We start from the raw sequence: 72,089 nt of genomic DNA, 5'->3' as shown, positions 1-72,089 counted from the left end.
CCAATTGATGATGTCTTATTTATGACGAAATTGTTCGTGTTATTATAAATTTAACAAGATTGGAAGAAGATTAAGTGAAGAGTTCATCAAAGGTAGTATCCTATAACTCTGTATACCTTAGAAAGCATGCTTAACTTGTTTATTCTTTTGTTCTGTAACATTAAATTCTTGTAACAAAAGTTGGGGCAAAACTATCACATGCTTCCGCACAAGAATTCGATTTCTTCAATATTTTGGTCTTTGAACTTTTAAAATATTTGTTTTAACCCCTCTATTTTGTTTTTAGCAAACTAATGACTTGATTTTGAGTATGTGTATACTACTACGTTAATATGAGTGATTTCAAACTAATTAGATTAGAGATGAAGATTGAACAAGTGGGAATTAGAAAGAAAAATAATATAACAATGACCAAAAAGTCTTTAATAAGTTTGGAGGCTAAAATAAACATTATAGAAAACTTAGGGCCTGTTTGGTAGGCAATCTGAAAACAAAAATTTGAAAACAAGGGACTCATTTCATATTTTAGATATATGTTTGGTAGCAGATTCAGAAATTAAATTTTAATTTAAACAAATTTTCAATATGTGATTGAAATATATTTAATTGTTCACTAAATATTAGGTTGAATATAAATTATTACTAATTAATTTTTTAACTTGTTTCATGTAAAAATTTTTATATAATCAATATTTGTAATATCATATAATATATACATTATATTATATATTTTAGATTTAATAAAAATAATTGAGTTTATAGCATTAAATAATATAATAGTCGTTACTTTTATCGGTTTAAAAAACCCGAAAGTAATTTTCGGAAACACTATCAACCGAACATAACTCAATGAATCTGAAAATATAAGACAAAATATGAGTTATCTACCAAATAAGTCCTAATAAATCAAAATAATTGTTTTAAAAACGTAGGAACTAAAATACAACAACTTAAAGATTTGACCGAGGTAGGTTTTAAACCAAATTAAAAATTAGAACAAAATAACAAAAAAAAAAAAAAAGCATTAATTTGTTATGATTTATTTAAATATATTATCTATAATTCAGGAGAGAAAGGAGGAGGAAAAAAACAAAACAAAAGGCGCCAGGAAGGAGGGCGACGAGAAAGGCAATGGATTCATTGCAACTCAAAGCAATTGGATCTTGTAAATTGTTGCTATTCAGTTTGTCTTTTTTCACACTAATTGAATCTTTCGTCTGTTTAACCTGTGAATTCTCTCTCCCCCATACTATTTTTTTTTCAATTATTAATTTTCGCCGAAATTTCAGAATCTGCGGCGATTTGTTCTATTAGGATCTGTTGGGTTTCTCTTTCGTTGGAAAAAAAATTATTGTTCTTTAATGGGTTATTTCAATTTCTTTTGTTATGTTCGCCATTGTAGTTGTTTTGTGTGAATGATTTATGCATATTTCCAACTTTAAAGTATGACAATTTTCGTATGAACGACTTAAATTTGATGCTTCAACTAATCTAATACAATAGTGTTCTCACGTGTAGGACTCTTCCTGCCTCACTCTCTCTTGTTTGTGACAATAGCAAAAGTTATTCGTTGTTGTTTTAAGAATCTTGGTCAAACGACATTTTAGACATAAAATTTAGGTCATTCTTTAAAAAAAAAAAAAATAAAAAAAAAAAAATAACCATCAATGGGTGTTGCAATACAACTTGAGGTTTAAAAAATGAACTTAATTTATTCTTTCAATTCTGTGTTGTTCCCCCTCCCACTCAATTGTAGTTTAAATAATGCTTCCTTTGACATTGTCCCCACTAGATCACATGCTTTAGCTCTAGAATGCAGACAAAGCCACCTTCAGTTTTGATTTTTACTAATAAGTCATTATAATAAGCCATGTTGCTGGTTTTTACTGTTTGGCTTGGATCTGAGATTAATTTCTTTTTCATTTTTCCTATGGCAACTGACTGTGGTGGCATGGCCTTGTGAATTGTGAGGATATGGTTTCATTCATAGATACATATGCCAGCTGACAGTTCCAGATGTTGTTGGTAGAGTTTTTGTTTCATGTTTGGAATCAGGGTGAAATAAGCTAATTCAGGGTAGTGTTTGTGAGTGATTTTGAAATGGTAAAAATAATTTTTTTTTAATCTTCAAAATCACTTTGAAACGTGCTTTTTTAATTATTATTCAATATCAGTTTTGATAGTAAAAATCACGTTTAAAAGTATAAAACAGAACATTCAACTGATTTTGAATTATTAATGGTATGTCTGAGAATGATTTTAACCATTTCAAAATCACTCCTAAGCGTGCTCTCTAATGGACTATTTTTCTTTATCCTTCTCTCGATATTTCAGGCTTGAAGTTGAGAGCAAAGTCTAGTATACTAGTCTTGTGAAGTTACTGAACTTCAATTTGAGGTGGCTTTGAAGTGTTATGAACAAATTATTGCTTGGATGGTTTTGAAGTCCTTCACTATACTATTGAAGTGACTCTGATATACAATACCAAACAGATTTGTTTTTTGGTCTTCTGAAAATGTTTCTTTTCTTTCATGGCTCTTACATTCCATCCAGTTTGTGGAAAAGTTATTGGCTGATTAGAGACTTATCTAGAATCAAAAGGTATACAGATTTGACATGTTATTGTGTAATAACATAGGCTGGTTGGTTACTTCACCATTTTTACAAGATCAATTTGTCAAAGTTTTTTGTGGCGTCTTACCTTCTCCTCATTGGCCATTCCTGATGAAATTGGTTTGTTTAACATCATTATTCAAATTGTACTCTGATTCTACTAGCATCATGCTTTCAAATTAGATATACATCCTTTCATGAACCCTTGCTTCTATGATATTGTAGGTGAACTGTAATTTACCCTTTATTCCTTCATTGTAATTTGAGAGAGCAAGTTGGCCATCGGCTAGGCAAGTACACCAGATTGTAGACATTCAGAGATCAATGGGCACTGCAAAATAGTAAGTTCCGTTGTATACAAAATAAAGAAAATGGTTATGCTACTCTTATTTTTAGGATTGAAGAATTCGCTGTATCAAAGTGTGTAACTTGAGTTAAATGCAAAAGGAGCAAGGCTTGGTTGAAGAAGCAGTCCTTTTATTGGCAAGTTATGTACTCTTTTGCTTCTAATTTGAGAACATCCATCAATCCAAACCCATTCCCATTTATTCTTCTCTTTTCTTTCTCTCCAGATTACCATTCCATTTCCTAGCTCCTTATACAAGCACATAACCTCATTGTTGCCTACACACTTGGTGTTTATCCAGCTTCCATGACTTCCTCCTACAAGTTTTATCCCCAACTCATTTGGCACCTTCTCAACCAATACCCACATATCTCCATCTCCATACTCCCAAACACAGGCTTCTTCCCCACATATGCCGCCAACTAATGCGAGCCTTCCATTTCGAGATGTAAGTGTAGCAAATTCAAGTCGATCAGCCATTGGCACCTGCAATTCCCTGCAATTGTTTGAGTCAATCTCAAAGCCCATCACACTGAATGCCCTTGCAGAGGTTATCCAATACAGAACTCCTTTAGAACACACACTCTCATTATGAGTCCAGACGGTTAATCTCACAGCAAATTCCACTGGCAGTGATCCTACAATTTTCCATGAGTCGTTTCTAGAGTCGTACATTTCCAACTTGGATTCATATATGGTGCCACCTTGTGGTGCCGCTGACATCCCTCCTGCTACATAGACATTGAAGTCTGGAAACTGAGAGTCTTGGCCTGTGTTTTGCATCACAACTCCCACTGCTGGATTAGTCCTAATGATGTTTGGCCTCGGAAGATACCGAAATTGGCTTGTGAATGGATTGCATATGATCAATTGTAGAACAGAACTTATGGATCTTAAAAGCAGAAGACTACCAACAGGGGCAATTGGTTTAACTAAATCAGGAAGGAACTCAAGTGAGAGCTTATGCCAATTATCAAGAATTGGATTATGAGCAAAACATAGCTTGTGTGCCCGCAAGGGCAAGGCGATGAACCATGAAGGATGATACTGCGATAGAATTGACTCGGTGTTCAAAGGGCAAGTATCTACGCACTTGTGCCAATGCTTGCAAGCTGATCTAGCTCTTGCCAAAGAGTCTGGGGATAGGAAGGAGAAGATGTTGGCAAGGAGATCAAAAGGAAGGCTACTCCACATGGTTGATGAAAAGAGTGAAATTTTTCATCAAAAGGTTAGTAAATTGTATATATGCAGTGCAGCCACAACTGATGATTGAAATGCAATCATTCCAGATGAATTATTGAAAAGCATTGAAATGTGTGGCCACATGAACGTTGATCTGTATGGTCTGACCCACATGGGAATCTCATTTATTTATTTGTTTCTTTTCTGAATCAGGCATTTGGTTGCTTTTTGATGCATACATTAGAGAACTTTGGTCCTTAGCAGAGCCCAAAGGGCAAATATATGTCTTTGACATACACATAAAATATCTCTGCTACCTTCTCGTACCTTTTGAGTAGTAAATTTTGTTCTTGTTTCTGTTTATTTTACTGATCTTTATCAGTTGAACTGTTCTTATAATATCTAAGTGATATGTTTCTTTGATAGATGAAGACCAAATTAGCACGTAACACCAACCAAGTTTAGATGTTGATATTGATTTTGATGTTGATGCTGTGATTATCCTTTGATTATCTCTCTCTTGTTAATGTTTCTTTCGTACCATGTTTCGTCTATTAATTGGCGAGGTTGGCTGAATTGAATATAAGATAATTCAATTCAATTGTACTAATATTGTGTTTATTATAATTATCATTCTATAGTCGACTTTTAAGGTCTTGTTTGACTGAGTTTACTTTAAAACTTCTTTATTATTATCCTTTTCTTTTCTTATCTCCTAAGAAAGAAAACATTATATGTATTTGTTTTTTAAAAAAAAAAAAAAAAAATTGCATAGGATTCCTTTGCAGGTTGGTTAAAAAGGCTTGTCCGTATATTTTAAGCAGTGATTTGTAATTTTCCCTCATTTGTTATTATGCAATTTTGTTACTGAGCTCCAAAATGTGGAAGGGAGAGCCTAAGGGTTGTGGCCACTTCCCCTCATGTTTTTGCCGTCTCATGGTTCTGAGTTAGAAAATGCGTTTTGAACCTAAACATAGTTGGATTGATTAAGATATTATATTCTTAATTGATGATTGAATCTCTGTTTCAACATGTAGTTGTCTAAATGTTCAGTTTTTATTTTTTAATATTTAATTTATAGGTTTAAATACTAATTTAATTTTTGTACTTTTGACTTTGGTACATTTTTGTTTATATACTTTAAAATATTCTTTTCACTTTTGTACTTTAACTTTAGTTAATTGTGGCTCTCTATACTTTTAAAAAAATCTATTTTGGTCTTTGTATTACTAAAAATGATTGTTTTAGTCCATCTATTTTCATTTTTATTTCATGGTATCTTGTTTAAAAATACAAAGACCAAAACGAACCAAAATTGAAAGTAGAAAGACCAAAATAAATGAAAGTAAAAAATATAATGACGAAAATTGACGTGTTGAAAGAATAAAGATCAAAATGGACATGAACCGAAAAATACATCATTTGAGATAAGGTAATCAAGAGATAATGAACTACCTGTGGGAGGATTTTTTTTTTCTTTCACCATCAAAAATAAATTTTTTTCTCTCTTTCGAGCAAGTCTTAAATATAAATATGAAATAAATTGAAATATAAGGGACTAAATTGAAATCACACGATACAAAAGATCAAGAGATGTATTTAACAACTAAAGTGAACTTAGCTCAACAATAGTAGACATTCTTAAAGATTAAAGGTTTAATCTTTTATCTCTATAATTGTTTTACTAAAATTAAAAAAAAAAAAAAAAAAAAAAAAAAAAAAAAAAAGAAGAGAGAGAGAGATGTAGTTAACATTTTTTAAAATTTCTATAAAATATTTCAGTAAATATTTTTGTCTTTATGTTTCTTTTCTTTTCAAGATCTCATCATTTTGCATCCCAAGATGGTTGAAGTGGACTTTGTTAATTTTTGTTAGTAGTAAAAGAAAAAAAAAAGGATTATTAAGTTATGGAGAGAATTAATTTCATCATTTACCAGAATTTGGGTTAAATTAAAATGTCCAAGTTTGTGATTAGCTCGCTTGTTTCTTATCAAAATGAGCATAAATAAATTTACACAAAGTTTGTATTATCAATTTCAAAGTTTAAGAGATTTGAAAAAAAAAAAAAAAAATCACTTGTTATTTTTAGAGTTACAATTGTAATTTCATCCTTTATTAATGTTCAAGATTTAATATTTCTATTTTGACTATTTTAATTAGGTATTTGTAATTTATCAAAAGAATAGAGTATTCATCGTTCATCCAAGATTCTCATGCAGTGGACATCTAGATTACTGTGTTTGTTTTGCAATAATGTTAGATGTCCTAGCAATTAGAGATTCTCAAACATCTTAAGCTGTCTATCAAAGGACATCTTGAGATCTTTACATGTCGAGGGAGAGGGAGGGAGTCTTTCCATCGGTATTTTTTTACATGATGTCAATATGAAGAGTAAATAGACATTTTTATTATATCGTAAAAAAATTGAACGAGTCATAAAAGAGAAGGAATGAAATATCATTAATACAAATATAATATAAATAATGAGCATGTTTACCTCATTGTATGTATATTTCTTAGTTATTTTTTATTTTTTATTTTTATAATTTTCTATAAATCGGACGTCCATATTTTCATCCATATTTTTGTAAAATTGAGGTTTTGATATTTTTATTGACATTTTATGCCTCGGAGTAAACTATAAAGTGAATGACACATTTGAAGTAAAGTCAAAACTAAATGGATACTTAAAAGTCAAACAATAAAAGGTCACTGGAGTGAAGTTCATATAATGACATGCTTGTAACAATGAATGAAATGTAACATTAAAGAGACGCATCAAATTTCATTAATTTAGATTTGGACCTCTTGTGATTTAGACACTTATGCATTGAAAGAATTTAAAAACAGGTTTGATATGCATTTAAATTTTATTTTATATTTTTAGATTAACTAAATTAAATTAAATAGATTCAACAAATGCGAGTTTGACATTTTTTTAATTAGAAAATATATTGTTTTAAAATTGTGTGATCTAAACCACGTAAATTATAAAAAGCATTATTCATGTTTTCAATGTATTTTGATTTTAAATTTAAATTTTGAAATGAAAAATTACATTTAATAAAAAAAAAAAAAAAAAACATATGAACTTTGATAGGATATATAGACTCATTTTTTTCCCTTTTTTTAGCAAAAAAACAACAATAACAACAAACACAACACTCTTAAACACATGTAAGGTAAACCACCCGTGGTGAGAAGAAAATAGGAGAGGCAAAACTTGTTCGAATATCGCTGTACGCATAAGGGAGTTCCCCAAGGAATTGTCGCCCTTTTGCACATAGGAAAAAGTAGACTAAGCAATCACTTCTAAGCAATCATATTTCACCCAAATATTATGCACATTAGTAGACGAAGTCTAATCCAAACCTTCGTAAATAGCCATAGCCTTAAAGAACTCTGACCTCACTTTATCCTTGAATGAACTTAAACACGGGCAAACGAACACGTCTTAAATTCCTAGTGTTGGAGTTGTTGTCCCAAATCTCGTAGGGTCCTAGAGTTCATAATTGTATTATACAAATATTTTATTTATTTAATAAAATATGAGATGTTTTATTTGACATTTAGTAGCATTTGTTGGAACGTACCAATGCGTGGCGGAAGAAACCAGGATTCATAAGCACTCTAGTTCATTAATTTTAGTAGAAAAGAAAACATGTTTCAACAGAAATAAATGGATGTCATGTCATAACATGCTTCAACAGAAATAAATGGGTTTCATGACATACCTTTGAAGAACTTCCTCTAAGTTCGAATTCAGCTGCAAATCTCCTTTGAATCTTGTTGTAGACCACCCTAAGATCTTCTTTACTATTTTCTTAGTGCTCTAGATTGAGTAGTGGGACTCAAAATAAGCCTGAATTAAGGGAATTTGGAGGCAAGTTCACTACAGCAATCCGGCAGAAGAACAACTTCTTCTCACGATTTTTTTCTGAAAAATTTGTTCGGTTGCATTTTTCTTCAAAACACTCCAATCTCTTCAATATATTGCAGACATTCATGCAAAGAGATTTGTTGCATGAGATGTAGCTGATAACTAGCAAAAATGTCAGTTATTATAAGTCTTTTATTTAGAATTATGAGGGCTAATAAGTAGAAAATGTGGTGATAATACTTAGAATTTGCAAAAAATTGATTTTTGCGTCGATTAGCACCTAAATCCTCACTGACCCCAATATTATGCATTACTCCGTGCCAAAGTGTCTATTTTTGTAGCTATCGCAGGAATCAAACGCATGCGTTGGAAATAAGCACTCGCAATCAAACACATGCGTTGGAAATAAGCACTTGCAATCAAACACATGCATTGGAAATAGACAAATGCATGCAGTGATCGCATGTGCCCATCGCATGGAAGTTGCGGTGATCGAATGCGTCCATCGCATGGAAGTTACGGTGATCAAATGCGTCCATCGCATGGAAGTTGAGGTGATCAAGCGAATGCGGTGATCAATTGGAAATTGCGGCCATGGAGTGACAACCATAATAGAAGAACGATCACAAGATGGGTAGAACGCGTTGATACTTCAACTAAATCAAGCTCGGACGTATATCTTGGGAGTATTAACAAGATAAGACGATGTGATATTTCCCATACTGCGACAAAGGCAGCAGTGAGACATAACGCAATCATGATAGCTGTCGGCGTTTAAACCCTATAAATATCCCCTTCGACCTTTATTTCAAAGCGTTTGAACTTCTGCCTCAAGGCAGAGGTTTGCGATCAAAGATGAGAGCTTGAGCAAGATTTTCAGTGAGAATTCTTCATCTCCATAAACCAGACCGAGTGACGACTGGAGATAGAGCTCGAGAGAGACATCTCCACCATTCATCCATGGCACCACCGGCAGCCTTGACGCAGAGTCCTTCATTTCTCTTCTAACTTCTGTATTGTATTACATTTTAGCTTAAGATATTAAGACATTTTGTAATCAAGGCATCTCTTGATTCCTTCAATGTCATCTTCTTCATCATCTTTATCTTTATCATCATTTACCTTCATCGTTTATTTTTCAAAGGTGATCGCATACTTAATCGTGTAGCCTAGAGATAGGATGCATGTAGCAACCCACCGAGAGATGTGCATTGTGCGAGTATAGTGAGTTAGTCCTCTTTGCTTGGTGAAAGGTTGCCGCAACACTTGTCTATGGGTTGTTGCAATGCTTGTCTATAAATTAAATAGTCGCGTTCTAACTTCCTGAGAAGGTAAGAGATGGAATGCACTAAAGCAAAGTATGCATTGTTCCTAGAGATAGGCACAATCTTATACTCGACGTAACCATGCACTATAGAGATATAGTCATGCGGCTGATCACCGAGAGGTGTGCGATACGTTAGTGTGACGAGCTGAGATTACTCGAGCGATTTAAGATAATAAACATTACTATGTGTTAACGGTTGTTGTGCATCTACCTATTCTCATCACAAGTCTTCTATTGCTTAATCTGTTTAGTTAGGAGTAGGAGTAGTGTGTAAACCCATTAAACTTGGAGTAGTGTGTAAACCCATTAAAATTCTTCTTTTTATTTTTATTCATCGCCTCAAACACATTGCTTCACAAGCATTATTGAGTGACAAGTCTCTGTGTTCGACCTCGGATTACCCAAGAAACTTGCGTTCGCGTTATACTTGGCACGAGCGTAAGAAAACTTTTGATAGGAACACATGGTCATTGCATACTAGATTAACGCATTTTCATTCCAATGCATGACCTCTGACGCATGGGCGTAAACGTATAGCTTAAGCCATGTCTAACGCATGATTGCATGCGCAACCTCATCCCCGATTTTCCTCCAATAGTAGCTCATGCTTGGAGTTAATGAAGATTGATGGAGTGGGTTGTTAGTGAGCTACTTGGAAGAAGACAATGGAAAAAACCATTTTTTTCATTTTGTGATTTCTTTCTTCTTTTTCAATTTTATCATGATTGATTTCATAAATCAATTTTATTTAATAAAACTGAAAATATTATTAATTTTATAAAATTAATTTTCTTAACAAAATTAATAAATAATTATTTAAACAATTTAAATAATTCTAATTAATTTAATATAAAAAATTAAATTAATTTTACACAATATGATCTTCAAATATTTAAATCATATTTAAATATTATTTCTCCAATTTCATTTAATTCTAATTTGAACTCAAATTAACTTATCACGCTATTCTAGAGCTAATCCATTTACGAGCTAGTAGGGGGACCTCACAAACCTACAGATCATGGGCTCCAACGATCTGAGATTAATCGACTAAACTCATTAGATCGATCTACCCCCATTTGTTAACTAATGGGTGATTCTACTAAAGCCCATAACTAAACTCCCCTCACTGTAGATATGTCCACTCGATATAACCATGATTAGTAAATTAACCTTTCACAGGTTGCTCGTAATAACGGTTGGGTCGAATCTCTATTTTACCCTCAAAATTACCTTGTGTTCCTTAAGTCCCATTGATCCCCTAATGAATAATTGATTTGTGATCCAATCAACAAATCAAATCCTCTCTCAGGCCAATGAAAGGGTGAGACTTCTTGTTCAAGACCTAGAATCAGCACCTGAAGGGAACAACCTCTCTACTAACCCTAATCTGGTATGAGTGAATTCCATCTTGCACCCTATGTTCCCAGCTATTCATCCAGTCTTATCCCCAAATGATAAGCTTATTGAGTAGAGGCAGTTGGTCTACTCTCACTGTTTGTACATCAAAGGATAATCCCGAACAAATAGGAATTCATAGTTAGCTCAGGATTAAGGTCAAGTTACCTAGTCATCGCTTTGAAATAGTCAGTCCTAAACAATAAACAACGTTATAAAGTAAGAGTGACTGGTTTCGTGGTCCAATCTTGCACAAAACTCATTTGCACAGGACACCCCCACTCCTCAGGTCTTAACAGGCACGAATTAGGACCACTTCGTATGTAGTACTTTACAACTCTTTGTAACAACTACAGAGTAGGCCGCATCCAATAGTGTTACGAGAATAAGGCACCCAACCTTATTCATATACTATAGATTATTTTGACTATTTACTAGAACCTGATCCACTTGTATGTCTCCACATAAAGTTCAAGTACTCATATAATAGTCAAGGGACTTAGGTTTATTGGATTTCTAAAAAATAATATATTCAATAACAACTTTATTGAATTTTCAGAATAAGTTCTATTGTTTACAAACCATGAGTTTTAGGACATAAAACCCAACAGCATTAAACCCACAAACCAGTAAAATAACATCCAAGGTTGTATTCTGTAGCTTAAACGTGTATGTAGAGACATACAGGTGGATCATGTTTAAGTGATAACCTAAATGATCTATAGTAAATAGATAAGGTTGGACACCTTATCCTGGTGACACTACGAGTATGGCCCACTTTGTAGATGTAACAATAGTTGTAAAATGCTACAAATGATCTGATCCTGATCATATGGCCCAGGTTCGGTCTTATACAATAGTTGTAAAATGCTACAAATGATCTGATCCTGATCATTCATATGGAGACATGTGAGCAGAGATATTCTATACAAAGGAGTTTGTATAAGACCGAACCGCGAAATGACTAGTCTCATTATATAACATCGTTCATAATAGAGACTTACATTTCACCAAGATAACCATAGATGGCATGACCTGAATCTTGAGTGAGTTATGAACTCTTGCCTATGAAGCTGGTCCTTTGATTTGTATGGGTGAGAGTGGCCAAATCGCCAGCCAACAAGCCTACCATTTTCGAGATTCATCTGATTGGGGAACTGAAAACACAACTACACAAGACGAAATTCACTCCTTCCCCGAGGTAAGGAAAAGTAGATAAATTGCTCTCTTAAGGGCTGATTCCAGGGTTTGAACAATGTGATGTCACACCCTCTCCTGGCCTGAGAGGATTCTAGTCATAGTTATTCATTAGAGGGATCAGTGGTACTTAAGAAGTTAGATGTAATTACAGGGGCAAAACGGTAATTTTGGCCTAACTATATTTACGAGCAATTTGTGTAGGGTTATTGCACTGTTGATGGGTTATATCCAATGGACACAGAAATATATCTGTAATGCGAAGAATGCAGTTGTCAATCTTTAATGGAGTGTCCGACAGTTAATGAATGTTGAGTAAATTAATTAAAAAGTTTAGTTAATTATTCAAGTACTATTGAAACTTCAAGCTACAGGTCCATGAGGTCCCCTCTGTAGCTCAACGGGGTATTTATGAGAATCAATTTGTGATTAATTTGAATTTTTCAAATTAATTGAATGATTTAATTATACGTGATATAATTATTTTAATTTAATTATATATGATATAATTATTATAATGTATTTGATACATAAGTTTATTTGAGAGGAAATAAATATTTGAATATGATTCAAATATTAATTATGTGAATTAGATTCATATAATTAAATTTAATATAAATGAGATTTATATTAAATATCATTGTGGAGAGAATTAAACTATAGTTTATATTGTATTGGATACAATATTAAACTATGTGTTAAATGTTATATTTGATATAATATGTAATTTAATATATATTATATGATAAAGTGGTTATTATATAAATATATATTAAATTTTTTATTAAAATTAATTTGATTTATTAATTTTAATTTTTTGAAAATATTTTTAAGAAGGGAGTGTTAACTCCTTCCCCCTTTTTTTCTCTTTATTACATTAGTGGGAATAGGGGTTGAATGAGTTTTCTTCATGTTCTTCCTCCTTCAGTTTTTTTTGGGTTATAGAATAGTTTTGTAAAAAAGAAAATTTAATCTCTCCCAATCACTCAACTCTCTTCTTCTCTCTTAATTCTTTCTCTCTCCAAAAAGCCAGATCCCACACACTCCTTGATTCTCATCCCAGAGAATATAGAGGAAACCATTTTGGTAGTGGTCATTTAGAAAATTAGGGTTTCAAGTTCGTGACATTTTGGAGAAGAGAATACATGAAGAAATCGTTCTTTAAGGGTAAGTCTCATCTCCCTATTCTCTTTTAAGTTTCCTTTAGCATGCTTAATTTAGATGCATAATTTTTGTTTCTTCTATAAAATTGAATGCTCTGTAAAATTTGAGATTTAGGTCTGATCCCGTTTCCGCTCAAGGACCTTCAATGGTTCCTTCACCCAGAACACCCATCTAACGCTTCCAAACTAACTTGTAGGATTCCATGTTGCATCAATATCTAACTTCCACCAATTGAGAAGAGGGATCCATCTAACAGGTCAATCCTCCACAATAACTTATTTTATTAAATAAATAATATTGTTTGTATATTACAATTACAAACTACAAGATCCACAAGATTTAGGGCATCAACCCTAATAATATTTCACTTGTCCTAAAGCTAGCGGGGTGTACATCATAAAAGTCAAACTATTACAAAAGTACACATAAAACAAGAAACTAGGACGTACAATATACGACCAGTACAAAATCTCCCATTTGCCCTAGACTAAATGTGACATGTCTCGTAGACCTATACTCTGTAGGTGATTCTCAAACACCTTAGCCATGAGAGTTTTTTAAACAGATCGACAATGTTGTGCATTGAAGTTATTTGCGTGACGATCACGTCCCCTCAATGTACAATATCTCGTATTAGGTGATACTTCCGCTCTATGTGTGTCCCACGTTTATGACTGTGTAACCCCAAAATGAGTCAAGTAAATAAGTATAACTCATCATAGACCGAATCATGTCTAACAGGGTTCGATTTCTCCTTTATGATACACTATTTGTTGAGGTGTACCAGGTGTTGAGAGTTGGGATACAATTCCATGTTCTATCAAATAATCTTGGAATTTCAAATCCATATACTCTCCACCTTGATCAGATCGAAATTTTCGTTTTACTTAATGCATTTTCAACTTCTGTCTTGTACTCCTTGAACTTTCAAAAGCTTCATAATTCTGTTGCATTAAATAAAAGTACCCATATATTGAATAATCATCAGTGAAGGTGATGAAATATTCAAACCTTCTCTTGCTTTAACATTCATAGGACCACAGAGGTCCGAATGTATAAGTTTTAAGGGCTCTTTTGACTCTGTGACCTTTTCCAGTAAAAGATCTCTTAGTCATTTTACCTTCAAGGCATGACTCACATACCGGTAGAGAATTTTCTTCTAACTCACTTAGAAGTCCATTCTTAACCAATCTCTCAATCCTATTGAGTTTTATGTGTCTATTCTTAAGTGCCAAAGATGGGCATTTTCTTTAAGAGAAATTTTTTGTCTTTTATTTTGAGTTACCGTAGTTCTAAACAGTTCAATATTTATGAGGACCTTTGTTGCTAACAACCTTAGCACATAAAGATTATCTTTCAACTTAGCAGAAAAAATATCTATACCATTTTATAAATAAACACTTTATATATAGAAAAATATATAGAATAACTTTGTTCAATTAAACATTTTACAGAAGTTAAGTCCATTTTTAGATCAAGAACTACATAATTATTTTCTAAAAAAATAAATGATTTCTATAAGGTAAGTCGAAGTCCTCCCACTGCCTTTGCTGAAATGACATGTCCAATTCCAACACTCGTCATCATCTCATCAGTCGCCAGCTACTTCCAGGAATCAATTCCCAAAAATGAAAAACAAACGTGGTTAGTGACGTCTGAATCTATTATCCAGGCTGAATCATCATTCTCTACTAATCAAGTTTCCAACATAACTAAATTATATTTACCTTGCTTTGCCTTCTTCTTCTATGCCAAGTATTTGAGACAATTCCTCTACTAATGTCCTTGTTGGTTGCAAAGGAAACATATTCCCTTTGCAATGTAAAGAATTGCAAGTTCACATAGGTTAAACATATTTGGTTTTCCTGCCCCTTTGGGCAGCAGCTAGTGGGTTAGCCTTCCCCTGGTCTCTCTTCTTCTTCTTTCACTTTTTGGTCCCAAAAGAAAAGGGTATATACTTGGTTCCAAAGGTCAAACCTCTATGAAATTTCTTTGAGGACGAGGCAAAATTTGCTCCACCCTTCTGTTCCTTGATTTTCATCAAGAATTGTATGTCTGTAGCTCGTTGAGCAAGGTGGTCAGGTTGTAATCAATCCTATTTATAATAGTATTGCTATAGAACTATAGGAAACTTTCAAGTAAAATTTCCAAGATAAAGCTAACCTGACTGATTTCATCAATGACAGACACATATATCTCCACCACATTAAAGTGAACCATCATGTTTAGAACACATTCTTGAACAGAGGACCCCTCTGGTATGCAGGCACTAAAGATGTACTTGAGCACATCGTGTTTAAATTGAGTGGACGGCTGTCGAAACATTCCCTTCAGGGACTCTATGATCTCATGGGCAGTGAGCATGAGCTCATGCTTCTTGGCCAAGTCCTCAGATAGACTTGCCAAGATGTACACTCGGGTCTTTTCATTTGCCCAAACCTATCGCTCATATACCTCCTGAAAATTTCGGATGGCATTAGCTGGTGGGACTTAAGATTGTTGGGGTTGATACCCTAAAGTCTCGTGTCCTGTAGTTTGTAAACGGTTTGTACGAATGTTTGTGTTGTATAATATATGATATTTACTTCACATCTTGTATTTTTGTTCAGTTGCTTGTTTTATTTACTTTACCACAAACCAATAAACATAAAATCCCTAGTTATCTGTATGTGATTCAAGCATGTATGTGATGACATACAAGTGGATCATATCTTGAGTGATAACCAAATGGTCTGTAGTATATAAATATAGGAGGGAAACCTTATCCTGATAACACTACGGATGTGGCCCGCTTTGTGGAATGGTTACAAGTGTTGTGACTTGTCACAGATGGTCTGATCCTGATCATTCGTGTTGGGGACATGCGAGTGGGGGCGTCCTATACAAAGAGTTTGTATAAGACCTGACCACGAAGTGTTAACGTCTCGTTATATAACACCGTTCATGACAGAGACTTCACTTCACTAGGATGACCATAGGTAATATGACCTCAATCCTAAGTGAGTTGGGAACTCCTACCATTTAGGGTGGTCTTTTGATTTGTATGGGTGCGAGTGGCCAGGTCGCCGATTCAAACCTACCATTTTGGGGATTCGTTTGATTTGGAAGCAGGGAACTCAGCTACACGAGATGGAATTCACTCCTTCCCCGAGGCAGAGGTAAGTAGATAGATAGCTCCCTTAAGGGCTGATTCTGAGGCTTGAACGATATGGCGCCACACACCCTCTCTTGGCCCGAGAGGTGTTCACACATAGTTGGACTATGTTATATTGTTCATTAGAGAAATCGGTGGTACTTAAGGAGTGAGATGTAACTATAAGGGCAAAACGGTAATTTAGTCCAGCTGTACTTACGAGCATCTGTAAAGGGTCATCGTACTCATGATTGGTTATATCTGATGGACACAGAAATATATCTGTGGTAAGAAGAGTTCACACAATTATTCACAAATGGTGGATCTCGTGGCTAAAGAGTTTAGTCAGCTATTCACAGACCGTTGGAGCTTCGAGCCACAGGTCTATTAGGTTCCTTGGGTAGCTTGGATAAAGTCAAGAACCAGTGTTTGGGTTAATTTGAAATGTTCAAATTGACAAGAGGAAGTTCAATTATATATGATATAATTGGACTAGTTAATTATATATGATATAATTGGCTAAATATATGAGATACATTATTTTGGAGGAAATTAGATATAAATATGATTTATGTCAAGTAGAGGAGAAAATACTATAGTAGATATGTGATATCAAACTATAGGATAAAATTATAATATGATTATATTTATTAATTAATTAGTTGGTTAATTATATGATAATTAATCCAAAATTCACATTCAGACGTGGGTTAGTAGGGGCAGCGTCGGTTATTGTAACCGATGAAATAAAAATGAAATTGTTTCATTTTGATCGCCCAGTCCAGAAAAGAAAGAGAGCGCGCGTTAGTAGAATTCTAAATGATCACTGAAAAGAATCGAGAACCTATACGATAGTTGCTCTTCGTCTAGACGATCGTCTACCTCGCGCCTAAACGATCGCATGCTAGTTCCTACACGATCCCATAGCTTCTCAAAATGATCGTATAGTGTGCCGATTTTACTAAACGATCGTATACCTTTTCCTAAACTATCGTTCAGTAAAACCTACACGATCATGTAGCTTCTCCTAAACGATAAGTATTCTGCTATGCGATAGCGTCTTTTTCCTTCCCACTTGCTTATCGCCTACACGATTCGTGTTTCCTCCTTCCTCTACCAAATTCACCAAAGACCACGCTTTGGGTTTTCACTCCGAGAATACCCGGGGCTCTTTTCTGGTGGTGTCATCTCCGCAGCGTTCGTGTTTGTGCGGTTATTCGTGCTGCTTTTGTTGACACTGATGCTGGGTGTTGGTAGATCGCTTTGAGGGTTCCACTGCTTTGAGTGCTGAAGTTTGAAGATTGTCTTCAACTAGTATGGCACTCATTCTCTTGTTATTTTGTTGTTCATAACATCCCGATAATTAGTATTTGTTTGCATAACTGTTCGTATGAATGTATAATGTTGTATTTTGGTCACAGTGAGATCGGAGCGATCCAAACGCACTCATGAAACTCTTCGGTAAGAGATCCTTCAATTGCTCTGACACTCCTCAATGAGAACAAAGCGTAGGTCATTGATGATTAGAATTGTATTGATTGTGTTTTTCCAGGTTTCCTAGTTAGCGTCGCTTAATTTGTCGACGACAAGCATATTAAGTGTAGTAGAAATATTGAATATTGCTGAAACATACAATTTATTTATATTAGTTAAACAAACATGACCCAGTTTGAAAAACCAATTAATTTAACAAAATAATTTAATGCACTCTATGTGATATCTATTTTGCAATGATAATTTAGTGGGGCAAGGTAAAAGCCACCATAGGGCGAATCGTTACTTCTTCATTGAATTGAGACTATCTCAACCAGTAATTACACTAGAATAACTTTTGTTCCTATAATTGTTAGTCATCATTGTTTGGTCCAGAAAATTGTTAACTAGCTTAACATTTTTCTTGTAAATGTAACACCTCATTTTAGATTCTAGAGTTCTACCTCAATGAAACAACCGTAGGGAAAAAATAGTTGAGGAAAAAAATAAAGAAATCCTATCCATTTCTAGAGTTTGAGTAAAAAGTCATGCAAATACCATATATATAGGGACATAAGTAAATGTGTCTCAAGGTCGAGCATTACTCCAAACTAATGAGAGAGACTGTGAGATATGTTGGCACACATCCTACTCTCACTTACTATAAACACTCTCTCCATTCACCTTGATATTGACCTATACAAACACTACCCGTAGGGGGACACAAGCAAAGGTCCTCGAGACCGAGTATAGGTCTCACGGTGTGAACTTTTAGGAAGAAACGTGATAAGAAAAATGAAGTATCATATATCCCATTTTTTTCCCCACTAAGTGTTTGTCTAGGGTTAATTAACTTTAAAAAAATACGGCTAATTTTTTTACTAAGTGATTGTTTACTTTGCCTAATGTAACGTCTACTTTGGATAGTTAAACAATATTGATTATTATGCATTAAATACTTTAATAAACTTTAATCAACTATTGCATGCTTGTAACAAATCTATCTAATTCACCTTCCAAGTCAATTCCCAGGTAAGGGTGTTCTATTTCCGTCATCTTAAATACTCCAGCCTAGACAAAACCGACCTTAGACAAAGGTTCCTTATAAATACATTTGTTACAAATTTAATCTTTTAATATTAACTAATTTAATCCTATTAAACTGATTAAAAGATTAAACATTTCACTAAAGTAATGAAAAATATTAACTACATCCATGAAGGACTAGGGACTGTGAAGTCCGATGTGGAAGCACAGATCGTGTCTGAATTTTAAATTTCGCAATGAATTAAAATACAGCTGAACATTGTGCATATCAAACCATTTTACAACATGATTTTGAATTAAATAGAGAATGAAGATTGGGGTTTAGAATTTTACTTACCCTAGAAGAAAAAATTAATCTTCATGAATTCCTTCTAATTGATCACGAACTCTCTGATTGAAACTCAAATAGAACCTTCTCCTTAGGGGTTGAGAATTAACAGGAGTTGTGTGGGCTCTGTTGATTTTTGGGAGGGGGAGAAAGATTTTTTTTTAGAGGAGAATATTTTGGGAGAATTACGTTGGGAGAATCTCACACACAGGCCTTCTGTGATCTCCTCAGTGGAGAAGATGAAAAACGTAAAACCAAGTTCCACTCCCACACGATTTTTACTGAGAGTATTAAGGGGAGGAAAGTTGTAACTTCCTCTTTTTAAATTAAAATTTAATTTAATTTGATTTAATAAAATATATATAATAACCAACTTATTATATATATATAACTATATATTTATATCAAATATAACACATAACCTATAGTTTAGGTTATATCAAATATAATATAATCTATAGTTCTAAAACTTTCAATAATTCATGGTATAAATCAAATTTATATTAAATTTAATTATACGAATCTAATTCATATAACTAATATTTGAATCATATTCAAATATTTAATTCATCTCAAAATAAATTCTATATTATAATGTATCAAATAAATTATATTAATTATATCACATATAATTAATTTAAATTAATTATATCATATATAATCAATCCCTCAATTAATTTGAACCATTCAAATTAATCCAAAATTAATTAATTCTTAGTAATCTTAGTTGAGCTACAGAAGGGATCTTATGGACCTGTAGATTGAAGCTCCAATAGTACTTGAATGATTAATTAGACTTGAATAATTAAATTACTCAATATTCATTAACTGTCAGTCACTCCACTAAAGACCGACAGTTGCACTCTTCGTACTATACATATACTTTTGTGTTCATTGGATATAACCAGCCAACAGTACGATGACCCTTCACAAATTGCTCGTAAGTACAAATGGCCAAAACTACCGTTTTTCCCTTTAGTTACATCTAACTCATTAAGTCCATTGATCCCTCCAATGAACAATAAGTCATAGTCTAATTATGACCAAGTTCTTCTCGGGCCAGAAGAGGGTGTGGTCACATTGTTCAAGTCTTGGAATCAGTCTTTAAGGGAGTAATTTATCTATTTACCCCAACATTAGAGAAGGAGTAAATTCCGTCTTGTGTAGTTGTGTTCCCAACTCTCCAATCAGACGAATCCCCAAAATGGTAGGCATATTGAGTCGGCGAGCTGGTCACTCTCACCCACAAAACAAAAAACCGCCTTCATAGGCAGGAGTTCATGACTCACTCAAGATTCAGGTTATGTCACTTATGATCATCCTGGTGAAATGTAAGTCTCTATTATTAATTGCGTCATATAATGAGACTATTCATTTCATAATTCAGTCTTATACAAACTCTTTTGTATAGAACACCTCTGCTCACATGTCTCTACATGGATGATTAGGATCATATCATTTGTAGAATTTTACAAAAATTGTAACATCTACAAAGTGGGTCATATTCGTAGTATCACCAAGATAAGGTATCCAATCTTATCCATCTACTACAGACCATTTAAGACTTAAAAATGATCCACTTGTATGTCTCTACATACATGTTCAAGCTATAAAAGATAACCTTGGATGTCAGTTTATTGGTTTTGTGGGTTAATACTACTAAATGTCAAATAAAATACCTCAAATTTTATTAAATAAATAAATTGTTTGTACATTATAATTACAAACTATAGAACCCACGAAATGTAGGGCATCAACCCCAACAATCCATACATTCTAACTATATATTATAACAATTATAATATAAATGATGCATGTTAATGTTATTAATACATGCAATCATATATTATAACTCTTATATTATATGATGCATAAGCATGCTTTAATTAAATCATGCAACTATATTATAACATTTATAATATTCATGATGCATGAATAATTTATAACCTATGGTGAGATTTTCACTATATGATATACATTATGAAATATATTATAAAATAAATCATACATTCAATGCATAAAAAAATAAACAAACACATTTTGGACGGGGATTAGCTTCCACACAATTAATTACATTAATATAACATTTATATGAACTTAATTAATTAAAAAAACTAATTATTACAATAAAAAAAAGTAGATGAACTGCCTAGACCGAACCAACAACTCGAATCGTTGGCGAACTGAACCACCCACGCGAACCGCTGGAAAATCGGCCCAAACGTGTTGTGACACTATGGAAATTGCTTTCTGCCATCATGTCGAAGCACAGCAATGCTAAGGGTACAGCGTCGCAAACCATTCTGTATAGCAGATGTCTACTTCAAATTTCTCCCTTTTTTGGTCCCGTAAACTCCAGATCTTCGCCGGAAAAATTCACATATGATCCGACTATAAATTTACAGACTCGATTGCAATAATGCCCAAAAACAAAAGGATAAAAAAAAGTGAAATAAGCAGTAAAACGAAAAAATCCCCAACGTGCAAACCCCACATTCATTAACATAAATGCAGTAACAAAACAGTACCTATCATAACTCTGAATTTATTTCTCGAAAATAAAAAATTGTTACTAAAAAACCTTGCTCTAATACCAATTGAAGGTTTGTGAAAACCTAGGGAAGCGTGATCGAATCCCAATTTTAGTTTTTTTCACAGAAACGTAAAATTACAGAGACGGAAACATTATACATTTGAAGTAACAACATGCTTAAAACAAGAAAGAAGAGGGAATTAAGGCTAGGATAATACTTACTCTTGAAGTCACATTTTTATTTATTTATTTTTTTTGTATCCTTCTCTTGATCACGAACAATTCAAAAAATCCATGGATCACAAACTCTCCAAAAACAGCAACTTAAAGATCCAATTTTGAACACCACCACAAAGGAAACCAAGGTATTCTCTTAAGGGTTGAAAATCACGGGAATGATGGGCTTCATAAGATACTTTGTTTTGGGAGTGGGATTAAGAATTTTGAGAGGAATTCTTTTCTCAGAGATGGATTTTTGGGAAGACAAATTTTGAGAGGAATTCTTTTCTAAATTTAAAAGACAAATTTTCAATTAAATTTAATAAAATATAATTATATGTTAACTAACTTATCATATTATATAAATTATACTATATGTTATATCTAATATAACATATAACCTATAGTTTATATTATATCAAATATAATATAACTTATAGTTTGAATTCTCTCAATAAACCTATGGTTATTTAATATAAATCAAATTCATATTATATTTAACCTATAATTTTCATATGAATCCAATTCATATAATTAATATTTGAATCATATTCAAATATTTATTTCCTCTCAAATTAAACTTTATACTATAATATATCAAATACATTATATTAATTTTATCACATATAATTAATTTACATTAATTATATCATATATAATTAGTTCCCTCAATTAATTCGAACAATTCAAATTAACTCAAAATTAACTTGATTCTCAATAATTATAGTTGAGATACCAAGGGGACCTTATGGATCTATAGATTGAAGCTCCAATGTGCTAGATTGAAATCCCAAGCACGGTGCAAAAACATCCAGACCATTTTCAAATTTTAATGACAAAATAACTTTAGAATCCCTTACTTTCGTTGACGACTTTGGATGACTTCACCAATTTCTGGGGTCTACGATCTTGATTCCTCTGCTGAAAATCAAGTGATCACCACCAAAATGGTTTTACCTATTCTTCTTGCTCTAGTGAGGTGGAAGGAGAAGCCAAGAGAGAATTTCTACACATCATTTTCTTCCATGATGGAGAGAAAATTAACTAGAGAGGGAGGAGGAGGTTGGGAGAAGATCTCTCCCGCTCCTCTATATCTTCCCATGTTGGGGAATTTGTTATAACAAAAAAAAATGAAAATTCATTATTTATGTAACCAATAAATTAAATTAAATAACAATAAATTCATTTAATTTAACAAATAAATTAAATCAAAATTTAATTTATTAAAATAAATAAAATAATTATTAATTAATAATAATTAAATATCTCATATTTAATCAAATGTGCATTAGAATCATATTCTAATACATTCTTCTCTCATAACCTATAGTTTTAATTCAATTAATTTAATTAAATCAAATTTAATTAATTAATTAATTAATTCTCCAATTAATTAATAATTAAATTAAATATCACATATTTAATTTAACCTTATTATTGAATCATATTCAATTATGTTTTCTCTCATATTACCTATAGTTTTAATGTGCATCTAATGTGCATTAATTTTAACATATAGTTTTAATATGAACTCTATTCATATTTAATTTAATATTTAAACTCCTTCAAATATTTAATTATCCCCTAAATTAATTTCTGAATCAAATTCAAAATAAATTTATATTATAATGTATCACCATACATTATATTCTTTCCATTAGTAAATTTGAACATTTCAAATTAATTTAATTATCTTAATACCCTTTATGAGCTACCAATGAGGCTTAATGGATCTATAAATCAGAAGCTCCAACGAGATGAGATTAATTGGCTAAACTCATTAACCAAGTTAATCAATATTTCTTAACTGTGGGTACACTTCACTATAGATCCACAGTTGCACTCTTTTCAGTGTAGATATATTTTCATGTTTATAGATATTGACCAATGACAGCAAGTTAGTCCTTCACGAATGTTCATAACACCAGCTGGGTCAAATTACCATTTTACCCCTGATTTACCTCTGTATCCTTAAGTACTAATGCTCATTTAATGAACAAACTATTTATGGTCCAACCATTAAACAAAAATCCCTCTCAAGCTAGTGAGAGGTTAGGGCCATTTGTTTAATGAACACTCATTTACTTACACTAAAGTTGGGAAGGAGTGAATTCCATCTTGTGAAATTATGTTCCCAGCTCCCCGTTTGATCTTATCCTAGAAATGGTAGGCTTATTGAATTGGCGAACTGGTCACTCTCACCATACAAATCAAAGGACAATCCCTCGTGAACAAGAGACCATAATCCACTCAGGATTGAGACTAATTTGCCTATGTTATTTTTAGTGAAATAAAAATCTAACTAGTCAACAGAATTACATCTAAATGTTACTATTTCATGGTTTGGTTTTATGCTAACTCATTGCATAAGATACCTTCACTCACATGTCCCCTACACGAATGTGTTGGATCATTGCATTTGTATCAAATATAAAATGAGTCGTATCCATAGTGTTACCAGGATAAGATACCCACCTTATCCATATACTATAGACCTTTTAGGTTATATCTTAAACATTGATCCTCGTATGTCTCCACATATAGTTCAAGGCTTATACAACAGTCTAGGATGTTAGTTTTATTGGGATTGGTGTCTTAATTCTCCCGTAGTCTCGTTGTTTTGTAAAGATACACATTGTTTAATGAATAAAATAAGTGTTATTTAATTCTTGCATTTACTCATATCCAATGAAAAAAGCTCCTTGGTTATCTTATGTGAACTTAAGCATGTATATGTGATATACAAGTGGATCATGCCTTAAGTGATCACCTAAATAGGTTTGTAGTATAAGGATTAAGGTAGGATACCTGATCCTGTTGACACTACGGACATGACCCACTTTGTAGAGGTTTGCAAGTGCTGTAAACTACTACAGATAGTAGATCCTGACCATTCATGTGGAGACGTGCGAATGGGGGTGTCCTATGCAAAGAGTTTGTATAAGACCTGGGCCACGAGATTACTAGACTCTGTATATAACATCGTTGATACTAGAGACTTACATCTCACCCAAACGACCATAGGTAACAAGACCTTAATCCTGAGTGTTTTGAGAACTCCTACCTTTGAGGGCGGTCCTTTGATTAGTATGGGTGAGATGGCTAGATTGCCAACTAAACATGCCTACCTTTTTGGGGACTTGTCTGATCTGGGAGTCGAAAACTCAATCCACAAGATGATATTCACTCCTTTCCTGAAGTAAGGATAAGTAGAGAGATTGCTCCCTTAAGGGCTGATTTCAGGGCTTGAACATAGTGTTCACAACTTCTCTTTGGATGAGAGGACTCAATCATAGTAGGACTATGACTTATGTTCATTAGAGGGATCAGTGGTACTTAAGAAGTTAGATGTAACTACAGGGGCATAATGGTTATTGGCCCAGTTGTACTTACAAGTGATCTGTGAAGGGTTGTCACACTTCTGATTGGTTAAGATGGACACATAATATATATGTGGTAAGAAGAGTTCAGCTGTCAGTCTTTAGTGGAGTTTCTGGAAGTCAACAGATGGTGGATCCCGTGACTAAAGAGTTTAGTCAGTTATTCACGTACGGTTGGAGCTTCGAGTTACAGGTCCATAAGGTCCCCTTGGTAGCTCAATGGATTCAGTTGAGGATCAGTTCTTGGTGTTGATTTAAAATGTTCAAACTGACAAGAGGTATTTTGATTATATATGATATAATCGGTATGATGTGTGAGATACATCTAGTAGAGGATTAATGTAAATGAGATTTACATTAAATACAATGGAATAAAAAAAGAACTATGGTTTATATGTTTCATAATATTAAAACTATAGGTTATAAATATAGTATGATAAGTTGGTTATCATTTATATTTATAATAATATTAATTATTGGATAATTAATTCTTTTTCTTTATTAACAAATTGAGTGCGAGGTTATTGGTGGTTCATGGTAACCATGAGATAAAAGAAAAATGGTTTTCTTAATTTTAGTAAGTTTTAGTAAATTTTTACATGAGGTTGAAAAATTGTTTTGAGATTCTCTCTCAGAAAAATATCTCACGAAAGCTTGTCAAGTAAATATAGATTTACTAAGCGACAGCTTGGGCGAGCTAAACGATCGTGCAATATTTACTAAGCGACATCTTGCCTAAAGTAAACGATCGTGTAGTGTTTATAACGATAGACACTAAGCTATGCAATGAGCTAAACGATCGCTCAGCTTTTGCTAGACGATCACTTAGCTTTAGCTAAACGATTGGGCATCGACCTATACGACAGGTCTCCGCCATCTCCCACTTGCTCAATTGTGTACACAATTGTTCATTCCTTCTTCGTCTGCCTCATTCCAAGTCCACACAGAGCCCACCCTCTGGATTCTCACACCCGAGAATACCAAGGTAACCTTCTTGGCGGTGTTTTATTCAACTCGACACCGTCGAGGTTCTGTGGAGGTCGTTCATGTTGCTGAGGAGTTCGTGACCGAGGCGCTCCTTGAGGACAAGCACAAAGTGTTCGTGCAATGTGGCGGTCGTGTTGTTCGAGCGTTCGAGGTTGCTGTGTTCGAGCGTTCGTGAGCAAAGAGCGTGGAGACGAGTCTACAAATGTTTGTAGCTTTCGCCTTGTTCATTTGTAGTGTTCATGCTGTAATTTCTGAAGATTGCATAACTGTATGTTTTGTTTACGACTGTAATTTGTAATGTTCATTCATGACTGTAATTTGGAATGATCTTTTTTCCGCTGCTTATGGAAATCTTGAGTTCGATTTCCTTCAATTGGTATCAGAGCCAGGTTGTTCTGATATTCCAAATTACAACTCTGTTTTGAACTCATTTTACAGTCGCGGTGAGTTTCTACATTTGTGGTTAATCGTTTTCTGCATTTGTGGTTGAGTTGATGAATGTTTCGGGGTTAAATTGCCTTTTGTTAAAGTTTTCTGTATTACAAAATGTTAATTTGTAAAGGCCCCTGTGTTTTTGGGCGTAATTAACTTTGCAATCGAGTCTGTAATTCAAAAAGTTTGAGTTAGTCGAGTCATTCGTGATGAAGCTTCGAAGCATGGAGTGTGGTTCTCAATGAAGAAGAAGACCAAGCGTTGATCGTATCGTGTAGCCTCAGATAAACGATTGTTGGGATTTAACTAAGCGATCGTTTAGATTTTTCTAGACGATCGTATAGTATTTTCTAAACAATCGTTTAGCTAATGCTAAGCAACGGGGTAAATCATTTACTCTATCGCGTAGCATTGGTTGCCCAATCGCGTAGGCTCTGGAGGTAGACGATCGTAGTGGGGGCATGTGATGCTCGTCGTTTAGTAAAATGTGCACGCTAGACGATTGTGTAGTTAGCAAGCTTCATCGCTTAGTTATTACCTACACGATCGCACGTATGCGATACGGAAGCGTTAGCTAAGCGATCGCAGTCATTTAGACGATCGCGGAAGGCGGGCGTTGTGCGGAGCGCGCTAACCGGTCGCATACCTCAGGCTTCATCGCTTTGTACAAGGTATACAATCGTGTAGTAATAGCTAAACGATCGTTTAGATTTTTCTAAACGATCTGTATTAAATGCTAGAGATTGTTTAGCTTTGGGAGCGCTGGTAAGTGATAGAATAAAGCATTTGTTTTATCGTGTAGATGATCGCGGGGTACTCAGTACACGATGGTTGGAGACGAGATGCTTTGCCCGAACGGTTCAAGACCAGGTTCGCCTGTTTGAATCGGAGACTCCTTGTCTTTGTAATAGTTAGCTTTACCTTTTGTGTTTTTAAGGAAATTTTAACTGGATCATCAACATTGGTTTATTATACATGTGATGTATGGTACTTATATGCCAAAGTGTTTGTCATATAGTTAAAACCCACCACCTTAGGTTGTGCAATTATTCATGCATCATGTATTATAAATGTTATAATCTAGCATGAAGAAATTACTTGAAAGCATGCGTATGCATCATGAAATATAAGAGTTATATTTTGCATGCAGTGAGCATTATCATGCATCATCTTTTTATTATAAGTGTTATAGTCTAAGGGTGAATAGAAGCATGTTTTGCTTGTTTCATTGCTGTTTTTGTATAAGTATTATAAAAAAAGAAATAGCAATGAATGGACAATGCATTGAACATGACACTTAGGCTGTTATAATCGTTATGAATGTCTTGCATGTGTTAGCTTAGCATTGTGGTTATGGTTTCCGTTTATAAGTGTTATAAAGGAAATTAGACCTAAAATCGATAATTCAGAGTTACATGCGAACTTAGGATGAACTCAAGTTTTTTAAAAGGGTTTAAAAATTGGATTGAGATAGACCTAAGTTCCAGTGGTTCTAAAGAGTTTGTTAACCTAGATTAATCTTTTAAAATCGATTTAATAGGATTAAATTAGTTGGAATAAAAGATTGAATTTGTTGTAAACCTATCTATAAGGGACCTTTTGTCTAAAGCGGGCTCTGGCTAGGCTGGGGTTCTTAAGTTGACGGAAACGTAACACCCCTACCTGGGAATCTACCTGGAAAGGTGAATTTGATAGATTTTTAACAAGCATGCGATGATTTGGTCAAAGACTCCATTAAAGAGTTTAATGGATGATGATCAAAAGTTGTTTACCTTTTCAAGGTAAAAGTTACTCTTGGGCAAACCTAAAAGTCATTTAGTTAAAATCCTTAGCCGTGTTTTTTCTAAGTAAGCTAAACTCTAGGTTATAAAATACTCAATGGGAGAAAGAGGCGTATCAGATATGTCTATGATTCCACTCACGTTTCTCCCTGTATAATCACACCGTGAGATTCATGCTTGGCCTCATGGTGCCCTGGATGCATCCCCCTTCAGATGGTGTTTACATGAGTCAATATCAAGGTGGGCTGAGAGAGTGTTTATAGTAAGTGGGTGAAGGGTGTGTGTCAACACGTCCTATGGTCTTTGTCATTGGTTCACACCGTGAGATCATTTTATACCTCCCTCATGTCACCTTTGAGCGTCCCCTTTCGGATGAGTTTTGTGCAGTTGGTTAAGATCAAGGTGAACTCCAGAAATGAATAGGGTCACTTTAGGTTTTGCCCCAATCAGATTTTTTCCCTTCTGATTGGCCTTTTGGGACGGACCTCTAGGGCCTAAAATGGCGGGTCACACTTACGTGAGATTGTTAAGAAAGTTAAGGATCTCTTGGCCAAATCAATGATGGCTAGTCATTATAGGAGCAAGAGTTGTTCTGGTATTAATGACTGGTTGAGATCTTCTCAATTCAGAGGAAGGATAACTGACCTCCCTTTGGCGACTTTTGTCCTAAACCTTTGAAGCGTCATTGCAAAACGAGATGTCACACCGGGTTCATGTTAGTTTTGCTAAAACCTTATTGGATGTTGTTTTGTTTTTCAATGGGTATTTTCTTAAAACCTAACGTAGGTCAATGTGTTTTTCTTTTCAGCAACTCGTTAGTATTTCCGTTTAGTGCTTTTAAAATGATCGACTACTTATAGTGGAAAGAATCGTGTGAAACGAATTTCGTGACAAACGACCTCGATCCCACTACTCTCCAAAAGAGGAGACAAGACAGTAAATATGATTTATTGGTCTTGGAGACGTGTCTGGTAGAGAATAATGATTATGTCTAGATCCTAGATTCAGGTTCTACCAATCATTCAGTTCCTCTTACCAAGGATTCAGTTTCTGGTAAACGTTGCCACAGGAAGAGATGACTCTTCGAGTCGGTACTGGTGGGGTTGTTTCAGCTGTTGCTGTAAGCAGGCTAAAGTTATTTGTTGACAAGAAATGTTATCTGTTACTGGATAATGTTTTTGTAGTTCCTCATATTAAGATGAACTTAATCTCGGTTTCTTGTCTCATTGAACAAGGCTATACCGTCTATTTTTTTTTTTTTAGAATAAAGTGTTTATTTTCAAGAATGGAATGGAGATTGGTTATGGTTCAATGGAAAATAACTTATATGTACTAAGGTCGTTAGTCTTAAAAGCCTTGTTTAACACTGAAATATTCAGTACGGCAACAACAGCTAAAAGACCAAAGGTTTTTCCAAAGGAAAATACCCATCTTTGGCATCTTAGGTTAGGTCACATCAACCTCAATAGGATTGAGAAGTTGGTGAAAAGTGGACTTCTAAAGAGTTTAGAAGAAAACTCCTTGTCGGTATGTGAATCATACCTTGAAGGCAAGATAACCAAACAACTTTTTACTGGAAAAGGTTACAGAGCCTAAGAAGCCTTGGAGCTTGTACATTCAGACCTCTGTGGTCCGATGAATGTTAAAGCTCGAGGTGGGTATGAATATTTCATCTCTTTCATAGATGATTATTCAAGGTTCGGGTATTTCTACCTAATGCAACGTAAGTCTGAAGCCCTTGACAAGTTCAAGGAGTATAAGGTTGAGGTTGAAAACTTGGTAGGTAAGAAGATAAAAGCACTACAATCTGATCGTGGTAGAGAGTATATGGACCTCCAATTCTAGAACTATGTTATAGAACATGGGATTGCATCCCAACTCTCGTCCCCTAGTATACCCCAACAGAATGGTGTATCAGAAAGGAGAAACAGAACCTTGTTGGACATGGTTCTATCTATGATGAGTTATGCTCATCTTCCAGACTCGTTTTGGGGTTATGCAGCGCAGACTCATATTATTTTCTGAACAACGTTCCCTCGAAAAGTGTTTTTGAAACACTTTTTGAGTTATGGAGAGGCCGTAAAGGTAGTTTACGCCACTTTAGGATTTGGGGCTATCCGGCACATGTGTTTGTGACTAACCCGAAGAAGTTGGAACCGCGTTCGAAGGTTTGCCTCTTTGTAGGCTACTTCAAGGAAACGAGAGGTGGATACTTTTATGATCCAAGTGAGAACAAAGTGTTTGTTTCCCCAAATTCTATCTTCTTGGAAGAAGACCACATGAAGAATCATAAGCCATGAAGTAAGCTCGTTTTACGTGAGATCTCTAGTGAGATTGAGACTGCTGAAGGTTCAACAAGAGTTGTTGAACAGCCCAACAAATCAACAAGAGATGTTGAGGTCGGAACGTCTAGTCAACCAGCTCAAGAGTTGAGACTACATCGACGTAATGGGAGGGTTATGAACCCACTAGATCGCTACATGAGTTTGATTGAAGCCCAAAACATCATTACAAATGATAGGGTTGAGGATCCATTGTCTTTTAAGAAAGCAATGAAGTATGTTGACAAAAATGAATGGGTTAAGGCTATGAACCAGGAAATGAAGTCTATGTACTTCAATAACGTCTGGGAGCTTGTTGATCTACCTGATGGGGTAAGACCTATTGGGTGTAAGTGGATCTATAAGCGAAAGAGGGGTGTAGATGGAAAGGTGCAAACCTTTAAGGCTAGACTCGTGGCATAGGGTTATACCTAGGCCGATGGAGTTGACTATGAGGAAACTTTCTCACTTGTTGTCATGCTGAAGTCTATCAGGATTCTTCTGTCCATAGCCACATTTTATGATTATGAAATTTGAAAAATGGACGTCAAGACTGCCTTTCTTAATGGTAATCTTGAGGAGACCATCTATATGACTCAACCAGAGGGGTTCATAGTTCCAGATCAAGAGCAAAGAGTTTGCAAGCTTAATAGGTCCATTTATAGGCTGAAACAAGCATCTAGATCTTGGAACATCAAATTTGACACTGCTGTCAAGTCGTTTGGCTTTGATCAAAACGTTGATGAGCCTTGTGTTTACAAGAAGATCATCAACAACTCAGTAGCTTTCCTGGTACTATATATGGATGATATCTTACTCATTGGGAATGATGTAGGGTATCTGACTAACATTAAGAAGTGGCTAGCTATCCAGTTCCAAATGAAAGATTTGGGTGAGGCACAGTATGTTCTAGGGATCCAGATCTTTCGGGATCGCAAGAACAAACTGTTAGCCATATCTCAGGCATCGTACATTGATCAAATGTTGATCAGGTACAAGGTGCAGGATTCCAAGAGGGGTTTTTTTACCCTTCAGGCATTGAATCGTTTTGTCTAAGGATCAATGTCCTAAGACACCTCGAGAGATTGAGGAGATGAGATGGATTCCCTATGCTTCTGTTGTAGGAAGCTTAATGTATGCAATGTTGTGTACTAGACTCGACATTTGTTATGCAGTAGGAATTGTCAATCGGTATCAGTCCAATCCAGGATTTGATCACTAGACGACAGTCAAAACGATCCTCAAGTATCTTCGGATAACGAGGAACTACATGCTTGTGTATGGAGATAAAGATCTGATCCTTATAGGATACACGGACTCTGACTTTTAGACCGATCGAGATTCTCATAAATCAATATCGAGGTCAGTGTTTACTCTGAATGGAGGGGTTGTAGTCTGGCGAAGCATCAAGTAAGGATGCATCGCGAACTCCACTATAGAAGCCGAATACGTAACGACTTGTGAAGGAGCTAAGGAGACTGTTTGGTTGAGGAAATTCCTTTCAGATTTGGAAGTTGTTCCAAATATGGATTTACCAATCACTCTCTATTGTGATAACAGCGAGGCTATGGCAAATTCGAAGGAGCCTCAGAGTCATCATCGGGGTAAGCACATAAAACGGAAATATCACCTGATCAGGGAGATTGTGCATCGTGGTTATGTGATAGTCACGAAGATCGTATCGGATCACAACGTTGCTGATCCATTTACAAAGGCCCTCACAACTAAAGTGTTTGAGGGTCACCTGGAGAGTCTGGGTCTGCGGGACATGCGGCATCTTGTCTAGGGTAAGTGAGAGTTGATACTGGGGTATGCCCTAGTTTATTGTATATTGTACATTTTTATATAGTATTGTACATTAGTCTCCCGAGTCAATAGAACAAGTGGGAGATTGTTGAGATTGGTGTCCTAATTCTCTCGGAGTCTCGTTGTTTTGTAAAGATACATACTGTTTAACGAATAAAATAAGTGTTATTTAATTATGGCATTTACTCATATCCAATAAACAAAGCTCATTGGTTATCTTATGTGAACTTAAGCATGTATATGTGATATACAAGTGAATCATGCCTTAAGTGATAACCTAAATAGGTCTGTAGTATAAGGATTAAGGTGGGATACCTGATCCTGGTGACACTATGGACACGACCCACTTTGTAGAGGTTTGCAGGTGTTGTAAACTACTACAGATAATAGATCCTGACCATTCATGTGGAGACGTGCGAGTGGGGGTGTCCTATACAAAGAGTTTGATACTAGAGACTTAACTCTGTATATAACGTGCGAGTGGACCACGAGATGACTAGACTCTGTATATAACGTCGTTGATACTAGAGACTTACATCTCACCCAAACGACCATAAGTGACACGACCTCAATCCTAAGTGTTTTGGGAACTCCTGCCTTTGAGGGCGGTCCTTTGATTAGTATGGGTGAGAGTGGCTAAATTGCCAACTCAACATGCCTACCTTTTTGGGGACTTGTTTGATCTGGGAGCCGGGAACTCAATCCACAAGATGATATTCACTCATTTCCTGAAAAAAGATAAGTAGAGAGATTGCTCCCTTAAGGGTTGATTTTGGGACTTGAACATAGTGTTCACAACTTCTCTTTGGAAGAGAGGACTCAATCATAGTAGGACTATGACTTATGTTCATTAGAGGGATCAGTGGTACTTAAGGAGTTAGATATAACTACAGGGACATAACATTTATTGGCCCAGTTGTACTTACAAGCGATCTGTGAAGGGTTGTCACACTTATGATTGGTTAAGATGGACACATAATATATGTGGTAAGAAGAGTTCAGCTGTCGGTTTTTAGTGGAGTGTCTAGCAGTCAACAGATGGTGGATCCCGTAACTAAAGAGTTTAGTCAGTTATTCACGTACGGTTGGAGCTTCGAGCTACAGGTCCATAAGGTACCCTTGGTAGCTCAATGGATTCAGTTGAGGATCAGTTCTTGGTGTTGATTTAAAATGTTCAAACTGACAAGAGGTATTTTGATTATATATGATATAATCGGTATGATGTATGAGATACATCTAGTGGAGGATTAATATAAATGAGATTTACATTAAGTACCATGGAATAAAAAAAGAACTGTGGTTTATATGTTTCATAATATTAAAACTATAGGTTATAAATATAGTATGATAAGTTGATTATCATTTATATTTATAATAATATTAATAATTGAATAATTAATTCTTTTTCTCTAATAACAAATTAAGTGCGAGGTTATTGGTGGTTCATGGTAACCGTGAGATTGCGAGGTTATTGGTGGTTCATGGTAACCGTGAGATAAAAGAAAAATGGTTTTCTTAATTTTAGTAAGTTTTAGTAAATTTTTACATGAGGTTGAAAAATTGTTTTGAGATTCACTCTCAGAAAAACATCTCACGAAAGCTTGTCAAGTAAATATAGATTTACTAAGTGACAGCTTGGGCGAGCTAAACGATTGTGCAATATTTACTTAGCGACAGCTTGCCTAAAGTAAACGATTGTGTAATGTTTGTAGCGACAGACACAAAGTTATGCAATGAGCTAAACGATCGCTTAGCTTTTTCTAGACGATCACTTAGCTTTAGCTAAACGATTGGGCATCGACCTATATGACAGGTCTTCGCCATCTCCTACTTGCACAATTGTGTACACAATTGTTCATTCCTCTTTCGTCTGCCTCATTCCAAGTCCACACAGAGCCCACCCTCTGGATTCTCACACCGAGAATACCAAGGTAACCTTCTTGGCGGTGTCTTACACAACTCGACACCGTCGAGATTCTGTGGAGATCATTCATGTTGCTGAGGAGTTCGTGACCGAGGCGATCCCTGAGGACGAGCGCAAAGTGTTCGTGCAATCTGGTAGTCGTGTTGTTCGAGCGTTCGAGGTTTCTGTGTTCGAGCGTTGTGAGCAAGGAGCGTGGAGACGAGTCTACAAATGTTTGTAGCTTTTGCCTTGTTCATTTGTAGTGTTCATGCTGTAATTTCTGAAATGATTGCATAATTGTATGTTTTGTTTATGACTATAATTTGTAATGTTAATTCATGACTGTAATTTGGAATGATCTTTTTTCCGCTGCTCATGGAAATCTCGAGTTCGATTTCCTTCAATTCTATTAAATTAGTGTTATTTAAGCAAGATAAATACAAGATAAGAAATAATTATTTATTGTAATAAACACTAATAACACTTTATTAATTATTCGTCAAATGTTACATTTACTATCTATGAGTTTTAGGGCATAAAACCCAACACAATGGTACTTGGATAATTAATTGAACTATTTAATTAAATTTTCTATCTTCCATTAACTGTCGGTCACTCCATTAAAGACCGACAGTTGTACTCTTTGGACTATAGATATATTTCTGTGTCATTGGATATAACAAATCAATGGTGTGTTGACCCTTTACAAATTGCTTGTAAGTATAGTTGGGCTAAGATTATAATTTTACCTCTGTAGTTACATATAACTCCTTAAGTACCATTGATCCCTCTAATGAATAATAAGTCATAGTCCAACTATGACCAAACCACTCTCGGGCCAGGAGAGGGTGTGGCACCACATTGTTTAAGCCCTAAAATCAGCTCTTAAGGGTGCAATTTCTCTACTTTATTTAACTATAGAGAATGAGTGAATTCCTTCTTGTGTAGTTTCATTCCCAACTCCCCAATCAGACGAATCCCTAAAATGGCAAGCATATTGAGTTGACGACACTGGCCACTCTCACCCATGCAGATCAAAGGACCGCCTTCATTGGCAGGAGTTCACAACTCACTCAGGATTCAGATCAAGTCACCTATGGTCATCCTAGTGAAATGTACATCTCTTCTATCAACGGTGTCATATTGTGAGACTAGTCATTTCGTAGTCTGGTCTTATACAAACTCTTTGTATAGAACACCCCCGTGTACATGTCTTCACATGAATGATCAGGATTAAATCATTTGTAGTACTTTAAAATAATTATAACATCTACAAAGTGGGTCGTGTTCGTAGTGTCACGAGGATAAGGCACCCAGCTTTATCCATCTACTACAGACTGTTTAGGTTGTCTCTTAAACATGGTCCACCTATATGTCTCCACATACATGTTTAAGTTACAGAAGATTGGATCTTAATTTATTAGTTTTGTGGGTTTAATTCTACTAAATATCAAATAAAATACTGCTTATTTTATTAAATAAATAATTTGTGTTTATGTTATAATTAAGGACCCACGAGATTTAGGGCATCAACCCCAATAGCTACATTTGTCTTACGTGCAATCATAGTTGCACCAGATGGAAAATTGACAAGTGACAATTTTATTTTATATTTTAAATATTTTTCTTTTTTTGTGTTTGATAAAAAAGAGGAGAGTACATGGGTTAAGCTGCTCCATTTAAACCATTATTAATAGGGTTGACAAAATTCCCTACAGGGTCGGGTCCTCGCGGGGAATCCACGGTTTGACCGAGGATGGGGTCAAACCAAAAAAAAATTTTGGGGCCCCTTCCCGACCTTGACCCCGATCCTGGTTAATCCTCGACCCTGATTTGATATATTTATAATATATAAAATAATTTATTTATATATATATTTATAATGTATAGTGTTGGATTGGAACCCAATATTAAATATCCAAATTTTAACTCTAAACCCAAGAAGCCAAGCCTAAACTTAAAAAACTAAAAAAATGCCCTAAATTGAAAACCACTTGCCGTGAAAACTGAAGAAGAGAAGACCTACCTGCCGTCTTCGGTCTTTGTGAAGACTGAGCGTGAACTTGAAGCCGAAGACCACTGTCGTGAAGACTGAAGAAGACCTACCTTTCCTTCAAGCTGACCCGAGCGTAATTCGTGATTCCATGAAGAGTGAAGGCCCCTTCCCTTCAAGCTAAGCGTGAACCTGTCTTACCTCGATCATCTGATTTTGATATTTTGAGTTAGTGGAAATTGAATGGTGTCAAGTATCCCATTTTACAAGAAATTGCAAGAGACATATTAGCCATCCCGTTATCTAGTGTTGCATCAGAGTCTGTTTTTAGTACCTATGGTAGGATTGTAAGCCCACATCGTAACAAACTTCATCGAAATACGATAGAGGTTTTGATGTGCGCTCAAAATTGGATTGCAACTGAAGTTTTGATTTGTTTATTTTGTTTGACCTCTTTTTAGCATTTAACATATTAATAAATATTTTCTTTTATTATAAATTTGTGACAATATAAGGCAGGAAAAGAAATGGTTGAACATTTAGCAACTGTTTTAGAAGATGTAGACGATTCTGATGAAGATGGCGTGTGACTAAGGTATGCTCAAGTATTAACATTATTTTCTTATGACACTTTTTATTTTTTATGGTCTAGCATTTTTTTGTTGTGACATTATTTGTTAATTACATTTTAAATGTAGGAATGAATAATACTCACATCTAAGGGTCTGATGATGCCAAGAAAGGAGACAGATTTGAATGTGAAGTTATCGGTGAAGAGAGAAAAACGAGCAATTTATATATTTTAAATGTATAAGACATTTGTCTTTAATTGACTTCCTTATTCAAATTTTATTTAATTTTAAGTTGTAAATTTATTTAATAGATTTGTGAGTTTTTAAATTGTGTTTATTTCATAGATTAGTCTATCATATTTTATTTATTTTTTGTGGACTAGTCAAATTTTAAATAAAATCACTCGAATTAAAAAAATGAGAAATCCGATAAACTTATTTAATGGATTTGTGAGCTTCTAAATTGTGTTTATTTCATAGATTAGTTATAAAATTTTGTTTATTTTATGTGGACTAATCAAATTTAAAATAAAATCACTCGAATTAAAAAAAAAAAAAAAAAATTGCTCCACAGAAACTAGTAGGGAAATCCCTATGGAAAACGAAGAATGGGCCCCACAGGGACCCGTTTCCCCGACGGGTAATCCCCACTCCCGCCCCACCTTCAAATGGCGGGGACAAGGGCAGGGATGGGATGAATTTCTCCCATGGAACCGGGGACGGGGGACCCCACCCCGACCCGACCCATTGCCAACCCTAATTATTAAATTGGTTACCAACACAAATCTGAAAAAAATGAAATAGAATCTTTTGTTTCCAAATTTCTGCCTTGAAATCACTCACCAAAATCCTGATCCACGTTTGTTTTATCATCTCATCTCTTTTCCGGTGGGGAAAAAAAAGGACGATCTACATTCTACAGGGATCTTCACCGAAATTCGGATAAATGCTGTTCTGGAAGCACGAGATTTTGTAGAAATGGACAAGTGACTAAATTTTTTGAAATGGATGCCGTTGTTTTGAGAACAAAGATTCCTCCCACTTCCACTTGCTTCAACTGTTACTTCCCCATCCATTTCTGAATGATTTCTTCTCCCAAATATCCTCAAATCCAGGAGATTGTTTGTATTTTCTCTTTTTCTTGCTACTGCTGTTCCTGATCTTTCTTCTTCTTTTATCTCGTGATCTTCTTTGCTTTGATTGTTGAGAAAAAGATGATGCGGTTTTGTCTTAGGGATTGATATTCAATTTTCCCTCCATTTTGAATGCCGGAGAGGGGGTTTCCCCCTGTTTTGCTTACTGATATTGCAGGTAATTTCATTATTCAATCGACCCAATATAGAGTTTGATGTTCTTGTGATGGGAAATTGTTGACTGGGTTTCTTATTGTTGAAACCCAGATGTTTTTTAGGACTGACAATGTCTTGCCAGCTTTTAAGTAGTCAATCTTGTATATCTGCTTATGTAAATACTCGTAGAATTCAGCATCAATGGAGGTTGAATCCTCTTCAGGCTTTACCACCATCATCAACTCTATTGCACACTGATGAAAGTGAACATTTTCCAGAATCTAAAAAGAGTTCTGGGTTCAGCTCAGTATTGAAAACGAGTAAAGATTCAACTGGTATTTTGCTAAGTCAATCAAATTCAGTGGGTATATTAGGGGGATCTTCTGTGAATTCTACTGTAAACTTCTTGGGAAAATTAGTTAAATGGAGTACCAAAGATGGAGAATCTGGTCTTCCTTTTGTTCTTTGCTCTGATCCAACTCTTAGTAACGAGCTCCAAGTGTTTGATAAAAGTTCTCACCCAGTTCTCAACTACAAGAGTGAGGATTTAGGATTGGACTCAAGATTAGTAGTGGAGAGTTTGAAGAGTAAGAGAGCTTTTCTCGAGAATTCGGGTGCTCGTTGCATTGTTATGCCTTGTCACATCTCTCATTTATGGTATGAAGATGTTTCAAAAGGGTGTCCTGTTACCTTCCTTCACATGGCTGATTGTGTTGCTAGAGAGCTCAAGGAAGCTAAGTTGAAGCCACTCGAAGCTGGGAGTCCCTTACGGATTGGAGTTCTTGCAACCAATGCAATTTTAAGTGCAGGGTATTATCAGGAGAAACTGCAGAATGAAGTAGGCATCTCTTCGTTGTTTTGAACTTCATACTTCATAGATCTTGAAGATCTTATTCCTGTTTTTGAGTGAGTTTAACTGTCATGAATCGTCCTTGTATATATTCATGCAGGGATTTGAGGTGGTTCTTCCAGACAAAGCAACTATGGAGCATACTGTAATTCCTGCAATTGAGGCTCTAAACAGAAAAGACATAGAAGGGGCAAGGAATTTACTAAGAATTGCACTTCAAGTTCTTTTGGTGAGGGCTGTCAACTCTGTCATCCTTGCCTCTGATGATATAAAGGATCTTTTGCCCTTGGATGATCCCCTTCTTAAGAGATGCATTGACCCAATGGACGCATTAGCAAGGTCCACTATCAATTGGGCACAATGTGCTGAATAAGGTATTTGGTCCTAATCTTCCTCCTGTTACACTTTTCAAGACCTCAATTTGTTTTAAACTTTTTTGTCCTCAGAACTTTGAACAAAAAAAGTATCAGGGTATATGTTTAAAATCTACTGCATTGTCTTAAATTGTTGAGTTACAAATCATGTACAAGGTCAATACTGGTAGAATTGATTGATCATCCAACATGACCTCTCTCTCATTTCATAGCAGAAGGAAGACCGTTAACCAAATAGAATTAGAAATATGGAAATTATTTGAATACTAGTATACCTCTGTCCTTCCCCTTGTTTTAGTTTCAGCCTGCAATTTACTTCTCATTTAGATCATTACTATTCATTTATGAAGTACCCATATTTGTCACAAAAGGGTATGATCCTATCTACAGTTAAAAAGGACATTTTGGCTTTTCCATTTTTCTCAATCTTATTGTCTTATTGGTTTCTTCATAAAGGAACTCTCTCCTTGCCATCAGATTTACTTTGGCAACTGGCTCTTTTATCTCTGGTTGCTCTTGAAAATAAGGTGTTAGGGCTCATCACATTTTTCATTTAGACATCGTGAGTTCATGCAAAAGATAGGAACCAAGCACATCAAGTGATGTAAATAGATCAATGGGGAAAAAGGGGTTTGATGATATGCTGATACTAGTCTTAGTAGATGCACATACTTCTTCTTTCTTCAACCCCCCTCCCCCATTTTTTTTTTTAAAATCTAAGAAATCGAACTTTCATTGGAAAAATGACAAAATGATTATGTGTATCGAAATTTGTGTGAAATGCATTGCTGTTCACTTCATCTTCTCACCCTTTCAATAAAATCACATGGAATAACATGGACTGAGATTGACATATGTCATTATGAACAGTTTTTTGAAATTATTGTACTCAGAAAGTTGAAAGTGTGCAGTTGGGGTTCCCTCATGAATTGGAATGTTCTGTGGTAAGATGGAGGTAGGGTGAAACAATGACTATAATAGAACTGCACAACTGTGGACCATCCATTTTTCTTTTTTTCTCTTTTCCTCATATTTGTGATTACCCCAAGCTAGCTTAGACGTACCTTGACTAATCTTACGAGGCAACATGCATGACCTTGCGACTTTTGGGTGTCTAATAAAACTCGTAGGATATTAAATTCTAAATAAGTGGTCACTATGGATTAAATTCATTTCCTCTGATGTCCATTATTCTACCTATGAGTCCATGATCCGTATTGATCTTAGACCAACCCATGATGGTAAAATTGTGGCCATCTCGGATTTTTGTTCTGTGTTCTTTCTCGAGTAATATCATATGCACTTGTGTTTTATCACATGAGCAACATTTTACTAGACGGATCAAGCTAATGCCCTGAATGAAACTTACATTGCTTTTTCTCTCTCTTTTCCTTGTGAGAGGTTACATGGCTGGTGGTTTGGTGAAAGTTTAGAGGATGTTTGGCTTGTGATTCTAATTAATCTAGGTTTGTAAAGCCTGAAGTTGGAAATCATCAAATTTGTGTAACTTGTGGTTGGGTTGTGCAGAAAAATGAGTAACAAAAATTAAAGTTTGTATAATCCATGTTTGATTTGTGTGTTTTTTTATCAACTTCGTGGTACGTATGTTCATATCAGTAGTAAACTTAATCTAAAGATTTTTGGCTTCTTCTGAAAAAGTTACTTTAAATTAAAAATGAAAAAAAAAAAAAAAAAAAAAAAATCCTTGCAGCTAAACTAGTATCATTTTCTTCTTTCGTTCAATATTCAAAACACTAATCCATATTGCTTGTACTGTACCTTTTTTCTCTATAACATCCCTGTGTTGCTCCCATTCTCTCTTATCTTGAATCTTTGAATTAAAAGAGTCGTTGAATCATAAGTTCAGTCCATTCGAATTCGTATGGTTTGGCTAGGCAAATCAAATTCTTGGTGAAAATCTTTGTGAACATGACTAGTTGAATTCGTTTAGTCAAATACTTGAATTTAAGACCTCCTACTTTATTATCCGTCAAATCATACGACCACATACTAAAGAAAAAGTGATAAGTTGGGTTGAATGCTTAAGTTTATTCGAAGTGTGTCTTAATGGTATATTTGAGTTTTAGGAGTTGATATTATTTGTTAATTTTTTTTTTTTTTAAAAAAAGAAAGATTTAAGAAAAAAAAAATTCGGTTTTTCTCTCCTCTTTTCCGCTCTGCCTCTTTTTTCTCCTTTTTTTTAAACTCCATCCTCTGTCCATTGCTCTTCCTCTCTTATCTCTTTCTTGTTCCCTCTCCTTCCTTTCTCCATTTCTACGTTTAAATATTTTTGTTTTTAAAGGTAAACGTGGGAGGAGAGAAAAGAGAAGGAAAAGAAGGAAAAAAGAAACTACTGCAATGGTGGTCATGGATAGAGGGAGAAAGATGCAAAAAAAATATAAAGAAATAAAAAGTTTTTTATTTTAAAGAAATTAAACAAAAGTGGATAAAAAATGGAGTCACCGTCGTCTTTTGATTAGTAATTAACATAAAATTGATGTCATTGACCAAATTGATTCCAAAATTAAACCTCAAAATCAAAGTGTGCATAACTTAACTAGCATATAGTATGTGTTAGCGAATTTTCTCATTTCATTTATTGCTTATCGTTTATTTTAACTTTGCCTTAGTTGCTTAAATTGTCTTTTTTTTTCCTTTTTCTTTTCTTTTTTTTTTTTTTTAAGAAAAAACTGTTTGAAACATCCATTTCCATGCTTAGATGGGTAGAATAATTAATTAAAACTGACCGAACTTTAAAACTAATAGTTTTTTTCTTTCGTTCTTTCTTTCCACCCCTAACTGCCCCTAAAGTAACAAACTACAGCTTAAAAATTATGTTTGGGGACCCCCCATAAATTAAAAGGCCTACCTTTATACAAAGTAGCTAACTTAATTAGTTGGATAAATTATTAAATCAGATCTATATGTAATTTGAAGCTGTTTGTATAGATGTTTGGTTCTTTTTAACTTGATTGAATTTTGTTTGATTTATTATTAATTGATTCATATGCAAAGTTACGATAAAAATATTTGTCGCATGCCAGAATTTTCATAAATTGAAGATTTGACATCTATTAATCTCTATAAAAATATATAATTATTAAGAGCAAGATTTTTTTTTTAATTCAAATGAGATGATTGGACCAAATCATCAACTTCAACAATGATAATTAATGTCTTTTCTATTGAATTACGTTCAAATTGTTTATAATTACCTTTAACAATAAAAATAACTTAATTATTAAGTCAAATAATTTGTATAATTTTTTTTTTTTTATAAATGTGCATTGATATAGACACATTATCTTATCAATGCATATTCAAATTTTGGTGACTCCAAGAAAGATAAACTTTTTTCCTTCTTTTTCTTTTTCTTTTTTTTCTGTCTCTCCTTTTCCTTTTCCTCTCTCTTTTTCTTTTTCTTTTCCTTTTCTTTTTTTTTTTTTTTTTTTCCCTTCCTCTTTTCAGAATAGAACAAAGGAAACAAACATTTCCTCCTACTTTATATGTGTTTGGATAATATAATTATCATGGGGAATTCAAAAGGAAAAAGCTAATAATTTTCTTCTTTTTGTTTTTGTATTTTTGTTATTGTTATTGTTTTTAGTTTTCTAAGGCTTAGAAGAAGTTAATTAATCATCATAGAGTAACAGAAAATCGGTACGTGATGAGATATACTATAGATGTGTTAACCTAATTGAGATATCTGAGTAACTATTGATCTCTCGACTTCTAGTAATTTGTTAAAGGAAACAGAGAACCAATATCGATTTTTGGACAATATCTCAATTTTTTATCATCACAGAAATTAACATCACTCATAAAAGAAAAGGTTACAAAACCAAAAACAAAAAGAGAGAGAGAGAGAAGAAAAGCTAGTGCAGGTTATGAAGTCTCTTTGAAATTTTCTCAGTTGGAAGCATACCTGCAAAACATGGGGAAAAAAATTTTAAGATATGTTAATTAATGACACTAAAATGGTTATTTTTAAATTAGGTAAATTCCAATGTAATTCTTAATAACTTTTTAATTATAAAAATGTAAATTTTAAAACTATACTTGTAATTAAGGGGTGTTATGGAGGTTGAGTACAGATTATTGACTAACTATTCATCCTAAAGAGTTCTTAAATTTACTGTAGGTCCCAGTCGACTAATTAAACAACTTAATTAATTCTTTGCTCGAATGCTCCCTAATAGTTTGAACGTATATAACCGTTTTTCCATAGTTAGAGATTCAGATCTTTCTATCCTACTTGTTGTATCAACGGTTATATAAGAACACATACCCAAAACTTGATGATGAAGGAGGATTTTGGCTTGGCTAGTTTTGTTAGTAGGAGTCTCTTGGAGCACTGCATCTAAAGCACTCCATCCTGCTTGCAAAGTTATGTTCATTGCATCCCGACCTGGATTTTCACACAATCATATTCACATGAGAATCTAGACATGGACAAACTTTAGTATGATAAAATATAATGGCTTTGTTGGATAACTGTTTGTTTTTTATATTTTAAAATTAAGTTGATATGAGTTTCTTTATTTCGTTATCACTTTTTACAAATATTTTTTAAAAGTAAGAAATCTTGAGATAAAAGAAAATCAAATAATTATCAAACAGACTACGCATACCTGGCACAAATCCAGTCACCAGACTTCCAAGCGGAGGCAGCAGTACGGGCGGGACTAGCGAAAGCATATGGGGAAATCCCTCTAGGACTAGGACGAGGAATATCAAAGTCGAAAGCCGACATGTCGTCTTTAAAAGCCCCACATTTGAAGCAGCTTGATCGACTTGCAAAATTGTGAGCTCCACAATTTCCCACGCTACAGTACCAGTCCCTGGGCCTCACATCCGACCCTCCATACCCAAAACCAGACCCACCTCTTCCGACACCGCCGCCGCTCTTCGGGTCGCCGCATCGCTGGCACATGTCCCTCCTTTGGAAGTTCAAGTGCTGGCACGACCTACAGTTCCAATCTCCCGGTCTACTCATCTTCTCTTTCCCTCTACAAATTGTATTAACACGTAAACAACGTAAAAATATATTTTTCAAAAGAACTTAAATTTTTTTAATTACAAAGCACATTTCTATATAGAAAAGAAAAAAAAGTTTGAAATGTAAGTTAGTTTAAAAGTGGTCGGTCTTTAGTAAGTTTTTGAGCTTTCAATTTTATGTCTAATAAATATGAGACATTATTTAAAGCTCAAAACATACTTTTAGACATGAAATTACTACTATTTCGGGACTCTTAGACCAAAATCAAGTCTAACTCAATTGGCATATCAGTAGCCACTAGGTTTAATGATTCAAATCTTTTAAAAAAAATTAATTGAACCAAAAAAAAATCTTTTTCAAAACCAAAAAATAGTATTGTTTTTGTTACTTCAAAGATATAAGAAATTAGAAACGATAAAAAACAATAATCAAGTGATGTAAAAACGTGGAACCAAACAGATCCTAAAATTTAAAAGAAAAATGATGGAAAAACAGAAGAATTGAAGATGGAGCACAAACCTTAAGAGAGAAAAAAAAAGGTGGTTAAAAGAAAGAGAAGAAGAAGAAGAAGAAGAAGAAGAAGAAGAGAAGAATTAAGAATTAAGAATGGAGATGGAATAGGTAAAGAAGGGAAGTGGTGTTTATATACACCCAATTCCCACTCAAAAAGTTGATAGTGGAACATACATTATATTCAAGCTTTTCTCTCTTTCATTCTTTTTTTATATATCTAAAAGTTCAAAACAAAATATTACAAAAGGAGAGAGAGATGAGTGGTTTTCATTACAAAGAAAAGAAGGGTTTACTATGATACCATCTTACAAAGGAACCCCTTTTTCATTTCTCTCTTTTCTTCTTTTTTTTTTTCTTTTTTTTTTTTAGTTTGTTAGTAATATAATATTAAACTTATCTTCACTCATCAGATTAAATTTTCGGGTCAATCGGTAATTTAAGATGGTATCATAGTAATATAATATTAAATTTGTCTTCATCTATTAGCTTAAACTTTTGGGTTAATCGATGATTTAAGAGAATTACTAAATGTGGAAAGACCAATGTTGTGGCACATAAGTGTAAGTATCTATGATCATAAGGGTATAGTTACAACTTTACAACATGGACATTTGAGTTTATTTTTCTATTTACTAAAATGTCTTTGTTCTTTTACTATTTACTAAAATGTCTTTGTTCTTTTAAAAAAAACAATAACTTTTTTTAAAAAAAGTTTCTTTTTTTCACCTTTTTTTCTTTAGGGTACATGGAGCGAAGATGAGTGAAGATACATTCAACTATTTCAGCTAACAAATCATTAGGATTTAGGGTTTCAAATTTTGGAAGGCAACCATTTTTTTTTCTTTTTTATTTTTCTTTTTATTTAGTTTATAGTATACTCATATTAGCGACATATTTTGTTACTTTTTTATAATAAAAATGTTGATTTATCTCTCATATTTATCTCTCCAAAACAAGTAAATTGTAGCAATAAAGTTGGTGTAAATAAGGCCCACAAGCAAAGAAAAACGTGAAGAAGCTAATAATATTAATTCCAATGTAATGAATATTCTGACCCAAAAGCGAGAGAGAACCAAAATTACTAAACCCTTTGTACGACAGACAATGTCTAACGTCTAATCTCAATTATAATTTTTATTTTTATTTTTTTCACTTTTCTTCTTTTAAAAAGAAACCATAATTTTTTTTCTCACAAACTTTATACAATTTTGAATATTCTCACCTTATTTACATGTATTAACCTAATATGTAAAAAAGATCCAAACTTTTTCCAATATTCAAAATCCATTCCTAATATCATACCAGAATAATTCTCATATTGCCTTTTTATTAAAAAAAAAAAATCAATAAAAAGGCGTCAATTTTTTTAGTATAATAAAAAACAATTGAGTAGAGGATTGAACCTTTAACCTCTAAAAAAAAATCATGTCAATACTATTGAGTCAACCTAACTACTATTCTAATTGAGCTATTTATTAACATTTGATACCCAAATAAAGAAAATAATTATATTGTAAAGTTTTGAAGTCAAGAAACTTTTTAGTCTTGTAACACATAAACTAATCAAATGAACCTCAAAAGTTGAAGCTGCAAAATTCACTATAATTTTCTGAGAAACTTGTCATGAAAAGAATACCTTTTTTTTTTTTAATTTTGTTGTTGATATTTTCTTTTCCTATTGTATTTCTTAATCAAGAAGGATTAGATTAGTGAGAAATAATAGAGAAAGAATGATATATTCAAAAGAGGAAAAAAAGTGAATGGAATTTAATTAAAATGAAAAGATGGAGAGAAAAAAGAAAAGAAAATAAAGGAAAAGAAAAGAGAGAGGCAAAAATGTGAGTTTCAATAAAGGTTGGGTTGGAGTGATAATATGTTGGAATAACCAAGGTTTCATTTTGACCATCTTTTCTCTTTTCTTCTCTTTTCTTTTCTTTTCTTTTTTCTTTTTTCATTTTTTGTTTTCCTTTCCACTTTTTTTTTCTTTTTCAAAAGTCTCTCTCTCTCCATTTCTTTCTTCATCCACACCAATGAAAAATCTCTCTTTCTCCAAATCTCTCTAAACCATCAAATCAAATGACTCTCTCTTGTTAGAATGTTGATATAATACTTATGTTCATCTCAGATACATATATCTTTATATAGTTCATCAAATTATCTAATCATATTTGACAAGTAAAAAATTCTTTTTACCACTTTTTTTTTTAAATGTTTTAATTCATTTTTATGTATGTTAAGAGAATGTAATGCACAAAGATAGGTACATCGCATTTCCTCCCCAATTAATATTGATTTTCATTTGTTGAGTCTTCTACAAATTTTCAAAGCTCACAGGTGAAAGAAAGTGTTAAAGTGTTAACAATAAATTTACCATAACTTTAAGATTTGGCAAGGGTGTGTATAGCAACGTTTTTAAAGAATTGCAAATATAGCAAAATCAATCAGTGATAAACTTTATCACTAATAGATTCACTAATAGACTCATATCAGCGATATAGTCTATCACTAATAGACTCTGAACGATGGATCTAAATCTTACTATATTTGTAAATTCTTTTGAAATGTACTATACCTTCTAATATTTTAGGTCTAATTAATATATTTGTAGCTACCCTTTAATTTTTGTATTTAATCGGTGATTTAAGATTTTGGTATCTTTCTCTACACACACCCACCAAATCTCTCTTCACATACATTCATCAAATGAGTCTCTCTATGACACACCAAAAGAGGAAATGAGAGAGAAGTGGCATCCATTCTCTTGGGTAAGGGTAAAGGAGGAGAGGGAGAGAGATAGAGAGAGGGCGAATTGTAAAGAAGAGAAAGGGGAAAAGGAAAGTTAGTTGATTCGATTCTCCTTGGGAATCACTTCCATGCATCACCACGACCAACTCATCATATATAATCTCTCTCTCTTCCTTTCTTTTCCTTCTTAGACTCTAAAATTCTCTACTTTTCTACTCTTTCAAATTTATTCAACGTGGCCGCTACTTTTATATCCGTTAAATCCATTTCAGATATCCAACAAAATTTTAAATTCAGTATCTAATAACGAGCTATGAGAGTGACACTCACTTTCAATAATAACTCTCCTTTTAGTATATATATATATATATGTTAAAACTTTCGTCATTTGGAATCTTGCCACTTTTCCTAACAATGTATCACAGTAAAATTTTCATCTTTTCTTTCCCCTTTAGTTTTGTTAAAGTGCTCCTTATTTCTTTTACTTTACAGTTGTGTTCATTTTTATTTCCCCTTTGTATTTCTCTCACATGGGTAATCATGGAAAAACACTTACCTCTTTTCTAACATTCATGTTCATAAAAGTATGTGTTGATTGTGATGGATATTAAACCCTATTCTTTAGAGTGTAGGGAGGGGGAAAAAAAGACTACTTTAGTGAGATATTACACCCAACCATCCAGAAGATTTTTATTTCAAAATAATTGCACATGCATGTAAAAAGAGTAATACTAAAGTGCATAGAATTTAAAAGAAAAACAAAAGGCTATGATATGAATATAAAACCATGAATTCAAATGCATCATTCACCTGTACATTACAATATTGATAGAAATGTCATAAAAACATTCAATGTGATGACTATTCCCAATAAAAAATCATATAAATTGGGAAACTCATAACAATGTTCTCTATCAAGATCATGATGCATATTGACTTCACAAAATTTTGGTATATTAGCATAGACTGGGACAGATCTTAGAGCTTGCTAATGGGATGTTAACAGATTGAACCAGAAATGATAATTACAAAAAGAGAGACAAACTAATGCTCAATATTCTTTAACAAAATGAGAAACTGTATTAGAAATCACTGAATTTTTGCATTTGTGCTGAAAAATCATTTAGGTCATCAGAAGCATAAAGATTCGAGACTGCTGTTAATTTGCAACTTATCCAAACTGATATAGGTGGATTCAACAGCATTGCTACTCGATGAAAAGCCATTTTTAGACACTAGACAATATCTAACATCAAGACGAAATTTTGGTAGTTAATAATGAATGCCATTTGACCCCTCTTCTATACGTTTCTATCGTTTTTATGCACACAAAAAAAGACCTGAATGCTATAATACAGGCATTCGGGAATTCATAGAACAAGTTATTGGCACAAGATATCATCACAACCCCTTTCTACTCCGGTTCATAGAGCTTCCTGCACTACGTGCACCAACAGATGCAGTTGAAGGATACAAATCCCTGAGTGTTGGCGAAGCACTTGCTCGAGATCCATGAGTAACTTGATGAGGTGATCCCGGGCCTGACTCATTTGCTTTTGCAGCCTCAATTTCCAGACTCCTGGCTTCCTCAGCCAGCAAAGCTAACTGTTTTAACAAAGAAGTCATCAACCGTCAAGATCATATTAGAACTATCTGATACTCTTTCGTCAATTAATCAAGTAACGATTTGAATTCATCAGAACAAAGAGATCAAAAAAATAATGCGCAGAAAATATCCCCTTCCAGTCCATGTCATAAAATCAGTGGGATCAGTCAGTGCCAATAGGAGTTTTGGGTATCAATTCATACCCGAATTTCATTCTCTTTTACACGGTCCTGAAGCGCACTTATGGCAGGACTAAGACTGCAAACAATGAAAGGGGAAATAAGAAAAATTCCAATCAAATGTGCATTCAAGGCACACAGAATAAAAACCAAAAATTAATGGTCGCTATAGAGGCCAGCATTTGTGCCTAACCAATATTCAATTAACTTGCACATTGAAGCCTGATATGTTGATGTGTGATGTATGAACGTCAGCGGATGCACTTTCCCATCCCTATGAAAAACAAAAATGATCACTAGAGTCAATAATAAAATAGATTACAGAACCATTTGTGAATTACGAAAATATGCTCCAGTAATTAACTAAGGAGATAACCATTTACTTCATATTATTCGAGATGGCTTGATTATAAGCTGATCTCTCCTCTTCAAACAGAACATGCTGTAAATCAGTGAAAGACATCAATGGTGAATCAAGCTTTATGAGCGAAGCAGTTGGCATAACATGAAGAGGAATCTCTTTCCTTGAGAATTCAGCAGCACTGGCAGCAAAAGAAAAAAAAATGATGATAATGAGTTACCCTTCAGGAAAGAAGAACAATATACCACAGACAACTGGTACATCTGACTCCCTATCAATCCAGCTACACACAAATTAAGCAAGAACTCATGGTTAGCACAGTTTGAACTCATAACAAGATTAAGTCATTCTTTATGTAACTCTATGACATTAGATGCTAACATCAAGATATCTGCACTTCATTCATACCTCATTTCAATATTTGAACGGTGCATTGCTTCTTGCATGCTTTCAGACAAGTCCATTGGATCAATATCAGTAATTCCGCTGTTTGTATTGTTAGTAAGATAGCTTCCACTGATTTTCTCTTTTCCTTGATAGTTGGTGTCAGCATTAGCAAAAAAATAACCCAACTCTGAAGATCTTCCAGTACCCTGTAGACAATTTCAAACCAGTCAATACACACCAATCATGGTGTAATGTTCAATGCACAGCACTTCCAAACTTTAACAAAATTGAACTCCCAGAACTGAATTCTTATATAAAATCCATGGAGCACTTCTTTAGATGTCTCCTTTGATGACAGACAGTAACCAAGTGACTTCAATCAACCAGTAGACAATTACTTCATTTCATAGAATAGAAATATTAAGCTAAAAAATATGTTACATTAAGATGGTGAAATCATCCCAGTTTTTTCATTGATGATAAATTGATAGGCTATTTGAAGTTCAAACCTTGAACCGATGATTTCCAGATACTACAAGGTGCATAATAATGGAACGCTTCTGTAATATCTTAAAGAAGTTCACTTTTATTCACAGAAATTGAGTAGGCTTACACAGTGTTTTAAAATGCCGAGGCGCAATAAGGCACCCAGGCGTGGGCTTTTTTTCTTGAGCCGCACTATATATAAAAAAATATAAAATATATATATATACCATATATATGTTTATTTGCACAACCAAAACATAGATGGATAAAAATGTGGCTTAAAGAAGAATATGTAAAAAAAAAAAAAAAAAAAAATAGATAAGATTTAAATATTAGTAATTGTCATTCAACACCAAAGTTAAGTGAAACGATATAAAAACAATCACAAATACAATTCTAAAATCCTAAAGATCAAAATCATCTTCACTAAATAGGTCTTCATCCTCATTCTCTCCATCGTTCGATAGAAGTTCTGAATTTTTTTTTCTTTTGAAGAAACCACCGTGAATGAAGGATCAAAGAAGAAGAAGAAGAAGGAAAAGAGAAGAGAAGTTCTGTTTTTTTTAAGAAACCGTGAATGGAGGAGGCAGAAGAAGAAGATTTGGTGAAGAAAGAAGAAGAGAAAGAGGAAGAAGAAGAGAAAGAGGAAGAAGAAGAGAAAGAAAAGACTTACTGAATCCTTGGAGACGGAACCGTGAAGAAGAAGCAACAAGCAAGCCGTCCAATAAGATTTGATTTTTTGTGTAGCCGTCATTCGTACATAGGTAGTATAATGATGTCAATTAGGTTTAAAAAATTATATATATATATATATATATATTTATTATATTAAAACGCTATTTAAGTAATATTAAAAGAAAAAAAAGTCTTAGGCGCACCTCGGCGCTTTGTGGAAGGCGCGCACCTTCCATCGTGCGCCTCGCCTTTTCGAGGCAAGGCATCAGCATTGCGCCTTGCGCCTAGGCGTGTGCTCGGCCACGCCTTTTAAAACACTGGGCTTACATATATTATTTACAACAGTATATCATCAGTGATCCGAGAGAGTAAAACAAGTTTTAGCAAAACAAAGTTCCAAGATTTAGTTTCCTAATTGGCGTGAAACTGAATGGATAGAGATTGATAGAAGAGATTTGCATACTGAAGTGAATCGAAAGTCCAGGACCTGCAGCTTTACTCACCAGTCAGAGTAGAAGAATATGAGACTCAAAAGTGTTGTAAGTTATTATTTATCTGCATAAGGTTTTCAAATTTAAAGCAAGGCAGGACTCATCAAGTATCCAGTTAAAAAATTTTAAAATATCTCAAGAGTTGAACTGCTTCCCCATAAACAAACAATGCTATCTTCAACATCATATGAAACAGAAAATTGGCATTTCGGCAAAAACTTCTGCTCATCAATCAACTTTAGCTGGCTATATGAATCCAAACATCCAGATTTAGGCATCTTTGTAAAGAAAATATGTTGAACTTGTACCTTAAGAGCTCCAGCAACCACTGAATTACCAGTGTCTTGCTCAGGATTCTCTCCTGGTCCATAGCCCACATTTGCTGATAAATTTTCAGAGGAACTCAAAGAAGATTCGACATCAATCACCGAATTTTGATATACAGGAGATAAAGAAATAGGTCTTGAGAGGTGATTCTGCTTCCCATCAAAGGACTGGAAAGCAATAACTTGAATTCTCCCAACCTGGCATTTCCCAACTATGTATGTTTAGTAAACATGCCAAAGATAATTCCCTAAAGAAACACAACTATTCAAACCTTGTTGGCATCTTCACTAAAGCAGGAAAATATCAGCCCAATAAACCCAGAATCAAGAAGCTGATATGTCCCTTGAGTTCGCACATCTGCAAGTGAGATTTCCATGACTGGAAAGTTCTTTTCTTTGATAGAGAAGTTCAAAAAGAAAAAAAAAATACTATAATAATATCTTCTAATACATAAATCAAGGGAACTCCTTAGCCAAAATTGTAACAAAGAAATCATGTACAAGATTGGGGTGATGGACCCAAACTGACATGAAAGACCGATTATCTTCTCATATAATATAGAAATATCTGTCAACGAAATATTAAATTTCACAAGGAATATGAAGAGGAAAGAGAAACTGTACCGATGAAATTTCACCAGTGATGAAATTTTCAGGTCTACTTTTGTAACTATTATAATAAAATCATCAGAAAAAACAAGTTAAAAGAAAATTTTCAGCCTTCTATTCTAAGCACCCTAGCACCAAACGAAAGCCAAGTCTGAAGTTTTTTCCAAAAAAAGAAGAAGAAGAAGAAACACCTTTAATTGGACAATTGAAAAGGAAAAGGCTAGTAGCCTATAGAAGCCAAAGGAGACTTTCTCTCTTATCAGTTATCACCAATATAACATAATCACTCAAAGGATGAAACAATATGGTATTTTTAGGTGGAATGGAAACTTGGTCCCCAGCTGAAACCTAGGAAAGCAGCACAAGATGGACAACCAACTAATTGACATGCACAATCTTTTACATCATTGGTGTCATTACAGCTCACAAGTAAGATGGGTTACAATTAAACATCATAGACAAGTCAATACTAACCAACATGTGAAGGAAGCACTGTAATATGAGGATGTGAATGGTACCACCCAATAACTCTTGTTGTTCTCCCAGTCATTGCTGTCATTCTGTTCTATAAAATTAAGTATATAACAAAATTGAATAAAAGAAAAATAACTTCACATAGATTTAATCACAAGCGAAAAAACAAATAATCAAAATATTCCTTCAGAATTGAGCTTTTTTTTTTTTTTTTTTGGTCCTTTTTGTCTTGGAACAAGCAACTAACTTTCCATCCTCTCAGAAAGTACTTCAGAATTTGAATAGTTAAGCTACTTCACAAAGCCATACTGATATTAAACATCAGTTTCACCATTTTCTACTCTTGAAGGTAGAGAACATAATAAAATTCCCACCACTCAAAAATTTAACTAGGCCCCATACAGCAAACTCCTAGTACATTGCAAGCCCTTTTTTCTATTCCTCTTATACCCAATGAAATTATATATTAAACAAGGAAAATGGTTGTTAAATAGAACTTTTTCCTATCAAATTTTCATTTTGCTTGATCCCCAATAATTTAAATGCATACCATAAAAAACATTCTTCATCATAGAATAATTTTTATTTTTTATTTTTTTTTTTAAAAAAGGACACCTTTGTGGTCACTCAAAGGCCTAGACTCCGGAGGCCAAGTATTCAAGGAAGCAACCTCCTGGTAGGTGTTACTTAGAGACGGCAGGCATAAGCCAATGGGGCTGCTCCCTAGGGGGTTATGGTATAAATGAAATTGTAGAGTCAAATTATTGTAGCTCAATAGACAATGTATGAACGAATGTTTTAACATGAATTGAGTAAGGTCTTTTCATTTGTCAAGATTATTGACACGATAATAGATTTAAATGATAAACTACAAAAAGATGCACTGCAAAGGAATAAGGATGTAACAATATTAAGCATTAGTTGAGATAAATAGGACAATGTCTAGAAGAAGAAGAATTTCCCAAAGCTAAAAGGAGCAAAGGATATCTCAGCCTGGGCAGATGCAGCAGCCAATTGTTCAGGATGCGTCTCCACACGGTCCTTCCTTCTATCAGACCGTGTCTGAGGCGATGCTCCCCAAATTAGTGCAGTTACACTACCATTTTTTGAATGCTGCAAAATCTCATGGTCAGGAAGAACGCAGAACCGAAATAACAACTACCTTTAAAAAAGGAAAATATAGCACCCTGAAAGAAAAATCATAAAAATAGCTTAAAGCTTAGAGAATCCAACCATGAAAAATAAATTACTCGAACTCTAGAAAAGAAACTGTAGAATAAAACATCTATATTGTGCTAACGAATGACCCATAATTCAGATAGACCATCTAACAAGAGCTAGAACACGAGAGTTAGAACATTGTACTTAATGTAACAAATTAACACGCACTAATGCGACAAACAAACCAAGTCCATTTCTAACAGACATCATTTGAAGTCAAAAGACTCTAGAGAGAGTACCACAAATACCACTCTTCACTATGAACTTTACAAAATGGCTAAGGAATCGATTAACTACGCCAGAACAGCACAAAAACTTTACCTCTAACTCTAAAACAAAGAGAATCCAAACCACAAACAACCCAACATAAAACAACCAATCTAACTTTTATTTCAAATAAACATCCAGCAGAAGCAACAACCAAAGCAAGAAATAGACACCCAGTAACTCAAAATTAAAGCAAAACTCAAATAACCCTTGAAATAAGGGAAAATAAATTGCAGTGACCTCAATATCGCCAAGAAGAAGGCCCATGATTTCTTCAGTCTCGGTGGACAATGCATGAGTGAGACAAGTAAACCAGATATCTTCGGACATCTTCACGGCCGTCAGAGACATCTTTGGATCGCCGCTTTCTTTCTGAATTAAGAAACTTCGATTCTCTGTGTAGAGAATGAATGAAGGCAGAGAGAGAGAGAGAGAGATTCAAAGGATCTTCGAGCTTTAGTTTCAACTCTCAAGCGAAACTCACTGGCCGGTGTTTCGAAGGACCTTGAGCAGCGGATCGCAAGGCTGAGCGTCAATTTGGCACGAACGCGCGTACTCGTTGATATCAATTTGGTACGGTACGCGGGTGGGGTACTCGAACTGTTCGACTCGAGATTAATAAAGCTTTTATTAATAATTTAATATTTATTTGGTTTAATTTTTCCAACATCTTTAAAAAAAATTATTTTAAAAATATTCGAATGTTTGACAACCATTCAAAATAACTTTTGATCAAATGAGTTTATGAAATACTAGAATTCGTATAATATCTTAATTTACCAAAATACTCTTATTAATCCTCTATTTCACCCCACCATGGGTTGTCATCAGGTTCTATCGTTGTCTTACTCCAACAAGACAACAACCATTATTGGCAACCTACTCTGGGAATAACTAATTCTAATTTAATCAATAATTTTGGAAACAATTCTAGTGACCAACTCGGAGACCACCTCCAATGATCAATAATGATTGTCAACTTAACAATTACCACTCTCATTAATTAAAAATACGTCGATTATCTTCAACAACTAACTATAAAAACTGATTCTGATGACCAATTAGATTGATCATATGCTAAAAACACAAAAATAATGAAAAAAAAACTTGACCTGTGAATATATATATACACATTTTAGATTATTAACTCATAATGTTTAATTACCTTTCTTTATAGTAATTTGACATAGAATGTGTATATAAAACCAAACAAATTTGTATATAATAATATTTTTTTTATAAAATTGTTTTATAAAAAGTATTTAAATGAAAATTTTAGAAATTTATATTTTTTTAAGCCAATTCAAATGGGTGATTGTATCTTGTACTTCCAATTTTAAACTATTTAGTCATGAATCCTCTATACTTTTTAATTTGAATTAATTCAGCCATGAATTTTAATATCTAACCATTTAGTTTAGATATGTTAAATTTTGTAACAATTTTATTTCTTCTACAAAGAAATCCACCATAAATTTTATCTATGAATTACTTTACTTGTTTTGTTATCAACTTTTAAAAAATGTTTTCAAATCTCAAATTGTTGGAATGGCAATATCCATAGTTCCAAAATGACCAAGTCATCCTTATACCCACATTTGCCTATCCTCACTGCTTTTAAAACATAGGTACCCCCTTAGGACTCAAACTCATATAACTCAAAGTGAGGGCTTATAAATGAAATTCCATTCTTCAATCTTAGCAACGTGGGATTCTCAAAAATTTTATTTTTCATTTAAAACTTAAATTTTCACTAACACAAACAGTTAGGAAATATATTTCCATATTTACTTAGTATATCATTATAAAATATATTTTCATGTTTGATTTGTGTATTTTTTTTTTTTCATTTATGTACTTTAATATCTATTTTGGTTTTCACCAAAATTTAGGTTGTATAGATATTCTCTTCATTCTAAATGAAAATGGAAGAAAATAGTTTTCCTAACATGGTATCGAAGCATATCAAACCTAAAATTTTTCATTCTATTACGGTCGCCGAACTCATTCGTCGGTACTAAAATTTCATCACCACTAAAATACTCTCTTTTTGGCACCTCGGTCCATCAAATCATCTTGGATTTCAATTTGAAGGCACACCAATTTTTTGTGCAATGTATATGTGGTTATCTATTTACAAAGGAAAATTATCCAATCTATTGGTGGATGGAATAATTGTGTCCTCACCGATTTTGTCCATTAGTGGTAATCAATTTATGCATGGAATTGTGCACTGATTTTCATTGATTTTCTGGTGGTAAACACCTTGGAGCATCAACTTGTTGGATTTTCATATTAACTTTGTTCACATGGAGTGAATTATTGGTCCTGATGTTGGAGTTAGCATGCAATTAGCAGAAACAAACAGAATTATTAAGCATTCTAATTCTTTTAATTTTAGATAACAAGCAAGCATGTTCATAACAAGAAATATAGAGTTTCTTTAAAGAGCACTTCAAATCTTCGAATTATGCTTGAATCTTCACTCCAAATTGTTATAGACCATCACTTGATCTTCCCTACTATCCACTAGGACCTTAGTTTGGATTATGGGATTCAAAATGAGTTGGAATCTTTTGGAGAAATGGAGAACATATCGGGTCTTTCACATGAGGATAAAGAACACTTCTTCACTCTTCAATTTTCTTGCATGTCCTCCCTTTTCGGCCAACAAGAATTGGTTTTCATTCAATTCACTAATATGCAATCTGATTGCATGAGGATATAATACCAAAGCTCAATTGATTGAGTGGAATTTGAGTGTCAAAAGTGTGAGAAACCCACTTATATTGAAAATTTGATTTAAAATCAATTTTATTTAAAATTTATTTTTTAAAATTTTAATTTAAATTTCCAAAACTTAAATTAAAACAAAAATTGATTTCATTACTTTATTATTTGAATTTTCATTCAATTCAAATTTCAAAATAATATTAATTCAAACAATTAATTTTTAAATAAAATTTATTTAACTAATTAAAATAATTCAATATCTAATATTAAATTATTAATACACCAATTACACAATCATGAATCTCTATTCATGTAATTATTATTTAAATCAAATTTAAATATTATCCAATTCCGTTTAATTTGATAATTAAACGTGTAATTATATCGTTTATAATTACCGATTCCTTAAATTTGAATTTGAACGTTTCAAATTTTTCATCATGCTATACTAAGGTTTAATCCGTTTGTGAGCTAGTAGGAGGATCTAATGGATCTACAGATCATGGGATCCAACGATCCAAGATTAACTGGCTAAACTCTTTAACATAACCAACATTCGTTAACTATCGGGTCACTCCACTAAAGTCCAGTAGTTGCACTCCCCTCACTGTAGATATATTTTTGTCTACTCGATATAACCATAATCAATAAGTCAATCATTCACAGGTTGTTCATAATAACGATTGGGTCAAAAGCTATTTTACCCCCGAGATTACATCTTGTTCCTTAAGTCCCACTGATCCTCTAATGAACAATTGGTTTATGAATCACCAATCTGAGTCCCTCTTGGGCCAATGAAAGGGGGGGTCCCTTGTTCAAGATCCGAATTCAGCACTTGAAGAAACAACCTCTCTACTATCCCTATATGTCTCTAGCTATCTACCTGGTCTTACCCTTAAAATGGGAGGCTTATTGAGCCCGTGCTATTGAGTCAACCCTCACCCATGCAAATCTAAGGATAATCCCGAATAAACAGGAGTTCATAATTAGCTCAGGATTAAGGTCAAGTTACCAAAGTCATCGCTTTGAAATAGTCAGTCTTAAACAGTAAACAACGTAATAAAATAAGAGTGACTTATTTCTTGGTCCGGTCTTATACAAACTATTCGCATAAGATGCCCCCGCTCGTATGTCTCCATATGAACGAATCAAGATCACATCATTTGTAGCACTTTACAACAATTGTAACATCTACAAAGTGAGTCGCATCCGATTCTGTCCCTATAATAAGGTACCCGGCTTTATCCATATACTATAGATCATTTTGGCTATCTACTTGAACTTGATCCACTCTTATGTCTTCACATAAAGTCCAAGTACTCGTGTAATAGTCATGGATCTTAGTTTATTAGATTTAGGTTCTTTCTAAAACGAAATGAGCAATTCATACATTCAATAACAACTTTATTGAATAAATCTTCAATAACATCTATATTGATTTAAAATAATAAGTTTATTGTTTGCAAACCACGAGTTTTAGTATATAAAACCCAACAGCTAGAGCATCTCGTCATATGATTGGAAATTTAATTTTTTCCAATCATACATACACAATTCAATCAAGTCCTGTACGCTTTCCAAATGGGAATAAAGCACTCGCCACAACGGAAGGGAATATTGTCCATGCCAGTTTCACACTTGAACATGTTTGTTCCTACCAGCTGGATATGTCGATTATGTTATGAAGTAATCCAAATAGGATAAGATTCAATGATTCATGCACAAATTTAGTCCTAGTTAAGTACAAGTTTTCTTAATAATGACCTGAGTATAAATCCAACTCAAATTTTCTGACAAGTCTAGGGTCGAACACAAGGGATTTGGTAAGAACTAATGTGAAATGGCTAAGTGAACCTTTTGTAGTGGACTCCTAACTAAGAGTAGATGTGGCATATATAAACTATACTAACCATGGCACATATGCAAGAAATATGAGACTGGAGTAACTAGATACGTTGGCAAGATGGAGTATGCATTATAATGATATGCGTTGACTCATCAACTACAAATAGCAAGCCTTTTTTAAAATAGTGAATTAAAATGGGGTTGGGAGAAGCATATGCTAAACCATGTACATGTGTGATGCGTTCAGGTTCTTTTCTTAACTTAATCTATTTCTACCATCTATCGATCTTGTTACCATGTATATCTTAGCTCTAAGATGCATGCTTACTGATAATCCAAATAAATGAACAACATGGCCAACTCTATCTCCAAAGTTACCTATTGACCTTACTTAATGAGTTTCATAGTTACTTACTTTCTCAAGCAGTAAACTATTTCTACTTAAATCGTTTGATTAGATAGATTCAAGCAACAAAATTTAAGTAAACATTAAGTAAGCTAAACTTCATACACATGCAACTCTTCATATTAACATTTAGCTCATTCCGACCCATAGTAGATTTAGTTGCTTATGGTAGATGAAAATAAGTAGGAGGATGTAAAGATGGATGAAATCATGATTAAATTAATAAATGATGAAATTTTCTTTATAGAATCTCAATTCAATCAAATTTAACTATGGAATAATATGCAATATAAGGGATAAGGGGAAGTCAATTCGTTGGGTTCAATGTCTTGATCCCTTTGGCTTGTTTTGATGCTCGTTGCTTGTAATTGAGGTGAGGATGTGCTGGAAGTTATCTCTCTCAAACTCAATCTCCGGTAGCACCTCCTTGACCAATGGTGGAAATGGTTATCGTCACTCTCTTTCTCTCTTACAGACGGCTGAGAATCTACTTCTAAGTATGTAGAGTGAATTCCCTCTAACTATTTAACTATGCAGCTATGTAACCCCCTTTTTAGCCAGCAACTTCAGCTTGACAACTTGGTTCTGATAGCATTAAATTTCATACCCTGCTTTGGTCGCCTTTTGCTCTTATTGGTGCAGGCGTCAGTTGTCACATTGTCCATACTTTCAACTTGTGATTTAACAATAAGTGCATGAGCATAATGTATCTACTCTGTGTTGAATGATGTTTGACATGTGACTCCATGCGTCAGCTTCTCTACAACACTTGATGAATTTTTCTTAATTCCCGAATTATAAGATGTCAGTGGTGTAATTTTATTCAAAGAATGCTTTTGTATGTGTTGAATGCATGTATACAATTTTATGCGTTGTCTACTATAATGGACACCTTTCTAATTATTTAACCCTATTTATTCTAACTTTAAGAGAATAATAACTTGTATTTCTACAAGCTACCAGTGTTCTATTTGTACTCAGTTTGCAATGCAATTTAATATCGGTGTCATAACTAATTGATGATGTTAATTGCTCTATTCGATTTACACCTTCTTATGTACTATACATGACCAAAATTCTGGGAGTCTAATTGACTTCAATGAACAAAAGGATGGACAATATTATTTACAAGGAATACTTATAGTGCATGTAGTGAAGGTTCAAGAAATATCTAAATTTGAGTAATGGCATAGGAGATTGGGTCATCCGTCGAAAAGAGTAGTAAAGTTAGTTCTTGTCATTCGTACTAGTTTTATAAAAAAGAGACTGAATAATGCTTGCGCCATTTGTCTCAGGCTAAACAAACCCGTGTTAGTTTTCTCGTTGGTGATAGTAAAGCTAGTCGCATATTAGACCTTATTCATTATGATTTATGGGGTCCTTATACCAACACACCATCTTCCAATGGTGCTTATTATTATTATTATTTTACTATAGTAGATGATTGTTCGATGATTGTTCACGAACTTTTTAGGCTTATTTGTTGAGAAATAAAACTGAAGTTTCTATAACATTCTACTTCTTATTTGCTATGGTTGAATGTCAGTTTGAGACATCTGTTAAATTAGTGAGGAGCGATAATGGGACAAAATTTCAATGTATGCTCGACTATTTTGACAAGAATGATATTCTTTTTCAAATTTCATGTGTTGGAACTCCACAACAAAATGAGTGAGTATAGTGTTGTTGGGTTTTATGTCCTCAAACTCGTGGTATGTAAACAATGAAGCTTATTCTAAAAATTCAATAAAGGTGTTATTGAATAGATCTATTACTTGAATAGAAATCCAATAAACCTAAAAGTCCCTTGACTATTGGATGAATACTTGAACTTTATATGGAGATATAAAGGTGGATCAGGTTCGAGTAAATAGTCAAAATGATCTATAGTACATGGATAAGATTGGGTACCTTATTCTGGTAACACTATTGGATACAGTCTGCTCTGTAATTATTACAAGGAGTTGTAAAGTGCTACAAACGAAGTGATCCTAATTTGTTCATGTTGGACATGAGGAGTGGGGGTGTCCTTGTGTAAAATAGTTTGTACAAGATCGGACCACGAAATGAGTCACTCTTACTTTATAACACTATTTACTATTTAAGACTGACTATTTCAAAGCGATGACCTAGGTAACTTGACCTTAATCCTGGGATAACTATGAACTCCTGTTTATCTGGGATTGCCCTTAAATTTGCATAGGTGAGGGTTGACTCAACAATGTCGGCCCAATATGACTGCCATTTCAGGAGTAAGACTGGATAGATAGCTAGGGACATAGGGTGCAAAAGGGAATTCACTCCTACCCGTTTTAGGGATAGTAGAGAGGTTGTTCCCTTAAGTGCTGATTATGGGGCTTGAATAGGGGATCCCGCCCTCTCATTTGGCATGAGAGGGATTTGGTTTTGTGATTGGATCACAAAAAAATTGTTCATTAGGGGATCAATAAGGACTTGAGGAACAAGAGGTAATTTCGAGGGTAAAACAGAGATTTGACCCAACCGTTATTACGAACAACCTGTGAAGGGTTAACTTACTAATCATGGTTATATCAAGTGGACATAATATATCTACAGTGAGGGGAGTTCAACTATGGGCTTTAGTGGAGTGACCCATTAGTTAACAAATGGGGGTTAGATCGGTCTAATGAGTTTAGTCAATTAATCTCGGATCGTTGGAGCCCATGATCTGTAGGTCCATGAGGTTCCCCTATTAGCTCGGAAATGTATTAGCTCTAGAGAAGTATGATAAGTTAATTTGAAACGTTCAAATTAGAATCAAACGAAATTGGAGAAAATAAATTTAAATATGATTTAAATATATGAAGATGAATTTGTATAAAAATTAATTTAATATTGGATATTAAATTAATTAGAATTATTTAAATTGTTTAAATAATTATTTATTAATTTTATTAGAAAATTAATTTGTAAAATTAATAAAATTTGATTTTAGAAATAAAATATGATTTTAAAATCAAGATGGATTTTGGAAATTGAAAATTACACAAAATTTGAAAGTGGGTTTTTCAAGTTCATCTTTAAGTAGCTTACTAAGAACCCACCACCTTCTCCTTTGCTTTACTCCAAGCATGAGTTGCATCCCATGCAACACATCTCTTTGCATGATAGTCTGCAATATATTGAAGAGATTGGAGTGGGGAAAAAAATGAGAACCGACTGAATTTTTGCTGAAAAATTCGGATGAAGAATGTGTTCTTCGATGGGTTCTGTTCAGTGAGTTTTCTCCATATTCCCTTTGATTCCAGCTTATTTTGAGTCCTATAACTCAATCTAGAGTACCAAGAGGATAGTAGGGAAGATCTTGTGGTGGTCTATACAAGGATTCAGAGGATTTTGCAGCTGGAAATGGAGATTTCGTTGGTTCGGCCAAGGTATGTTCATGAAACCATTAAACTCTGTTTTTAGCATGTTTCTTTTCAACCAAAATTAATGAATTAGAATGCTTATGGATCCTGTTCCCTTCCACTGCGTGATGGTGTCTATCCAACAAATGCAAGCGTCAGCATATGATTAATGTTGCTCATGCTTTGATGTTTCAAGGAAACCTTCTATTACCTTCTAGGGAGAATATGTTTTACTTGCAATTTATTTGATCAATCGTACCTCGTCAGGATTATTGTAAAATAAAACATCTTTTGAATTTTATTTGGTATTGTTCCAAATTCAGACGTGTTACGTGTTTTTTATATGTTTGTGCTTACTCATAATCAACGAGCAAATGGGGATAAATTTGCTCCCAGAAGTCGAAAATGTGTATTTGTTGGATATCCATATGGTAAGAAAGGATGGAAGCTATGCGATCTCGAAAATGGAGAAATATTTATCTCATGTGATGTAAGATTTTATGAGAACAAATTTCTATATGTCAAACCTAGCACTTTTGTGTCTACTGATAAAAATGTGGTAAATCCAAATCCTATTTTGGATGATTTGGAGAGCGCTTTTGAGGAAGTAGTGCGCCCTGATGATGTTGCTCTTACAGATGAAGTTGTTGGGTCCACTGGAGTGGTTGAGGATGAAAGATCTAACAATATCTTGGATGAAACTTCTAATTACATTGCCACAACCATTGTCCCAACAACAATGTTACACAATAAAAACATGAAAGTAAGTGAAGCAGTTGAATTAGGCAGAGGTTTATGAACCAAACTGTTAGGGTTTGTGCCATAAAGTCTCATGTCCAGTAGTTTGTAAACAACTTTATACGAACACTTGTGATGTATAATATAAATGATATTTACTTCACTACTTGACTGTGCACATTTAGATGTTTTTTATTTTTACCACAAACCAATAAACTTAATATCCCTGGTTGTTTTTATGTAACTTAAGCATGTATGTAGTGACATACAAGTGGATCATGTCTTAAGCGACAACAAAAATAGTCTGTAGTATATGGATATAGGAGGGAAATCTTATCCTTGTAACACTGCGGACGCGACCCACTTTGTAGAATTGTTACAAATGTTGTGGCTTGTCACAGATGATTTGATCCTGATCATTTGTGTAGTGGACATGCGAGCAGAGGTGTCCTATACAAAGAGTTTGTATAAGACTTGACCCCGAAGTGTTAATGTCTTGTCATATAACACCGTTCATGACTGAGATTTCACTTAACTAGGATGACCATAAGTAACATGACCTCAATCCTGAGTGAGTTGGGAACTCCTGCCATTGAAGGCGGTCCTTTGATTTGCATGGGTGCGAGTGGCCAAAACGCCGACTCAAACCTACCATTTTAGGGATTCGTCTGATTTGGGAGCTGGGAACTCAACTTCACAAGATGGAATTCACTTATTCCCCAAAGTAGGGGTAAGTAAATAGATTGCTTTCTTAATGGCTGATCTCGTGGCTTGAACGATATGGCGTAAAACGGTAAATTGGCATGCTGTAATTACGAGCATCTATGAAGGGTCATCGTACTGATGATTGGTTATATCCAATGGACATAGAAATATATATATAGCAAGAAGAGTTCAACTATCGGTCTTTAGTGGAATGCCTGGCAGTTAACGAATGGTGGATATCGTGACTAAAGAGGTTAGTTAGCTATTCACACACCGTTGGAGCTTCGAGCCATAGGTCTATAAGGTCCCCTTGGTAATTTGGATACAAGTTGAGAATCAGTTTTTGGGTCAGTTTGAAATGTTCAAATTGACAAGAGGGAGTTCGATTATATATGATATAAATGAACGAGTTAATTAAATATGATATAATTAACTTTATGTATGAGATACATTAATTTGGAGGAAATTGGATATAAATGTGATTTAAATCTAGTAAAGGAAAATATTATAATAAATATATGATATTAATTTATATGTTATGAATATGATAAGATCACATTCATTTAACGGTTATAAAGGAAATGGGATGACCACTCTTCTATTCAAAATAACGGATGAGTGCATTATAAATAGCTGATGGTATGCAGGAGTCATATGTATGTGGACATTATGTTAAAGAGGGTGTCCTCATTTAGAAAATCAGTGCTTATACGATAGTGACTACACGATCGCTTACATATACGATTGTTCATTGTTATCGTGATTCGCACTAGGAGTGTATTGTATAAAAGAAATTGGAAAAATAAGTTCTAAGTATGAGTGATGCATTGATGCTTTGATGCGTTTATGTATTTGTAACGCGTTGGTACGTTAGAGATGTGCAACAAAACGCACAACACTCCTATTTGACATTCAAGTTTTCCTAAATCAGACCCAAGTATAAATCCAATTTAGGTTCCTAGTAAGTCCAGGATCGAACTCAGGGATTCAGTTAAGCTAATGCAGACCTTGCGTTGTAGCTATTATAGGGATTTCCTAAATGTATGAGAAAAATGTGTTATTTACACTAAGGTGTTATGCCTGTGCAAGAAGATACAAAAGAGTTGAGTAGTGAATGATGGATCATGCGAGAATGGATTTTAATGTAAGTGGTATGCGTCGATCTAAGATGAATGTACACAAACTAGAATGTGATGTGGATGAGATGGCTTGCTTATCTTTACTCATGCGTTAGACTCTTATTTAACACTTCTCAATGCGAATAACATACAAAACCTATCTCTAGTATGCATGCGTCGAACACAGAATGCAATAAACACCAGTAAGTCTATCTCTAGATGTACTAGGCATTCTACTTGATGCGGCTTATTTACTCTTTTGAATAATCTAAACTAAGGATGTTTTTACCAATTGATCAGGTTGGCTTAAGCGTTGAAATGAAATGTTGTATAAAGTATAAATGCATTCAACATAAACAAGAAATAAACAATGGCAAAGTGTGATGGATCAAATAATGAATTTATAAAGAAGCAGATTGTCTTTACAAAAGCAATATTCAATCAGATAAAATGAAAGTGATAAATGAGATGAAAGGAACTGAGCCAAGCCGCAGAGTACAATCTCTTGTATCTCTTTGGCTTAATTCTAGTTGTGTACAATCACTTGTATAGGAATTGGATGAAATGTCTTTCTCAAGCTCGGCTTCCTCCGCTCCTTGACTGGCAGTGATGGTGGTTCTATTCCCTTCTGATCTTCTTGACACCATAGTACAACTTCTAAAGAACTAAAACTACGACTATGCTAATATAGAGAGTGAGAATCTTGAAAATTTCTATGTACTTGCGAACTCTGGAGGGACTTCATCTATTTATAGGCGTTGGTCATCTCCAGCTTGGTAATGGGCAACATTAAAGTCCATGCCCTGGTCAGCTGCCTGACACGCAGAAGCTTTTCAAACGCCGCCTACTGTAGGTGCCCATACTTGTAAATGGTGATGTGACACAATCAGCCTGGATCAATGAATCTTCTCTTTGTTGAATTCCCTCCGACGCATGGCCCATACGTTAGAGCTTTGCCCACGACACTTCTTAATTATGCGTTAGCTTCTTGTTGAAATCCTGCAATACAATGCGTTAGTGCCGCAGTATTTGGTAATAAAACTTCTTTTGCATAAGTTTGCTGATGTTTGAGTAATTCCATGCATTTCTTCTAAAAATGAGGAGAATTTATCATTAAAAACCTTAGTTGTTCCAACTTAAGAGCAAAAATAACTTGTATTTCTACAAGTTATCAACACCCCTAAATTTGAACAATGTTTGTCCTCAAGCATTCCAAAATAATTCTTTGTTATCTCCTTTGTCTTAAGTGTGCAGAGTTTGCCTCTCATCATATTCAGTCATAAGCTTGAGACAAAAGTTTGGAAAATGTAACTCAGATTGAGTCTTTTCTAAAAGGAATAATGTTTAGTTTCAAGTGCAACAAGCCTTTTATCAACAACTCCTTTCTCAAAACATTCATTTTTTTCTAAACCAATAATGCATTAGATGCTATTTTTAAGATAAATGCTAGATAAAAAGAAAAAATATGAATTTTCAATTACCCATGCATTGTTCTAGGTGTCCCACTTTCGTTTTGGCTTGCCCCCACGGGTGTCATGCGAGCATCCAACTACGGGTGAGAACCCTTCACAACTAAACTCATATCTAATATTCATGCGTTTTAGGATACAATTTCTTTAGACTAGATATAGGAGTTTTATGAGACGCATTGATCTAGAAGACTTAACTTCGTTTTGGCTTGCCCCCACGGGTGTCATGCGAGCATCCAACTACGGCTAAGTGCCTATTCCAACTTTTTAATTCATGTCACTTTAAGGTTTTCCTTTTTGAAGTAATGACAGAGGAGTTGCATTTAACATTTTTCTATTTTGTTCCCTTTCTTTTTGATGTATTCAGTTAATGCGTCTAAACTCGGATTTCCCTAATCCCCAAATTTGAAGATGAGCTAAATCCTCATTGCTAAAAGAGAAACAAAATTTCGAAAAGGCTTTAAGAATTCCGAAAAGAGTTTTGAATTAAAGCTTGCATGCGTTAGAAAGAAAACATGTAGTTTCTTTTAGAGAAGTTCAGGCTTTGTTGATTTTCCTAACGCCTACTCTATACTTATAGATTTCATATTATTGATATCATTGAGGTCAGGCAAAGCACAAGACTATAAAATAGCTAAAAAAACAAAAAAAAAAAAATATATTCTAAGGTCAAACGCAAGGAAAAAAAATGATAGAAATTTCTCATTCATTTTCATAGAATAACATGAAATAAACAAAAAAGTCAAACAAATACAAAAGATCATTAAATAAATTAAAATACAAAATAACCAACACCCCAAAACTTCATTGTGTTGGCGCGTCATCCCTGCATTCTTCTGCAGGGTCTTCATCCATAAAGCGCAAAGGGTTTCTAAGATGAGCAGGTAGTGGAGGCAGGGCAAACATTCCAACCAAGACCTGATTAATATACTGCGTTGAATAAATAAATTGGTCTTGCATCCTTCTTGTTTGCTGCCTTAAATAATCTCTTAGAACCCTGTTTTGTTGCTGAAGACCTTCGATGGATGCGGCCAATGGTCTGAGTTGATCACTGATGAAAGTTTTCAACTCTTCAAGGTCAGTGTTACGTGGAAGTGGTACCGGTTCTTCACTTCTTCCAACTGGGTCTTCAAAAATTACTGCGTTACTCGACCCTAACCCAGTTGGTTCAAAGATGGTTGGAGGAGGCACAAAATTGGGAATTGGACTTTGTAGGGCAAAGGAAGGGAACAAGGGATGTCTTGATCTATATTAGTAGGTTCTTGGTGCGTTTGATCAAAACTCCCTTCTAACGGGGCCACTAGTGAGTCATGGAGAGTGAGGTTTAGGGTTGGTCGTGCTTCTTATCCGTAAATTCAAGCTCTGCTTCGTAATCCTCATGCTCTGAAGCTTCATCGCTATGTTCAACTATTCGGACGCGTTTTCTTTTGGGGGCGCGTTTAAATGATCGAGGTATGACTACCACTTCTTTGGGAGGTAAGGCAGGCTGATGCGGGGAACCGCGAAGTAAAAGCCTGATTAACTTGATGTCCATCAGACCGTCGATCTCTTTATGATCATCCCCCAGAGGGATGCCCCCGCGTTCACACAATGCACAGATCAGCCATGGAAAATATAGTTGTCCTCTTGGTTTGGTTTTGATGGCCTTGATCTGATCCCTTATTATTCTTCCTACATCTAAAGAGATACACTACATGATACAATAGGTAGCAAAGACGTGTTCTTTCGACAATGTTTCATCATGCGTTGAAGGCATGATGCTCCTCTTGATCAAATAATACCATAAATTCGCGTCTAGATTTAAGTTCCTGGAAGCTAGCATCTTTGCTCCATTTCTAGATGTTTGCCACTTACTTCTAGGTTTGGCTACCACTTTTAACGCATCTTCAAGTTGGCTCGATGTTGGTTGATCCAAGATGCGGTTACTTTATGCGTCCAGATTACTAGCGATGTTGAACACTTTGTTGATCTTATCGGATGAGAAACGCACCAATATCCCATCAACAAATGCTGTATTCTTCTCCATGTCAAACTCACTGCTGTAGAACTAGCAGACAAGGTTGGGCAAAATTCTTGTGTGCCCAACGCATAACTGACCCCAACCCATTGCGTTTATGATTTCTCTTATGTATATTGGCAGTGGGTTGCGATCGGGAAAGAAGCCTTTCTCTACAAGGATATCATTGAACTGGTGCTTTCTTCCCGTGGTCTTCTTAGGTAAGCGTCGGTTACCTTGCGTTTGCCTACCGCATGTTCCTTGGATTCCCATGCTAGCTCTCTCAATTCATTTTCCAATTTCCTTTGGAGAGCTGTCTTCCTTCGCCTCTACCTTGCGGGTTGATAATCTTCCAAGTCCTTCTCTAACGCATCATGCCTTGAGCAGCTCCTACGCGTTGCATCCTTGGCCGGATGCTGACTGCTCATCTTCTTCCTCTAAGATTAATTTTATTTTTCTTGTCACTCTCTTTTCTTTTGAGGGCCCTTCATTCGCGTCAGTTTGGCGTGATTAAATGTGTCTGGGCCAAATCTTCTCTCATCATCTTCTTCTAATTTTGCTTCGAGCATCATTGAGTAGCGCTCCGCTTCGTCCAATTCAAGTGATGTGTTAGGTGGGTCGGAACGCATCACATGCTCTTCCTCTTGGCCTTGATTTAGGCTTGCCAAGATAGCTCCAAACACTTCTTACCCGTCCAATCGAGCCAATTTCGCTAACTCTTCAAGGTTACGCTTTGACGCAGGACTGTCAGAGTTGGGCCTAGGTGGAGTAAATGGAGGGGTGCCTAATGGGGTATGAGGCGACCCAAGGGATGAGATGACGATGGGTGAATGCGGTGGTTGGCTGGACACGTCTGTTTCAACTGGATAGATGGTGGCCAAGGGTTGAATTGAAATGGAGAAGGTGGACACACGACTGGTGATGGGGCCTTATGAAGGTAGGCTGGAATGGGGTCATGCATTGCACCCACCGGAGTTATGTTAGGAATGAATGGTGGTGGGGCAGGCTTGGTGTATGGCTTATTGGCAGCCGTAGATGACGGACGCTGCCTTGGTTTTGAAGAGGTTTTGGGCTTTGGCTTAGGGGTAGCTTTGGGTTTTGGTTGAGGAGTCTTAGCAGGAAGGGTTGTAATGGCTTTGGTGGGCTTTAACCGAGACAGTTGCTGGGAGGCGAAGGTTGCTCCGCCGTGCAGAGATTTGGATTGGACAGAGGCTTTTGAGGGTTTTTGAGGGCTTGGGGGAGGCGAAGTTGAAACAGACGATGAGAAGAAAGAACTTACCGATGAGTCGTTTTCGAAGCTCATTGTTTGGTTCTGACTATCAGACGCTGACGACATTGTGGCCGGAGAGATTCTTGAGCAGGTCGGCGGTGAGGGAAAATGAGAGGGCTAGGGATTTTTCTTTTTCTCTTAATAGAGGGCTCAAGGTAGTGGAAGAAGAAAAGGAAAGCGAAAGGTTTCGTCTTATATAGGCTGGGGAGAGAGAGTGGGGTGACGTCAGGCGATGCCTTATGTCCACATTTAATGCATAGTCAAAGGGACATTCTTGGGTTTCCAAGCACTCGAGTGCTTTGTATTTTTTAGACGCGTCCTTTCAATTGGCGCAGTCTAATGCGTCCGTTATTCCCATCCCGATTATACATAACTTTAAAAAAAAGCAAGTAAAATCTCTAACTTATGAAGGCAATAAAATGAACAATCAATCTTGAAACGCAGACAAACAAACAAACAAACTCAAACGCATTGGTAAAATACATAATGCAAAAAAAAAAAAAAAAAGGAACAAGGAAATAGGAAGCGTCCCTGGAATATATGTCGATGCAATCGCAGGGATGCTTCGACGCGGGCCTCAGCTGCTTCACGTAGTGCGAGAGATGACTTTTGACGTTCAAGGCCATCTTCAAAGTATGGCTTCACTCTTTGGCCATTTACTTTGAACGCGTTGGTGCCATCCTCTCGTGTTAATTCCACTGCTCCATATGGAAAGACTGTTTTAATGATGAATGGTCCTGACCATCTTGATTTTAACTTTCCTGGGAACAAACGCAAACGTGAATTGAACAATAGAACTTTTTGGCCAACAACAAACTCTTTCTTACTAATGTGTTGGTCGTGCCAACGTTTTTTCTTCTTCTTGTAGAGTTTGTTATTTTCGTATGCGTTCAATTGCCACTCCTCAAGCTCATTGAGTTGAAGTTTGCGTTGAGCGCCCCCGGTGTCCAAGTTCAAATTTAGCTTCTTTACTGCCTAAAAAGCTTTGTGCTTCAACTCTAAGAGTAAGTGACAAGCTTTTCCAAATACTAGAGAGTATGGAGACATACCTATGGGGGTCTTGTAGGCAGTCCTGTAGGCCCAGAGCGCTTCATCCAGCCTTTGTGCCCAGTCCTTCTGCGATGCGTTGACAACTTTCTCTGAGATAGATTTTATTTCCCTATTGGATACCTTAGCTTGACTGTTTGTTTATGGGTGGTAGGCGATAGCGATTTGTGCCTAACATTATATTTGGAAAGTAATTTAGAAATGATGCAATTAAAGAAATGCGTACCTCGTCACTTATCAAGGCTCTCGGCGTTCCAAAACGTGTGAAGATGTTCCTGGTAAGAAACTTAGAAATAGTGGACGCATAATTTCTGGCACAAGCTACTGCTTCTATCCACTTTGATACATAGTCTACTGCAAGCAGGATATATTGTTGGCTGTAGGACAAGGGAATAGGTCCCATAAAATCAATACCCCAAATATCAAATAACTCAACTTCGAGAATATTGTTCAAGGGCATTGCGTCCCATGAAGAAATATTTTTGGTGCGTTGGCAGAGGTCACATTTACGAACAAACTCCCTCGCG

At 34.7% G+C, this 72,089-nt stretch overlaps 4 protein-coding genes across 6 annotated transcripts; 1 reads left to right on the top strand and 3 right to left on the bottom strand.

Annotated features, from left to right (window-relative positions):
- Nucleotides 1-2,602: 2,602 nt before the first annotated feature.
- Nucleotides 2,603-4,902, bottom strand: LOC120068072 (F-box protein At5g49610-like). The gene has a single exon (XM_039019753.2). It carries the CDS (start codon nucleotides 4,151-4,153, stop codon nucleotides 3,029-3,031), a length of 1,125 nt encoding a protein of 374 aa, XP_038875681.2. The 5' UTR covers nucleotides 4,154-4,902; the 3' UTR covers nucleotides 2,603-3,028.
- A 32,809-nt stretch (nucleotides 4,903-37,711) lies between these two features.
- On the top strand, nucleotides 37,712-39,797 carry LOC120081359 (aspartate-glutamate racemase family). The gene is made up of 2 exons (XM_039036155.2): nucleotides 37,712-39,142; nucleotides 39,255-39,797. Exons 1-2 carry the CDS (start codon nucleotides 38,435-38,437, stop codon nucleotides 39,525-39,527), a joined length of 981 nt encoding a protein of 326 aa, XP_038892083.1. The 5' UTR covers nucleotides 37,712-38,434; the 3' UTR covers nucleotides 39,528-39,797.
- Nucleotides 39,798-43,298: 3,501 nt separating this feature from the next.
- Nucleotides 43,299-45,336, bottom strand: LOC120081364 (RNA-binding protein csdA-like). 2 transcript variants are annotated; one of them, XM_090310899.1, is made up of 4 exons: nucleotides 45,215-45,336; nucleotides 44,160-44,537; nucleotides 43,817-43,936; nucleotides 43,299-43,453 (listed from the first exon to the last, which is right to left on the bottom strand). In XM_090310899.1, the coding sequence occupies exons 2-3, from the start codon at nucleotides 44,522-44,524 to the stop codon at nucleotides 43,861-43,863; spliced, it is 441 nt and encodes a 146-aa protein (XP_090167025.1). In that variant the 5' UTR covers nucleotides 44,525-44,537; nucleotides 45,215-45,336; the 3' UTR covers nucleotides 43,299-43,453; nucleotides 43,817-43,860. The 2 variants fall into 2 exon arrangements, with proteins under 2 accessions (XP_090167025.1, XP_038892097.2); XM_039036169.2 differs by having other exon boundaries at nucleotides 45,047-45,314.
- Nucleotides 45,337-48,845: 3,509 nt separating this feature from the next.
- On the bottom strand, nucleotides 48,846-55,460 carry BRCC36A (Mov34/MPN/PAD-1 family protein). 2 transcript variants are annotated; one of them, XM_039041894.2, is made up of 10 exons: nucleotides 55,108-55,460; nucleotides 54,367-54,492; nucleotides 53,380-53,467; nucleotides 52,569-52,654; nucleotides 52,279-52,494; nucleotides 50,340-50,524; nucleotides 49,954-50,112; nucleotides 49,764-49,844; nucleotides 49,595-49,649; nucleotides 48,846-49,390 (listed from the first exon to the last, which is right to left on the bottom strand). In XM_039041894.2, exons 1-10 carry the CDS (start codon nucleotides 55,216-55,218, stop codon nucleotides 49,187-49,189), a joined length of 1,311 nt encoding a protein of 436 aa, XP_038897822.2. In that variant the 5' UTR covers nucleotides 55,219-55,460; the 3' UTR covers nucleotides 48,846-49,186. The 2 variants fall into 2 exon arrangements, with proteins under 2 accessions (XP_038897822.2, XP_090167017.1); XM_090310891.1 differs by having other exon boundaries at nucleotides 54,369-54,566; nucleotides 55,108-55,459.
- Between the last annotated feature and the right edge of the window lie 16,629 nt (nucleotides 55,461-72,089).

The sequence above is a fragment of the Benincasa hispida genome, chromosome 1, assembly GCF_027475165.1.
Source record: "Benincasa hispida cultivar pf3 chromosome 1, pf3_genome.v1.1, whole genome shotgun sequence".
Taxonomy (NCBI): Eukaryota; Viridiplantae; Streptophyta; class Magnoliopsida; order Cucurbitales; family Cucurbitaceae; genus Benincasa; species Benincasa hispida.
The sequence above is the reverse complement of the archived record's forward strand: the minus strand, read 5'-3'. Positions and strand labels throughout refer to the sequence as shown.

Excerpts from the sequence above, each read along its gene's own strand:
- LOC120068072 (XM_039019753.2), bottom strand. The coding sequence starts at position 4,153 with ATGTGGAGTAGCCTTCCTTTTGATCTCCTTGCCAACATCTTCTCCTTC.
- LOC120081364 (XM_090310899.1), bottom strand. The coding sequence starts at position 44,524 with ATGAGTAGACCGGGAGATTGGAACTGTAGGTCGTGCCAGCACTTGAAC. Across the intron at positions 43,937-44,159 it reads GGTGACTGGATTTGTGCCAG|GTCGGGATGCAATGAACATA; the intron begins GTATGCGTAGTC and ends GTGAAAATCCAG.
- BRCC36A (XM_039041894.2), bottom strand. The coding sequence starts at position 55,218 with ATGTCTCTGACGGCCGTGAAGATGTCCGAAGATATCTGGTTTACTTGT. Across the intron at positions 49,845-49,953 it reads GCCATCTCGAATAATATGAA|GGATGGGAAAGTGCATCCGC; the intron begins GTAAATGGTTAT and ends TGTTTTTCATAG. Across the intron at positions 49,650-49,763 it reads TGCAAGTTAATTGAATATTG|TCTTAGTCCTGCCATAAGTG; the intron begins GTTAGGCACAAA and ends CATTGTTTGCAG.
- LOC120081359 (XM_039036155.2), top strand. The coding sequence starts at position 38,435 with ATGTCTTGCCAGCTTTTAAGTAGTCAATCTTGTATATCTGCTTATGTA. Across the intron at positions 39,143-39,254 it reads AGGAGAAACTGCAGAATGAA|GGATTTGAGGTGGTTCTTCC; the intron begins GTAGGCATCTCT and ends ATATTCATGCAG.